The 72,089-nt window shown below is 38.4% G+C and overlaps 1 protein-coding gene and 1 pseudogene across 5 annotated transcripts; both read right to left on the reverse strand.

The window, feature by feature from the left end:
- Positions 1–561: 561 nt before the first annotated feature.
- Positions 562–33,155, reverse strand: Ripk2 (receptor interacting serine/threonine kinase 2). Of its 5 annotated transcripts, none has more exons than XM_042673191.1 (11): positions 32,717–33,155; positions 25,165–25,318; positions 22,664–22,819; positions 19,278–19,435; positions 17,134–17,183; positions 16,215–16,376; positions 13,178–13,263; positions 6,163–6,234; positions 4,737–4,830; positions 2,041–2,202; positions 562–1,087 (listed from the first exon to the last, which is right to left on the reverse strand). In XM_042673191.1, exons 1-11 carry the CDS (start codon positions 32,887–32,889, stop codon positions 750–752), a joined length of 1,605 nt encoding a protein of 534 aa, XP_042529125.1. In that variant the 5' UTR covers positions 32,890–33,155; the 3' UTR covers positions 562–749. The 5 variants fall into 5 exon arrangements, with proteins under 5 accessions (XP_042529125.1, XP_042529123.1, XP_042529126.1 ...); XM_042673189.1 differs by having other exon boundaries at positions 6,163–6,240; XM_042673192.1 differs by having other exon boundaries at positions 6,163–6,240; positions 25,165–25,244; positions 32,717–32,794.
- A 1,655-nt stretch (positions 33,156–34,810) lies between these two features.
- On the reverse strand, positions 34,811–36,493 carry LOC122102340 (annotated as a pseudogene).
- Positions 36,494–72,089: the final 35,596 nt, after the last annotated feature.

Genomic DNA, 72,089 nt, shown 5'->3' on the forward strand with positions numbered 1-72,089 from the left:
GGAAACAATCTAAACCTAAACCAAACCACAATAACAGCAAAACCTAAACTCACTCCAAAACCTCTCAAATCAAGTCAGCATGTACTTCAGATATGATCAGGAACAATGGCGCAGAAAAGTCCTCAAAGCCCTGGTGTCTTTGGTTAGCTTGGTTGTTGGTGAGAGACAAGAGATGGCTGAAGTTAAAAATGGAATGACAACCATTGTTAATTTTAATTTTTCTTTATATATCCTTCGTGTTCCTTGAAACAACCTTGTAAAGAGTTTATAAATAAAAGTTAGAAATTCAATCTAGATAATGGAGTTTAAAAAGTAGTAATCCTTTAGAGAAAATTGTAGACTAGGAATGCCTAACTGGCCCTGACTTGCCAATAAGAGTAAACACTTCATAAAATTCAATTGATTTAGACAATTAATAAATAACCTATAGAGAAACAGAGTGAAAATGCGTTCCATCAGAAACATGATGTCTCGAGACAATGTTACTTACAAGAAAAATGTAATTATTACACTGAAAACAGGCTCAGTTAATGAAAGATACAAGAAAATTTGAAGAATATATCAAAATGCAAACTTTTTACTTACATTATTTAACAAAATATTGCAATATTAGGGGAGAAGATTCTTTGTTCTCAACTCCCCCAAAACTTCAGAAAATCTTCTAATACTCACATTCTTTTGTAAAAACATTTTGAAGGTAACAGACATAAATAACCATCTATAAAGTTTCTTCTTCAAAAAAGACTCAGTTATATGCTTTTATTTTGAAGGAAGTTTGAAGATGGTGACCTAGAAACCACAAGTACTTCTGGGTAAGGCTGAAGACCCATTTGTTTGTTGTCTTTCAACTTTTGAACTATAACTTTGGCAACTTCTTCTCCTTGGATGTCAGTAGTATCCAGTAATTGTCTGACTTTTGATGTCCTTGTAGGTTTGGTACTAATCAGTTCATAGTCCTCCTTCATGATCAAGTCCCTGGCTAGTAAGGCATCCAGTGATTGGTTAAGACAGGCTTCTGTCATTTGGCTCACAATATCTTCCCGTTTGCTCAAGATCCACTGCTGGGCTATACCAGGCTGTAGGCGCTCTGTGGTAGAGCAGTGATGAACAATTAGAAAGGTGAGGGAGATACACAATAATGGAAAAGAAGATAACCTGAAAGCTGGGCTCCAGTGGCTCATGCTTATAACCCTAGCTACTCAGGAAACAGATCTGAGGATCAAAGTTCAAAACTGATCCAAGCAAACAAATCCCAGAGACTCCAGTTATCCAGTAAAAAGTTGCAAGTGTAGAAATGTGGTTTAAGTGGTAAAGCACCAGCCTTGACTGCAAAATCTGAATGAAAAAGTAATAGTCTAAGCCGAGTGCCAGTGATTCATGCCTGTAATCCTAGCTACTCAGGAGGCTGAGATCTGAGGATCATGGTTCAAAGCCAGCTAGGGCAGGAAAGTCCATGAGACTCTTATCTCCAATAAACCACTCAGAAAACTGGAAGTGGCGCTGTGGCTCAAGTGGTAGAATGTGTAGATAGAGCCCAGGCCCAGAGTTCAAGCCCCATGACTGACAAAAAAAAAAGTAATAGTCTAACAATTAGTTCTTTTAAGACGACAATATGAACAGTACTTTTGAGAATGCCCTTAGTTTTCAAGAAACATTCAGAGGTTTGGGTCATTGTCTCTTTTACTTTCCAGTATTCCCTTTCTGTATACTGTATGTATACATGGGGCAAACACTGCTTTTTTTGTTTTTGCTTTTGGGTTTGTTTTTTGTTTGTTTGCTTCAAATGTAGAAGCTATCAGTGTATTTGTTAAAAAATAGGCTTATCTCTTTTCTTTTGCTGACTGGTTCTTGGGATACTATCTGTGACTATTTAATTATTCATCAGCACTGGGCCTGACAGTGCTTTCCAACTTAAGGAGATAGGTTTACCATATCAAGAAACTACAAGTAAAGAAATCCCATTTCATGGTGACTCTACTGGCCTTGAAAATGTGAGGCCAATGTACCATTTACAGCATGTTGTATATACAAAGTATTTACCTGAACTTCCCACAGACAGGAGAGGGTTTATTATTGCTGAAGGGCATGGCATGGTCTTGTGATCACAGAATGTTGCCCTCTGAGAGGCAGTAACGGAGCTGTCCCAGCTGCGATGCACTGTGCAGTGATGTGGCTTCACGGTAGAACAGTCCTCAGCTTCTCCTTCCAAACAAAATGTCCTGGTTAGGAGTGGAATATTCCCTACATATTCCTGTCAGCAAAAACGTCAATATTTGGGTCATAGAGCAGGAAGGCTCCAAGGTCTTCAGTTTTACACTGCTGTCAAAACTGCTTCAGAAACTTAATTCTGCAAATGAATGCTTTTTAGGACAAATAAGGGTACATACTGAATTTTTTTTTACTATGTTCTAGTCTGAACTTGGCTGTCCTATAAATATAAATCATAGAATTTCACTTCCCATAACCCTACATTTATTTGTCATCTTCCTTCTGCACTTGAAAGGTGTTCTGTATGTCACAGTCTTTTAAGTGTGTTTGATCTTGTATGACATGTGTCTTCACTTTTCCCTCTATTCAATCTCAGGGCCTGAATTATTCATCTCTACCTTTGAATATAATCACATTTTTGTCATCGTTGAGTATTGTATTACATTCTCAATGGCCCACTGGACATCTCTCTTATAGGTAGGGCTAGTGCCCCAAATAAAAACAAAATAAAGCAAAACAAGAAAAGAGGGGCAGGATCTTAATCGCTTGCTTAGCTGTGAAATCTGTTTCAATTCTTTTTTTTCCCCATTTTTAACTGTTATTATACAGAGGGATTACAGTTACATAACTCAGGTAATGAGTACATTTCTTTTTTGACAATGTCACCTCTTCCCTCCCTTCCTCCCTCCCATCCTCACCCACAAGTTATACAGTTCATTTTCAATACAATGTCTACTGAGTACCATCGCTGTATTTGTTCACCATTTGTCCCTCTATCTCTCAATTCTTAGTTTTGTTAATGGCACCAGTGTGCTCCCAGTGACCAGTCTCAAGAACTTACTCAGCTGGATCTTTTCTTGCTCAATTCCTTTAAGTGAAAAATTATAAAGTCCTCTCGATTTACCCAGTCCTCTGTAATCTCTCTCACAACCCTCATGCTTTTCACTAGACCAGTTACCTGGACTTGTACACAGTCTCCCCTCCTCAGGTCTCCTTTTCCATTCATAATATCTTACATATTTCAGGCAGGAATATATAAGCAAAATCTTAAATTACATCATTGTTCAAAATTTAAGTAATTCCTTACTCAAGTTAAAAAACAACTAGTTAGCCGGGCATCAGTGGCTCACACCTATAATCTTAGCTACTCAGGAGGCTGAGATCTGAGGATCACGGTTCAAAGCCAGCTTGGGTAGGACAGTCTGTGAAACTCTTATCTTCAGTTAATCACAGAAAAAGCTGGAAGTGGTGCTGTGGGTCAAGTGGTAGAGTGCTAACCTTGAGCAAAAGGAGCTCAGGGACAGTATCCAGGTCCAGAGTTCAAGCTCCAGGACTGGCAAAAAACAACAAAACAAAAATCCCCAAACAGGGGTGGGAAGGTGGCTCAGTGGTAGAGGGCTTGCCTTGCATGCATAAGCAGAAAAAAAAAGCCGGAAGTGGAGCTGTGGTTCAAGTGGTAGAGCGCTAGCCTTGAGCTGAAGAGCTGAGGGACAGCACCCAGGCCCAGAGTTCAGGCCTCATGACCAGAACCAAAAAAAAAAAAAAAAAAAATCCCCAAACAAACCCCCAAAACTCCCACAAAAAACCAACTAGCTGACTGTTAGAATCCCCTTCTCCTCTTTTTGTTTTCTTCAGTATTTAAGGCCTTGTACAAGCACTCTATGACTTGAGCCTGCTTTTTTTTTGCTTTAGTTAGACAGCGCCTCCAGATTATTGTCCCAGTCAGTTCAGTGTTTGTGATACTCCCACCTATTTCCCTCCCATGTGTGCGTGAGGGGTGGGGATGACAGGCATGAACCACAATGCCTGGCTTGTTTGGTTTCCCATACTTTTTGCCTCAGCTTGTTTTAAAGTACCTTATCTCTACCTTCTGGGCAGTTGAGAATATAGGTATGAGCCACCAAGTTGAGCCCTGTCAGAATTCTTTATAGTATGACTCTCCTGATTTTATTTCCTTTATCTTCTCCATCAGCTAAACCAAACTACTCACTGCTTTCTAGCTTCTGGACCTCTGTGTTGCTCCTTTAGCCTGCAGTGTCTATCGCTCATAACTAGAGGTCCAGATTCCAGCCAGGAAAAAGGTCTTCATGATGACAGTCTCATGTAGGAGAATGAGATGAACAATACTTATGTAAAGACCTGGCCTCAGCCATGTCTCAGGGTTGCCACCAAGCAGCTGTGTTACCCAGATTAATGCAGACTTCCCCCTCAGTAAGACTGTCAATAGTACATTGCAAACACTAAAACCCTTTTTCTGAACCACTAGATCTCTCTCTCTCCTAAAATATGACCACTTTTCATTTCTCCCTTCCATTGTGTCCAGTGTAATGCCTTCAGCTCCTAAGTGTGCTGAGCATTAGTGAACATGTCACTGCTATTTTTACCTAGGCACATCTTGTCACTTTAAAAAAGGTTATGAATGCAAATGAAAGATATGTTCCATGCAAACCATTACCGGTTGCCAATAATGTGATCGTAAAAGAAAACATAAAGCTTATAAGTCAATACTGACTGGAAAATTAAAGTACCAGATAAAAAGCTTTTGTCTTGTGTAGCAGCCAGGGATCTCGAGGTTCCAGGAAAGCCACTACCTTGGTAGACTGTAGAGGACCCACACGATTCCTAGTGAACAAGGACACAGCAAAGCAGTCAGGGAAGCTTTATTCCTAAAGGTTAATAAAAACTCTTAACTTTGATATAGCTTCAGTTTTTAAATAGTTCCTTGCTTTGGGGTTAATACAAATGAAGACAGAACTACTACAAAATTAGAGAATTAAAGAAAAATCAAATAAAATCACCAACTAATACATACTTCATTTCCTTATTAGCTCAAATGGGGGAGATAGGGCATTACTTATATATTAGAAATAATGTTTTTGTTTTTTTCAATATGGCCTACAGGATTCCATAGGCTTTGTCCAGGGGCAAAAACAGTGGATGGGAAATTTGCAATCTGGACTCTGTTTATTTATTGCTTTAGAGTAAGTGCCTATTCTTGGGTTCTTTCAACCTAAGGAAAAGGGAAAGGCTGGAGAAAGTAGCAGGGAACTTGAATCTACTCCCAGTTTTGCCACAACTGATCTTCAATAAGCATCTTAGCTATCTGGTTCTTAGGTTCCTAGCTTTGTACTGGGCATGCATGGGCTCTGGGAGCAAATTAGACAATGTAGATCAAATCAGATAATGCAGTAAGTAGAAAGCCAAGTAGTAAACTTTAGGCTTCTTTTGAAGGAATTATTACTTTTCTGTATCTATAAACAAGTCTACTCTGAAAAATATGGCTTATGAAATATGTCTGAATGGATGCTACTGCAGAAATTGTTCTTGGTGAGCAATAAAAAATGGTTTTTTTCTTTTATTGGCTTCTAAAGAAATAAGGACAAGGTGGCATACATACAGTTGTGGTTATAATCAGTAACTTGCTACATACATTATTCATTTATAAAACAATAACAAAGGCAGAAATCAATGCCAAAGAAGCAAGAAGGTGATCTGATGGAATAAATATTAAAATGGGAATCAGAATGTCTGCATTTCACATTAGACATTGTCACAGGTACTAAAAACATTCTGAAAGCTCCCTGGGCTTTAGTTTATCATTTAAGAAAGGAGTTAGAGCCAGGCGCTGATGGCTCATGCCTGTAATCCCAGCTACTCAGGAGGCTGAGCTCTGAGGATTATGGTTCAAAGCCAGCCCAGGCAGGAAGGTCCGTGAGACTCTTATCTCCAATAAACCACTAGAAAGTGGAAGTGGCACTGTGGCTCAAGCAGTAGAGTGCTCGCTTTGAGCTGAAGAGTGCAGGGACAGTGCCCAGGCCCAGAGTTCAAGCCCCAGGACCGACAAAAAAACAAAAAAAGAAAGGAGTTAGACTAAATGATATTTCATATTCTTCTCACATTTCAGGTTTAAATATACGCACAAACACACAAATATATATGCATTTTTTTTTTTACCTCCTGTGGACCATTATTTATAGGTATGTTCAGAGACAGCTCCATTTTCTTATCACATGAACTTGAAGCACTCTGTAACTGGAATGAGCATAAATGTTCAATTTAGCTGAAATGATTCAAAAATTATCAAAGTAAACTATAATTACTTGTATTTTATGTACTAAATTAATGGAAACAAAATCTAAACCAATTAAAAATACCCAACTTAAAGGCAGAATAGGGAAATGTCTTAGAGAAACAGATTTTGAATCCAACTGCACATTAATGGGTTGCCATAAGTGAATTATAGATCTCAGTGTTAGCACTGCATCATTGACATAGGCTTATATGCAGAATTGTTCTAAAGATTGATATAATGAAAGTTTCTGGGCTGGGAAGGTGGCTCAGTGATAGAGTGCTTGCCTTACATGTATGAGACCCTGGGTTTGATTCCTTAGCACCACATAAGCAGAAAAAGCCAGAAGTGGTGCTGTGGCTCAAGTGGTAGAGCACTAGCCTTGAGCTGAAGAGCTGAGGGACAGCGCCCAGGCCCAGAGTTCAGGCCCCATGACCACCACCACCAACAACAAAATTCTGTATTTTCTAAATACGACTCTAGTAGCTCAGCAAGTAAGAGTAAGAATGGACAAACTGAGATGCATGAAATTAAATTGCCCTTGTACAACAAAAGAAACAATTACCAGAATGAAGAATCAATGCACAGAATGGGAGAAAATCTTCATCAGTTATTCAATGGATAAAGGATTAATATCCAGAATATACAAAGTACTCAAAAATTAAACGAATAATCCAATTATCAAATGGCCAAATTAACTGGATAGTTCTCAGAAAAAGAAATACAAATGGCTAATTAATAAATGAATGGCTGGGCGCTGTGGCTCATGCCTGTAAATCTTAGCTCCTCAGGAGACTGAGAACTAAAGATCATGGTTCAAAGCCAGACTCTGCAGGAAAGTTGGTGAGATTCTTATCTCCAATTAACTCCCCAGAAACTGGAAGTGGCAGTGTGGCTTGAAGTGACAGAGCACTAGCCTTGAGTGAAAAAGCCTAGGGAAAGTGCCTAGGCCCTGAGCCCAATGCCCATGATTGCAAATGTGTGTGTGTATGTGTGTGTGTGTGTGTGTATGTTCAATATCATTAGCCATAAAAGAAATGCAAATCAAAATCACACTAAAATTCTACCTCACTTGAGTCACAATGGTAATCACTATAAAAACACGCAACAATTAGATAAAGAATTCTACTTAATAAACTGTTGCTGTGACATAAATCAGTGAAACCACTATAGAAATCAGTATGCGATTTCCTCAAAAAAACATAAAAATTGACCTTTCTTATGATTTTATCATATGACTCTTGGCATATCCCAAGGACTGTAAGTCAATATACAAGAAAGATATTTGCATTCCAGCTTTGTTCACAAGAGCCAAACTGTGGAATCAGCCTTATTGATGAATGGATAAGTAAAATACAGTGTGTACTGACACTCAGCCATACAGAAAAGTGAAATTATGTCATTTACAAGAAAATGGATGGATCTGGAGATTATCATAAAGATAGGGAAAGAAAAATCAAACTAAAACAAAACAAATATCATCCTTTCATTTGTGGAGTATAAACCCAGAATGATGATGATAGTGATTATGATGATGATGATGGTGATAGTAATGATAACAGAATATGAATGTCAAAACGGAACAGTCTAGGAAGGGACTAGTAGGAGGGAGAAATGGAAAAGGAGTGGAAATTGGAAGGTGAAGAGGATTACAGGATCATATACACGTACACACACTAAAAAGGAACTCTAAGTTGGCTTCATTCTCCACACCAGTGTAATGTGGCTTTTCAGAACTTTAAAAATGGCTAACTTCTGAATCCAGTTATAGTTATCTGCTATGACGGAAAAAAGATTCACCTGATCATATGATGCATCTAGCCAAATATGGAGAAAACAATAGCTCAACAAACATTTGTAAATGCATTGTTTTCTGTGTCTTTTTAAAAGTTGCTCTTGGGTATGCCTCTACATGAGGCTTCTTTGTGCTCTGCTGCAACATTTCTTCTAAACAGTGTCTTTTCATGAACCATTGCTGTTCATAACTACCATGTGTAATTCAAATTATCTATTATTATGAAATTATTCATGAAATTATGAATTAGAAAGAAATAAAACAGAATACTAAAGAAAATAATTGTGCAGTTTTTACTCTTCAAGATACCGGAAGTATTTACCTACAAAAATACAAGTTATAGGGCTAGTGGAAAGAACTATAAAAACCATAGATGGTCTGGCACCGGTGGCACACACCTGTAATCCTAGCTACTCAGGAGGCTGAGATCTGAGGATCACAGTTCAAAGCCAGCCCAGGCAGGAAAGTCCGTGAGACTCTTATCTCCAATAAACCACTAGAAAACCTGAAGTGGCGCTGTGGCTCAAGTGGTAGAGTGCTCTCCTTGAGCTGAAGGGCTGAGGGACAGTGCTCAAGCCCAGAATTCAAGCCCCACGACCAACATAAAAAACCAAAGCCAAACAACCAAACAAAAAAACCCCATAGATGATGCAACAAAGCAAGTCACTCTAAATAGCAATTTTTTTTCTAGAAATTTCTATATGAAAATGTTTACTATTTTTTAAAATGTTATTTCTTGTGAAAATACTGTACAGAGGGGTTACAGTTACATGAGCAAGGTAATGAGTACATTTCTTATCAAGCATTGTTGCTTCCTCCTTTGTTTCCCCTATCATCCCTTCCTTCCCACCTCTACAACTACACTCCCTCCTATCCCCCTGCCTAAATTGTAAAGTTCATTTTTCAACATAGTATCCTTTACATCTCATTGTTAGGAAATGGAAATACTTGGAAAAATTATATTAAGTGAAGTAAGCCAGGCCCAAAGAAACATAGGTCCCATGTTTACTATTTTTTTGAGGCAAGTTTTCACTATGCTACCTATACTCTCTAGGCTGGTCTCAAAGTCATGATTCTCTTGCCTCTGCATCAGAGTTGCTGGGACTACAGGCATATATCACCACATCCAACTTATAAATTTGTATTCTTCTGTGGGCCACACCATTAGCTAGCTAGGTGAAATGTTATGTAAGAGATTAACCTCTGTATTCTAAATCATCTCACCAAAAGAATCAGATGCTATTGTTCCCTAGAAAGAATATGACAGCAGAATTTAAAAAGAATTGATACAATGATTTAAAATGTTTAAATAGAAAAATCACAACACAACAATTTAAGTAAAACCAAAATATAGTATAAGAACATGATAGAATACATTAAATGGTATGAAAATAATGCTCTACTTAAAAATACCAACTAAAAGTTGTTTTGAGGCAAAAGAGGAGGGAGAATGGTTCTTTCTCTTTATCGAGACAATAGGCTCATTCATCTCACTTTGAAAGAGAAGAGAATTAAAGAGAAAGTTGTGAGGAGAAAAAGGGAACTAGAAAGATAAGGTAAAAGGAAATACTTTCAGAAGTTTGTATCTACTAAGTGGAATGTGGTATCTTTGGAAATAACTACCCCTATTCAGAAACCAAGCTCAGGGACTCAGTGAAATGCTATCAAAATAACCACAAATTTTCAGTTTGACTAAGTGGTTGATTCCTTTATGACATTCCCATTAAACTGAAGGTTCTGCCAGGACACCAAAATGAAAAACAAACAAACAAAAAACCCACAAAGGGCCAAAGAAGTATCTATCATCCAGTAACAAAGACATTGTAGAATGTGACTGTTCATAACCAAAATGTTTGATTAACTGGTGTTTTTATAACATACTATGTGCAGTTTAATGAAAGCAATTGAGTGCTACATAATGCTTAGTCTGACCTCAAGAATAGTGCTTGCTTTAGAAAGCGTAAATCACAGCACAACAAAGTAAGTACTGGAAATGGGTATTTGCAAGAGGTGGGGTGGGGCCAAGGGGAGAGGAGTAGAAGAATGAAGAAAAGGATAGGGAAGAATGCAGTTAAGAATTCATTGTATATATCATAAAATTAAGAAAAATAAGGGAAGGAGTAGGTTGAAGTGGGAGTGAAAATGTTGAAAGGGTATGTACAGATCAAGATGCATTGTATTCTCTGGTCATAAGGGAAATACAAATCAAAACAACATCAAGATTCCACTGCACCCAAGTTAGAATGGCCAATATCAAGAAAACTAACAATAACAAATGCGGATGTGGATGTGGCCAAAAGAGAACTCCATTACACTGTTGGTGGGAATATAAACTTGTTCGACCACTCTGGAAGTATGGAAATTTCTTAAAAGACTAAATATAAAGCTATCCCAGCAATACCACTCTTGGGCATTTATCCAGTAGAACACAAACAAGGCTCCACTAAAGCTACCAGCACAACCATGTTCATTGCAGTACTATTCACCGTAGCCAAGACATAGAATTAGCCCAGATCTTTCTTAATGGACAAATGGATCAAGAAAATGTAGTGTACACACAATGAGATTCTACTCATCTATCAGAAAGAATGATATTGTACTATTTATAAGGAAATGGAAAGACAGAGAAAGTAAGCCAGACCCAACAGAAATAAAGGTCACATGTTTTCCCTCATTTGTGGTAGTTAGAATGTGCCTATACAATTGATGGATAAAAAAATACACTGGGACACGGGACTGGGAAGATGGCTCAGTGGTAGAGTGCTTGCCTTGCATGCATGAAGCCCTGGGTTCGATTCCTCAGCACCACATATGCAGAAAAAGCTGGAAGTGGCACTGTAGCTCAAGTGGTAGAGCACTAGCCTTGAGTAGAAGAGCTGAGAGACAGTGCCCAGTCCCAGAGTTCAGGCCCCATGACCAGAAAAAAAACAAACAAACTCTGGGACATAAAAAATTATACAGTTCTCTAGACATTCACACACAATGAGGATATTTTTAGGAGAGGAATACAAAGGTGCAATAGGTATGTGAATCTGATCATATAAAATAGTATTTTTTTTTTTTAAATGAACTCCAAGAAATGGAAACAAGAGTTTTTTTTTTCCTTTGTGGCTGTTTTATTTTCTTTTTGTCAGATTTGTTCTTTTACCTCTCTTTGGGAGGGTCCAGGGGAGCACAGAAATGGTGAGACAAAGGGTAAACAAATGTGGTACTCACTAGATACTATGTTGAAAATGAACTTTAAAACTTGTGGGTGGGGATGGGAAGGAAAAAATGGGAGAGAGTGAGGGAAGGGGGAGACATTATTAAAAAGAAATGTACTCTGACTTTTGTAACTGTAACCCCTGCTATATATTACCTTTATAATAACGATAAAATGCATGAAAAAAAGATGCATTGTACACACAAATTGCTTTGTTAAATGGAAAAAGATGCAATACATATCTTACAAAATTAGGAAAAGTGAGTTAAAGGGTGGTTGGAAGGCTGGATAAGAATGTTGAAAGGGGTGACATTGATAAAGAAGCACTGTATTCATAAACTGCTTTGGTGCATGGCAACTCCTTTGTGCAAGTAATTAAAGACAATAAAATATTTTTAATATTTTTTTATTGTAAAGATACCGTAAAAAGGGGTTACACTTACATGAGTAAGGTAATGAGTACACTTCTTATCAAGCATTGTTACCCCCTCCTTTGTTTTTCCCCTACCATCCCTTCCCTCCCTACCTCCCCAACTTCTCCCTACCTGGCCCTGCTCTGAAGCTGTAAAGTTCTTTTTCAACATAGTTTCAACACAGTGTCTTGTATATCTCATTGTTACAATGGGCCAACCTGTATCCTTATTTCACCATAATTTTTTGTTTTTAAAGAATGGTGCTGGTCCTGGGGCTAGAACTCAAGGCATGAGTGTTATCCTTGAGTTTTTTTTTTTGCTCAAGGCTAGTACTCTAATATTTGAGCCATAGCTCAATTTCTGGCTCAACTTTTGGTGGTTAAGGGAAGATAAGAGTCTCACAGACTTACTATCCACGCTGGCTTTGAACTGTGATCCTCAGATCTCAGCCTCCTGAGTACCTAGGATTACAGGTGTGAATGAATAGCACCTGGCCTTTAAAAGCAATAACAGGTCCCTTCAATTGTTTCCATCCAGAAGAGCCAGACTGAATAAACAGTTGTCTTAGGAAATTCATGTTAGCTTCTATTGCTACTGTTGTCCATGCGACATAAGTATTTTTTTTAAAAACAAACAAAAACAAGAAAAACTGGAACAAAATACCTAATAAATAAATAAATATAATTTTTGACTTCCATGATAAATTCTCATCTTAACTTGGCAATATAGCTCAGAAAAACCCAAGTCCATTCAACAGAAAGAGAACAAGCACTCAAACATCCCTTATGTAGGTGTTAGAACTTAACCAAGAGTGCATGAAGGAAGGGGTAACACTGTCCAAAAAGAAATGTGCTCATTAGGTGACTTATATAACTGTAATCTCCTCTGTTCATCACCCTTCTAATAACAATAATACATTTAGAAAGAGGTCAGTGAAGGCTTAAAATGCATACACATCCACTTTTGGTGATGTTAACGCATGACATGCACCATATATCGGTGGCTTTCATTAGATAGGCTGAAGTTATACCTGAATCTCGAGGGCTCTGGAAAGGTTAAATCTGAAAGTAGCCATCTGTATGGCAAGGGAAAACCCTCTGGTAAGAAAGCAAACCAATGCAACAGTGATACTCACAAGACTATGTTAGAATGAACTGTATAACTTGGGGGGAGAGAGTGATCCAGGGGGAAAGGAAAGTGGGAGAAAAATGAGAAAGAGGTTAACAAGTCGGACAAGAAATGTACTGACTCCCTTACTTATGTAACTGTACATCACCTTGACAATAAATTAAATTTAAAACAATCAACACAAAAAACAATTTAAAAAGAGAAAGCAAAGCAAAGCTTCTGGTAAACCTTTCCACCTCAAAGCTATAGCCCATGTCTGTGAAAATTATGCAGTAAGTACACATGCAAACTAAACTCAATTAAAAGCTTCGTGAGTAAATAGTTGAAAGTTCTAGTTTCTAACATTTCCATTGGAAATTTACCTTTGTTCTCTTTAGCTGAATAACAGCTTCAAGAAAAGTTATCTCTTCAAATGTTCTCAGCACTGGTTCAAGTTCTATTAAACATTCTAAATAATCAAGAAAAAAAATCAAGCAGTGTTAAGTTCAGATTGCTTTTAATCATTATATTGAAATGTTAACACATAACTTAGAAAGTCTCAACTCAATCTTTCACTAAATTGATGATGAGATTCAGTTGTCTGAGAATTTTCACTAAAGAAAAAGTCCAAAAATATGCTCTTAAAAAATTATGGTCAAGTGATTTTTAGCAAAAGGGCTACACTAATTCAGTGAGGAATGGTAATCTTTTTAACCAACTGGCAGTAAGTTGGGGAATGACACAGAAACATGTAATTCAGTCTTATCTCACATCAAACATAAAAATTAACTTCAACAGGATAATATACTTTAAATACTAAAAAAGAAAAAAGCTTCATATCCTTCACTAAGGGTGATATAAAAAACAGGATTTATATAACAACTCTAACTAGAGTTCAAAAAATTCAAAAAATTTGCATTTTAGAAAGACACTTCTAAGAAAAAAATGATCTGGGGATGAAACTCAGTGGTAGAACACTTTTCTACCACGTGAGAGGCTTTGGGTTCAACTTATAATCCTACTAAAAAAGAGAGAAATGAAAAGTTAAGAGATGACCAAATACATTTGCATGTCATGTATCCGCTTAAGTAATCTGTGCATAAAAAACTCAGACAAGGGGCTGGGAAGGTGGCTCAGTGGTAGAGCGCTTGCCTTGCATGTCTGAGGCCCTGGGTTAGATTCCTCAGCACCACATAAGCAAAAAGAAATAAGCCGGAAGTGGCGCTGTTGCTCTAGTGGTAGAGCACTAGACTTGAGCTGAAGAGCTGAGGGACAGCGCCCAAGCCCAGAGCTCAGGCCCCATGACTGGACTCCCCCCTCGCCCCCCGAAAAAAAAAAAAAAACTCAGACAACTCAATAATAGCACAGCGCAATTAAGAACATAATTAACCACACAATTAAGAAATGAGTAAAAGTCTTCAGTAAACTATACGTATTTGTCTACTTTCTAATTAGTTTTTAAATACTTGAAAATTATATTTAGAAATATCTCTTTGGTTTCATGCCTCCACTAAGATTATATTTTTATGTGTTATCAATGATAATAAAAAATTCTATATGTGTGTGGTGGTACCAGGATTTAAACTTAGGCCCTTGTACTTGCTAGACAGATACTATTTAATACATCAAACATATGCTAGCCCTTTTAAAAAAGGCTTTAGTTGTTTTTTTTTTAAATGGGTCTTGTCTTTTTTTCCTCACGGCTAGCTTCATACTCTGTGCCTGCTGTGTAGATAGAGTTATAGGCATAAACCACCATGCCTGGCTTTTTCTGTGGCAACAGAATATTGCTGTCATTTTGCCTGGGCTTCTTTCCATCTGGGATCCTCTTGAGTAGCCTTTTTTTCTTTTCTTTTTTAAAGCTAAGGTGTTATATTGCCCTGGCTTTTGAGAAGGTTGTATGGTAAGCTAATTTTCCATTTTTATGAAACTGACAAACTATTTTCCAAATTGGCTGCACATTCCTATCAGCAATGAGTGAGGTCTTCATGTCATAGTTAACACACTGGTATTTTCTGTATTTTCTGCTTTTTTGAGCACAGCTATTTTAGTGGACATGAGGTAGTACCACCTCATTGTTACAATTTGCATTTTCTAATACTTTTTAACCATTTGATTAAAATCTACCATTTTAAAACTTTGCCCTTTGCACTGTTATTGAGTTGGCTAGAGTTCTTATTTCTAGACCCAGGGCCTTAAGCAGACATAAGATATGAAAATATATTCTCCATGTCTGTGTGTGTCTTCTTATGCTTAGTAGTACACTTTAAAATGCTAAAGTTCTCAACTTTTATAAGTGCAATGACCAAATCTAAGACCTCTGCATAAAACAAGGCCATAATGATTTTCTCCTATTCATATTTAGATGTCTGATCCATTCTGTTTTAGAGATATGATCTTAATTCTGTGCTCACCTTTTTTTTTTTTGGTCTGTCGTGGGACCTGAACTCTGGGCCCGGGCGCTGCCCCTCAGCTCTTCAGCTCTACCACTTGAGCCACAGAACCACTTCTGGCTTTTTCTGCTTATGTGGGGCTGAGGAATCGAACCAAGGGCCTCATGCATGCAAGGCAACCACTCTACCACTGAGCCACCTTCCCAGCCCATGATCTTAATCCCGTACAAAATTTTCTATCCATAGAATTATCAGTAGAATCAGAGTTTCCTAGCTGGCCTTTGTTTCTCATCTTACCTTCTTCTAGTTAGATTTCTCACAGAAACGAGAGCAAGTTTTACCTAAACTTAAATTAGATCATGTCACTTCCCTAAAAAAAAACTTCAATGGCTTTCTGTTGAATTTGAAAGAAAACTAATTTGTAATGATTTTAAACAGCCCCTTCCTCAAAACCTGTTTAATCTTATCTCCTATTATCACCTTCATTGCTCACACTACAAGCCAGCTATGCAGACTTCTCTTTACCCTTTGTAAATTCTTCCTATCTTCTAGGCTCAGAACCTTTACTCTGGTTGAGCCAGGTTTTAATGATGGACTCTTTATTAAGCTTCAGATCTGAGTTCAAATATTTGCTCCTACGAATGATCTTTAGTCGCTCCCTTTCCTAGTGTTACCATGTTTATTTTCTCACAATCTGCATTTTGTTTTCTTCTGCGCTTTCTCAACTAGATGATGAGTTCACATTGTCTTTGTTGTACTTCTCTGTTCCCAGTGCTCATTCTGGAAAGTTTAAAGCACAGGCTAGGGTTTAATAAGTGAGCGCAACTCTTCCTCCTGTGCTATGATCTCCCCTTGCTGTCAGGGATTCTCAGGTCTTCTCAACAGGCAATGAATAGCAAGGGCAAAAAGAATTTCTACAATTTTGAGCAAGCCAACTAACTGGCAAAATTTTTCAAGGAGAATTTTCTTCACAGCATCTTAGCTATTTCTGTTGTGCAAAAGGTGCAGGTTATAATTCTAGACTCACTTAAGAAAGAGGGTCTTTCATCTGGGTTCTGTGCCCATCCACTTTTGATTAGAGAGACCATGAGTGCCCGGTGTGGGATGTCATGTGGTAAGCTTGCTTCCTCTGTGTCTGGGCGATGTCCCTGTGACACACTGTACATGATCTGCAAAGGATTGGTGACGTCTGTCAAAGAAAATACATTTCATTAAGAGCAGATATATTATGATCCAGCATATTAAGTACTCAAACCACATGAAAATAAAAGAAACTTACATTTTTAGGACTAATTTATTGCATTTGTTTTTGTTAAAAGGCACTATCTTCCAGCCAGGGTGAGACTCCCTGGAGAGGAGCCCACATCCTTCACTTGGTAACTCTGGCTGGGTCCTGTGACCTGATCAGGTCAATGGGATGTCAGAGAAGCAGAGCCAGGCAGAGCTCAGAGAGCTAAGTGAGACCTAGCAGAAGGGGAGGGGCTCTAGCAACTAACATCTAATGTTCATGAGAAACAAATGTTTACGTTGCAAGCTACCAAGATTTTTGAGGATGTTTCTTATATTGTAAGAGAACTATACAAATGTGAAATAAAGCACGTAAACAAGATTGAAAAAGATTTAGTCTTCAATTTCTAGTCTTTATAGAAGGAATACACATTAAAACTGTAATGTGAAGAGTTTTATTGCTAGATTGAAATGAATAAATCCCATGTAGCAGTTGGCAAAAATGAAGACTTCTGCATGAGATTTAGTGGCTTGTCCTTAATCCAATATACTATTTAGGTTATGGTAGATTCATAATTGATAAATAATTATGTTTCTCATTGTTGTGTTTTATACAGAATGAAATAGAGGAAGATCTAAAATCAGATGAGCTTTAGACAGTTGTAAGGATGTCTTAGCAATATGACATTACCTAGAATAAGGCAGCCAGAACTACTTACCTTCAAAAGGCTGTTTTCTCGATAACACCTCCCATGTGATCATTGCATAGCTGTTAAAGAGAAAGCATTATTATAAACGAAGTTTGTGTGATAAACTAAGATAGCACTACTTTTAAAGTTGAAATTGGAGATGCCAGTTTTGAAAGTTCTGTTAAGGTATCACTATATATAACCAAGAAGAGGAGTGCTCTTATACCATTAGAAGAAAAACAATAGTTGTTTTGAAGGAGATTGCTATAATAGCTTAAAGTTAAACATGAGGCTAATTTGAACACCAAGCTATGCCTTCTATTTTTCTCTGTTCTTCTCCTCTTTCTTTTCTTACTTTCTTTCTCTCTCTCTTTCCTTCCTTCCTTCTTTCTTTTCTTTTTTGCCAATACTACTTGGCTCATTTGTTAGTTTAGTACTCTACCACTCAAATCACATCTCCAACCCTGCTTTTTGCTGGTTATTCTGTAGATGGGAGTTTCAAGGACTTTTCTGCTCAAGCTGGCCTCATTGTGATCATCTGGATTTTAGCTTCCGGAGGAGTTAAGATTAGAGGTGTGAGCCACTGACATCTGTTTAAAATCTTTAATTTCATAATGCTATTTTTCATATGAAGTAAATAACAATAAAAAGACTGCCTCATGTGGCTCTATTCTATTTTCTTGGAGGGGGGGGGTGTCTTAGTACTGTCTTTTTTATAATAAAAATATTCTACTTACAATTATACTTCAGTTGTAAATCATCTGTCTATGCTGCATTGAATTTTTATTTGGGACACATGATTAAATAGGATATAGAAAATTTGCCACTACCAAATATGCATTCAAAAGGGACACAGAACTAAATAGGTACCAAGAAACATCTTTGTAGGACAGTGAGGATTACAGAGGAAATTCACCCAAATCTAGGAAAAATGGTTCCTCATTTTCTCTGACAGAGTATATTGAAATAGAAAATGAAGACATAATTCACAAAATGAATGATAGGTTCAGTTTTGTCTGTTTTTACAAAATTAGATATTAGTATTTTTGTTTCCTTTTGTTATTCAAAATAAATGAAAGTTATCAGAGAGCAGTATATATAAAGGAACATTTATTCATATTCATATTTTTTCAGTGTAAATGCAGAAGAAACTTATCCTAGGTGTCTATCGAAATGGATTGGCTGTCATTGGGTTTAATTAGAAGTGATAAGAATTAAAATCTTTAAAAAAGTGATATATAGTTTAATTACTGATATAACTTTTCTGTAGATAAATCATTCACATTGTGAAGAGTATGTTCATTTTTTACCAAGTCAATTATTTATAAAAGATACCAAAAAGTTATTTGAAAGTACTACGAAATATGTTCATAATAATGTAGAAAGTCTTATTTCATATTTATTAGCATATTAAAGAAGTGCATGCCCCACCCCCTAATTCTACACATTATAAATGATCACCTTTCTTTTATATTGTCAAGTAGCCAATATTAACAACAATGCACTGTGCTTATTCCTATAAGATTATAACTGCCGCTGAGACATGAAAACATAGTGGCACCAAATACATTGATTCCCAATTCAAAGAATTCACACTTATACAAATAGGAAGGATTTTTTTTTTGGGGGTCCGGTAGTGGGGCCTGAACTCTGGGCCTGGGCGCTGTCCCTCAGCTCTTCAGCTCAAGGCTAGCGCTCTACCAGTTGAGCCACAGCGCCACTTCCGGCTTTTTTCTTTTTGCTTATGTGGTGCTGAGGAATCGAATCCAGGGCCTCATGCGTGCAAGACAAGCGCTTTACCACTGAGCCACCTTCCCAGCCCGGAAGGATTTTTAAAATAGAAACATTTTCAGTATGTTCAAGAGTTTATTTCTCTAAGATAACAGGTAGCATAGTCTGAAAGGTTGCACAGAAAGAGAATATGGAAGCAAAAACATTGGTAACTACTGTGTTGCTTTGCCTCCTAAATCATATATGATTTAAAAAAAATTCTATATCACAACTTAATAGAAGATAAGATTCTAATAATTCTCAAGGGATGTAAAAGTATAGCCAACACAGCTTCTAATTTATTTTTCACTATAGTTATGACAAAAAATAATATGCAACTTTACAATTCTGATTGGCTATATGCTTTCTACAAGGTTACTTTGATCAAAAGCAACATACAATACCTATATATATCATGCTTCACACTGGCCCTGGACTTCTGTCCGGGCTCGTAGTTTTCAGGTGGCATATAAATAATTGTTCCTCCTTCTGGTGCAGATTTGCTACTTCGTGATTGTGAGAGAGACATCATGCGCCATTTTGATAATCCAAAATCTGCAATCTGTAAGAGGAAGGAGTAAATTTAAATATTTTTAATTAAAAAACTGGAAGTTTAGCTGAGTGCCGGTGGCTCACGCCTGTAATCCTAGCTATTCAGGAGGCTGAGATCTGAGGATCGAGGTTCAAAGCCAGCCTGGGCAAGAAAGTCCGTGAGACTCTTATCTCCAGTTAACCACCAGAAAACCGGAAGTGGCATGGTGGCTCAAGTGGTACAGCGCTAACCTTGAGCTGAAGAGCTGAGGGACAGCTCCCAGGCCCAGAGTTCAAGCCCCACGACTGACAAGTTTAATGCAAAACATTTCTCCTAAAATGTCCAAGAAATGATTTTTTATTAGCATTTAGACAAATTTCATAAAAATTATAAACCCTTAGAAAACATGTTTCATAAACTTACTATTAATAAAAGAACAAGTCTTAAGAATAAAACAACAGAATATGTTCCATGTTGGTAACAAATGAGAAGCCAAGCTTGGTTGATTTTGAAAAATAATACAGCTGTGGTTGAGGACATGGGTTCTAGAGACTAGAATATTTCATTATATTCCAATTATATCAGGTAATAACATGTCTGGCCTTGAGGAAGTTGTTTAATTTCCCTGTAGACAGATTGCTTATCTGTAAACTTGGTATACTTGTGATGAACTGAGACAAAGTTTTAAATGAGTCATCCTAAGCAATATACTCAGAGCAATATATGGCACATAATATATGATGTTATGAATGTTTATATGTATTGTTATCTCACCACACTCCACATATATGTGTATGAATACTGTTTGTCAGAAAAAAATTGAAAAAGTAAATGTCACTCTAACTTTTAAAAAGGAAAAACATTCTAGTTTTACATAAATATATATATATATATGATACTATCCTTAAACTTTGCTTTAAAAGATTTAGAAGATTACAAAAAGGATATTATATAAGTAATTAGAACATGAAAGAATTCATGAGAAAGCAAATTATTATCAGACCAGTGCTCAGTTCATTTCTCATATGACACTGCTGCTCCACATACATTTACTAAACAAAAGACTAATTTTGGTCCTTTTTGGTCGGTTCTGGGGCCTGAACTCTGGGCCTGGGCACTGTCCTTCAGCCCTTCAGCTCAAGGCTAGCACTCTACCACTTGAGCCACAGCGCCACTTCCAGCTTTTACTACTTATTTGATGCTGAAGAATGGAGCCCAGGGCCTCATGCAAGGCAAGCACTCTACCACGGAGCTACCTTCCCAGACAAAATTTTGGTCCTTTTTTTTTTGACAGCTCTGCTAGCATCATAGTTTATATATTCTAAAATATTTGTATGTACTCTTACAATAACACATTTGACCATTAAGTTAGCAGAAGTACTTAGTATATGCAAAAGATTGGGGAATTTATTCACTTGTTTATACAACACACGACTGTGTAATGATTCTGTATGGTATGTTCTAGGCACATGGTAGTTAACCATACATACTTAAATTTTGTCTTTAGGGAACTCTTACCTAACTGAAGATGGTCAATAATCACAACATTTGAAAAAAACAATTAGCTCAACTGGTAAAAAAAGAAAAAAAACACAACTAAAGAGTGGTCTAGCTCACAGTTTGAGGAAGGGGAAGAAGTGGGTTGAGATACTAGAAGCGGCGCTGCTGGGGTCTGGGACAGCAGTCCAGCAAAGGCTTGGCTGCATTATGGTAATTACAGTAGCAGTCCAAGCCAACAGGTTGATCATCTTCTAAAAGTGTTGATTTGTTAACAAAAAAAGTTGCTATTAAAGCGGAGGGAGATTTTCTTTTTGAAAATTTTTATCATCCTTAAGTGGTTGTACAAAGGAGTTGCCGTTCACCAAAGCAGTTTATGAGCACAGGGCATCTTGATCATGTTGGAGGGAGGTTCCGAGGGCCACGTTGTGCAATTCTTATCCCAGTTCTCTATTAGTTAATATTTATCTAATTCTAACTTTGAAGATACAAAAAGTAGCTAATTTGAGGATGATATAAAGCATCATATACACTACTGATATAATGTAAAATGGTACGGCCACTGGTGTGGTAAATTTTATTACCAAATGGATTGAATTAAGAAATGCCTACGTGGCCAACAAATTAACAACTCTGGGGGTGTCTGTGATGGTGTTTTCAGAGACAATTAGATCATAAGCACTATGACCAAACGAATGAATTCCTTGATGACAGATTCAAAAAAGCACAGTATTATTGGGTAAAAGTGGTCAAAGGTAGGAGGTCGTATTTACTTGGGGACAGTGGTCACTGAGAGTGTTTCCTTGGGGACTGGATCTGACTCTGGCTCCTTCCTGTTTCTTCAGCTCTCTTTCCTGTCTGCTTATAAAATAAAAGATACTAAATTGGCTAGGTAGAAGAAATAACTAAAACTATTATATAAAATAATTAAACTTAAGGACATAAATAATTTTTTCCTCTAGTATTGGGACAGAAGTCTGAACTTAAAGACTTCAGCTTGCTTGGCTGGCTATACTCTATCTCTTGAGTCATACTAAAAGCCGGCTTTTTGCTGGTTATTTTAGAGATGCACTTTTCTACTCAGACTGGCTTTAAATCATGATCTTCTACATTTCAGCTTCCTGAGTAGCTATGTTATAGATCTGAGGCATGGGTGTCAGGTCACATAACTTTTTTCTTTTTTGGTGCTGGTTTTAGGGCTTGAACTAAAGGCCTGGGTGTTGTTGCTGAGCTACTTTTACTCAATGCTAGTGCTCTACCACTTGAACCACAGCTCCACCTCTGGCTTTCTTGGGTGTTTAATTGGAATAAGAGCTTTTTGTTGCTGTATTTGTAGTCCTTTCTTTTGGTCTCATTTGTTTGTCTTTGGGAGAGTAAGGGGAGAGTACAGAAGAGGTGAGGCAAAGGATGAACAAATACAGCAGCAGTACTCACTAGATACTATGTGTAAAATGAACTACACAACTGTGGGTGGGATGGTGGGGAGAAATTGGGAGAAGGCGAGGGAAGGAGTGACATGCTCCAAAAAGAAATGTACTCATTACCTGACTTAGGTAACTGTAACCCTTCTGTATATCACCTCTACAATAACATATATATTATATAAAAATATTTCATATAAAAAGAAGTTATGAAAGAGTCTCACGGATGTTTTTGTCTAGGCTGACTTTGAACCAGGATCCTCAGATCTCAGCCTCCTGAGTAGTTAGGATTATAGGTGTGAGCCACTGGCATCTGGACACATGACCATTAAAAAATTACCTTAACATGAAATTCATTATCTAACAGGATATTCTGAGTCTTCAAGTCATGATGAAGTAGAGGCGGATTCATATTGTGTAGGTAATTTACACCAAGTGCAATTTCATGCAGGATGCGAAATCTCAGTGGCCAAGGAACACCAGGATATTCAGTTTTCTTTGAATATATTGAAAGAAACAAAATGAAAAGTAGTGTTTAAATTTCACACTTAGAAAATTCTATTTCATGCAAAGATGGATTACAAACTAAGGTAAAATATGTGCAATTTATGACACGGTATTTAACATTGCTTAACATTTCTGGATCTCACTTTATTCCAATTTTTAGAAACAATAATGGTAGCTATTATGCTGATATTTCTTTTTAGTTTATATTGGCCATGCAACTATGTGGGATTAACTCTTTTTTCTTCAACTGACAAAGACTCAATTATTTTGTATTTATGTAGAGCCAGACACATACACTCACAGTCACCTCCACAGCAAGGTTCTATGGCTAATTTAAGTAACTGTGGTCAGAAGTGCACACACAAACACACACACAGACACACAGACACACACACACACACACACACAGAGAAAATTACATACAATTTGTTTTTGATCCATACCAAATTATTTATTCAAAATTTTAAACTTTTCTATTAATATAAAGCCATATTTTATTGTAACTGTATAACAACTTATACCAATAAAAATTATGACTATATTATTGCTATTTAATGGTAAGGATTAATCTTATGCTTTTAATAATATAGTTTATGTATATTTTCTTTGAAAATTTAACCTTTAAGAGTTTTCTTTTTGTGAATGAGACAAAGGTTTATTTTCTTTTAAATCTAGTGTCACATTTGCATAAAAAAATCCACATTTCTTAGTAATTATATGGTAACTCTATAAGCTTTCTAAACATATTCTGAATATAAAAGTTAATTTCGCTTCCCAGTACAAGGTATATACTCAGAAAAACAAGACAATTTGACTAGTCAACATTATCAGGCAGTATACTCTTGAAGATGTTTTCCTGAGTACTGTTAAAAAGTCTGCTTCTATTGTAAGTTTAAAACTGCCTTGATAATTATTTCTGAAAATAGACATACTTAAAGTTTAGTGATCAATGTGGCGGAAGAGTGGTTCAAAATACTTTAAGATTGTTTTCAGTACATTGCATTTTTTTCTTCTGTGGATATAACAGGATGCTACCCTCTCCTAGAAAATATAAAATAGGAAACCAAAGGAAAGACCCAACACTAATGTATAACATTACTTTCTCTGGTACATACATAATCCCATTCTCTGAAGTATCTGGATGCTTTAATTTGACAAAAGGCAAGTTTTTTCCTCCTGAAAAGCATGCAATTAAAAGGAATCACCAGGTTTCTCTACAGCATAGTTGTACAAGGAGGCATATGGCTAAGGAGACAAGGGCAGAAGGGCACTCACTCCATATTTCATGATACCTTCCAAGAGTTAGCATAACTCCTGGAGATGGCTACAGAATTTCCACTGGACTCCAAATTTGGGTGCCAGAATATCTATGAGGAGGTGGGGGAAGATACTATGTATCTTCCTTTCTCTAGAAAGGAGAATTGTTCTTTATTGACAGATGATATTTTGATTGCTATAGAGGTTACACAAACCTTACAGACTGACACCAGTTACTTCACTCCATCTTTGTTTCAGATGGTCACAAGTCATGAAAACAATGCGATGTGTTCTGAAACAAAGAGGAAGTGACTCCATGAGTATCTCACAGTGGTACCTACTTTCCTTTGGTTGCACTGTGATGCACTGAAATCTAGGAGTGCCAGAAATTGGATGATACAATGCAATAACTAAACCAACCCTCATTAAATAGACTATTAATTGATTATTGAAGAGAAAATGCAGACTGGAGATTGTAAGAATGTAAGTTCAAGCAAGTAATAATAATGTATCAAATACACATATTTCAAGAATGCGGAACCACAACCTTGAGTCAAAAGGTAAATGGCTTATACTACTATCTATGATTGGACAAGTTAATGTGTCTGGTACTTGGAGATAATTTATTTGGACTTTAATTCAAAACTTTTGAACTGGTATTAGTAACATTTACTTTGAATCCTTGTCAATAACATAAATATGGCATAACAGTGGATTGAGGAAAAGCTTATCTTCTTCCCATTCCTACCTTATACAAAATGCAAATGGATACTAGAATTTAGTATGAGTGTTAGGAGAGGAACCTGTGCAGGACAATTGAGGCCCTTTTGACTACAAAGCATGACTCTACCTATCTATCTATCTATCTATCTATCTATCTATCTATCTATCTATCTATCTATCTTGATAGATAGATATAACCTCAAAAAGTGGAACTTTACTACTGCAACTGTCTTTTTTATTTTTACTCAGATTCTTTTCTATACCCCAAATAATCTGATCTAATATAAAACTGAAGTACTGTATAGTGTGAAGACAAATGGTAATCATAGTCATTGAAAACTGTACAGTACTTACCCTGTGTAAGAGTTCATTTAATGATCCATTTGGCATGTATTCAGTAACTATTCCCAAAAATTCTGGCTCATTGCAAATTCCTAAAATTGGAAGAATATAACTAAATCTAGCTTTGTGTAGAATTTCAGCTTCTCTTAAGATATCATTTCGTTCACTAAGAAAAAAAAAGAAGTAGAGTTATTTCAGAATGGAAAATAAAGTTATCATGCCTATAGGATTAATTATCTATATGATCTCATGAAAAAATTTCAACTTTTTTGATCTTAGGTTCATAATATTTAAAGGAGAAATAATTCTTATCCTAAATATTCTACAAATCTGTTTCGAGACCAAAATAACTTCTACAAACCATTGACAGGTAAAAGTGTCGTACACAGGTTATTATTACTGTACTTTTCTTAGGAGAGAGGAGGAACAAAGTGTAAAAAAGAAATTCATAAAGCCTATCAGTGTTAGAATGATTGGTACTAGAAGGAAATTATTAAGTTTATTTTGAGTTTGAACAAATAAATTTAATTAAAATATTATATTAAATTTTATAGTTGCAAATCATAATTTTTCCAATATGTCCTGAATCTTAAAACACTGAAATATTGAGATTTAAGTGAGTAGATGCTAATGGCTGCATAAAGGTCACTAAAACTTAGAAACAAGAACACTGAAAATAGGTAAATGCTCACAACAGATTCCTGGTATATCACTATATCTCACTTTCTTATTTATAAAAACAAAAAACAAAACAAAACAAAACCCAAAAATAAAAAAGAAATTTACTTTCAGTATGAATGAAGAATGGTGCTCAGCAGCATGGAGACTATAAATAGAAAAGGATATATTTTCCTTCAAATTGCCCAGAAATTTTTAAGAAAAATAAACAAAAGTATAAGGCAGATTATACGGATTATTAATAGAGGAGAAGTATATACATATAAATAAAAACCAAGAAAGACATGAAAAAATGTGCACAATATGGAGAGTTTAGAGAAATAAAAGCACACGATAAACAAAGAATTCCACAGTGTTCAGAGAAGTAGGAATTCAATACATATTAAGAGTGGATAGTCTTTCTGATAGAGGCATAGAATTCCATTGTATATACCACATTTTCTTGATCCATTCATCTACTGAGGGGCATCTGGGTTGCTTCCATATCTTAGGTATGGTAACTAATGCTGTGATAAACATAGTTGTGCTAGTAACTTTAGTATGGCCTTGTTTGTGATCTTTTAATTCCCAGAAGTGGGATTGTTGGGTCACAGTGGAGCTCTATGTGGAGTTTTTTTGAAGAATCTTCATACTGCTTTCCCAAGTGGTTGAACAAGTTTACACTCCCACCAACAATGCAGTAGGGTTCCCTTCTGGCCACATCCCCTCCAGCATCTGTTGTTATTAGATTTCTTGATTATAGCCATTGTTACTGAGGTGAGGTGGAATCTCAATGTTGTTTTGCTTTGCATTTTTTTATGGCTAGAAAAGTTGAGCATTTCTTCATGTGTCTATTGGCCATTCTTATTTCCTCTTCAGAGAAATCTCTCTTTAAGTCTTTAGCCCACTTATTAATTGGGTGGTTGTTTCTTTGAGGATTTGTTATTGGGGGATTTAATTTTTTGAGCTTTAAGTATATTTTAGATATGAGACCTTGTCTGTTGTATGGCTAGTGAAGCTCTTCTCCCAATCCATGGGCTTTCTATTCATCTTGCTAGCAATGTCCTTTGCCATGCAGAAGCTCTCCAATTTCATGCAATCCCATTAGTCCAACCTTTAGTTTGATTTGTTGGGTTTCTGGGTCTCTATTAAGGAAATTTCAGCCTGTTCCAAGGAGCCATAGAGTTTCTCCTATTCCTTCCTGTAATGTTTTCAGGGTGTCTGCTTTGACTTCAAGGTATTTGGAGTTGATTCTGGTGCAGGGTGATATTAAGGATCTAGCAATTTTGCCAGCACCATTTACTGAAGAGTTGTGTTTCTTCCATTCTATCTTTTTAGTTCCCTTATCGAAGATTAGGTGGCTATAGGTCTGTGGGTGCATTTCTGGGTCTTCAGTTTTATTCCATTGGTCCTCAGGTCTGTTCTTGTGCCAGTACCAAGCTGTTTTGATTACTATGGCTTTGTAGTAGCGTTTGTAATTTGGTATTGTTATTCTTCCAGCACTGCTCATTCTGCTACGGATTATGTTTGCTATTCAGGGTCTTTTATTGTTCCGTATAAATTTTTGGGTTGCTTCTTCTATTTCATTGATGAATAAGTTGATTCTATGCCTCCATCAGAATGACATTGCCCCATTTGTTAGGAAATGGAAAGACTTGGAAAAATTATATTAAGTGAAGTAAGCCAGGCCCAAAGACACATAGGTCCCATGGTTTTTTAAATTTGGAATAACTACTAGGACAAGCAGAAAAGGTCAAAAGCTATGTACATATGACCATATAAGATGATACTAAGCAAAATGAACCCCAAGATAAGGACACAAGAGGTTTTATCTTTGTTGTTGTTGTTGTTAATGTACTTATAATGTACTATGTGATTTTTTTTTTGTTTCTCTTGTATGTTCTTCCCTCATAGTATAACCCCTGTCTTCATTGTATTTGATTCTGGTGCCTTGCATATTGTATTTACATTTTTCTAAATTGGGGAGGGGAAGGGAAATAACAAAAAGCTAAAATAAGGACACAGGATGACCCATTGTAACAATGAAATGTACAAGACAATATGTTGAAAATGAACTTTAGAACTTTGTGGGGAGGAGGGAGGAGCTGTGGAGTTGGGGAGAGAGGGATGGTAGGGAAAAACAAAGGAGGGGGTACCAATGCTTGATAGGAAATATACTCATTACCTTACTCATGTAACTGTAACCACTCTGAACAGTATCTTCACAATTAAAAATATATATAAAAGAATGGATAGGCTGACACCTGTGGCTCACGCCTGTAATCCTAGCTACTCAGGAGGCTGAGATCTGAGAATTGCGGTTCAAAGCCAGCCGGGGAAGGAAAGTCTGTGAGACTCTTATCTACAATTAACCACTAGAAAACCGGAAGTGGGGGGCTGGGGAAGGTGGCTCAGTGGTAGAGCGCTTGCCTTGCATGCATGAGGCCCTCGGTTCGATTCCCCAGCACCACATATGCAAAGAGAAAAAAGCCGGAAGTGGCGCTGTGGCTCAAGTGGTAGAGCGCTAGCCTTGAGCTGAAGAGCTGAGGGACAGCACCCAGGCCCAGAGTTCAGACCCCATGACTGGATCCAAAAAGAAAAGAAAAGAAAAGAAAATCGGAAGTGGCACTGTGGCTCAAGTGGTAGAGCGCTCTCCTTGAGCTGAAGAGCGCAGGGATAACGCTCAAGCCCAGAGTTGAAGCCCCACGACTGACCCCCCTCCCCCAGAAAAAAAGAATGGATAGTTTATTTCAAGCATAGTGTCTAGTGAGTTTCACTGATAAATTGGTTATTGAACTACACAAGTTGGGGAGAGGGAAGGAAAGTGAGGAAAACTGGGAGAAATGTGGGTGAGAGTGACACTGTTCAAAAGGAAATTACTTACTGTAAGTGACTGACTTACTGTAACTATAACCCCTGCGTACATCACCATTACAAGAAAATTTAAAAATAAATCAAAGGATAGTATTTTGTCACTGGACCAAGGGTATATAATTTGGTTGAGGCATGCATATTTTGATTTTCTACATGCATATTTTCAGAATTGAGAATGCTTAGCATATAGTAACATGGTAGGTGTTCAACAGTTGTGTCAAGTGAATTCAAGGAAGTGCTAATGAAAGTGAATTATTGAACCACTGGATGTGGGTCAGTTTATGTTAACAGATGGGAAGGCCAAAGGGGAAAAAAAAAGATAAGGTAGATCACCTCCCAGTGTCAAAGCCATCATTATTTTTTTGGGGGGGGGAGGAGGGGGCCCGGTCGTGAGGCCTGAACTCTGGGCCTGGGCGCTGTCCCTCAGCTCTTCAACTCAAGGCTAGCGCTCTACCACTTGAGTCACAGCGCCACTTCCGGCTTTTTTCTTTTTTCTTATGTGGTGCTGAGGAATCGAACCCAGGGCCTCAGGCATGCAAGGCAAGCGCTCTGCCACTGAACCACCTTCCCAGCCCCCCCATCATTATTTTTTTTTACTGGGCAATAGGTGTTAGCAGAAATAACAAAAATAAAGATGCTTCCAAAAGAAGCCAATTAGGTAGAGTTATATTTTATTTCATAGTCATTTGTGATGGAAGATTGTGTGTCTATGTGCACCAGTCCTGGAGCACCAGGGCCTGGGCACTGTCCCTGAGTTTCTTTTGTTCAAGGCTAGTGCTCTACCACTTGAGCCACAGTGACACTTCCAGCTTTCTGAGTAGTTTATTGGAGGTCAGGGTCTCAAGGACTTTCCTGCCCCAGCTAGCTTCAGATTGCCATCCTCAGATCTCATCCTCTTGACTAGTTAGGATTATAGGCAGGAGCCATACCATAAGTGCTTGAGTTTGTGACTGAAGATTTTAAACAGGATAAATGTATTAGCAAATGCAAATTTTAGGCTGGTGAACTTGGAAGCAATAACCAGAAAGGATCAGAAAGTCAGATTTTAGAGCTGGTTAAGAAGTGAAACAAGGAGAGATTAAAACTATAAAGGTAGTAGTGGAAATGGAAAAGAGAACACTAGCTTAATAGCTGTGTTGACAGACTAATCATGAGGGTTTTTTTTAAATGGAAGAGAATTGAAGATGTCATCAATGTTTATCCTGGACAAGTAGGTGTTGGTAGCAATAACAAAATAGAAATGTTTCCAGGAGAATCCGATTAGGTGAGTGATGATAATTAGTTGTTCTTAAACCACCCAAACTCTGGATGAAGGGCTGTTACAGACACAACAGACATTCCTGATGAGACTATAAGACCTGCTAAAACCCAATCAACCAACCAACCTACCAAGTAACCATCCAAACAATCAACAAACCTACCAACCAACCAACCAGCCAACAAACCAAATATCCAAACAACAACAAAGACAATCTGTTGTCATTTATTTTTAAGTAGTATAGCTTATGTTGTATAATTTAAAATTTAACAGTTGCAAGACGACAAAATGAAAAGCTTCTTCCTGTCTCTTAACCCCTACAAAACTGTTACAAAACTAATTGTATCAGTCTGTAAGATGTGTTTAATTAAAAGTATGTTCCTTAAGTTCAGATAAGTTCTGCATTTGCCCCAAGAGACATGGGCCGACAAGGCAGTTACTGTTCAACATCCTTGTAGGAAGTCACAGGAAGAACATGAAGACTCCTGGATAATGAGAATGAATTAAACAGAAAGCATGGTGTGGAAGTCCCAGTGACATGACACTGTTCCCTCCTATTCCAATTATTGGAGGCATTCTTCCTTTTGCTATGATGTTATTATGTGTTAGTCACATGCACTCTCATTCTCATCTCAACCCTCTAAATTTGGTCCCTTTCCCATTCTCTCCATTTTATATATAAGAATATTGAGCTGAGGTCAGAAAATGGAACAATTTTCCAATAACCACACAGATCCAAACTGCAACTATGGTACACCAAAACCTATTCTTTCTAGTCAATTACTTGATCAGAAAAGCAAGTAGACAGTTTGTGAACATAGAGTTCATGAAGAGTAAGACAATAAAGTCAAATGAGTTTAAAGATAAAAGTATCACTAAAATTACCCTACTTAAAATTTCAGTTGGGGAAAAAAGCAGTTATGCTAGCTAAAGGGAACATGGATAGGCAATAAGAGACATCTACCCATAAGGGGTGGGAAGACTATTGAGAAAGGCCATCATTGGATAGAAATCAGGTAATAGAGAATGACTCAGCAGTCACTAAAATAACATGTAACACATTTATTTTCCCCAGGTGATCATACATAACAATGCAGGTATTATCTACACTGGAGCTTATGAAGTATATGTTCAGTATTTATTACCTAAATTTTATAATGTAAGTCAACTGCAGGTAGCCATAGGTGCAGACTACATAAACATTACTATTAAGTTAAAAAATAACAAGTGGAAAAAAGAATGACATGTGCTAAGGCCAGAATGTTTCACAGGCTTTATGGCTTCTTTGAAGACAGAATTGACTTCCTACCCACTATAGCAAAGCATTTTATATTATGAAAGTTGTTATTGTGTATAGAAGGGATTTCTCTCTATCCCATAGCCCTCAAATGGCACAAAGTTAAAATACTGAAAAAATGAGAGAATCATTCTGTTGAAATAGTCTCAGTGCTACATTCCTATATAATATTTGTAGAGTTGGTTATAAAATATATTCATTCTTTCTAACTGAACACTACCCTTTTAAGTTGACTACATAAACATGCTTGTCCACCATTTGCTCCACAAAATACAAATCACTTGAAGGGAATTGTGGAATACAAAAATGGAAACTATCTCCAAAAGTGTCCAAAATCTACCATGTGATCTAGTCCAAAATGAAAGAAGAGTCACACTCAGAAAGAAAGTCAAATCATTTTTGGCAGGGCCAAAGCCAAGAAATTTGTCTGGTATTGCCTGGAAGCTGCCTCTGTTCAATGAGGCCTTTATCATGATGTATTTTTATAGGAAGTGGAGAAGAGAATGTTGAAATCATGGATGTTAATTCACTAAGAACCAAATACAAGGCCTGGCCAAATTCCCTGTTGGAAGGAAAATACACACGTCTTAGTGACTAATACATACAGTCACACTTCCACGGTATCTGGCAACTCTTTTTCTGGAAACAGAAACTAATGCTAGCTTTTTCTGAATATGGGAACCTCTTCGAAGATGTGAGAAAGAGTCACAATTTTTGGCCATTTAACAGCTTTGTAAATTCAATGTTACTGTTAGAAAAAAAAAAAAAGAATGCACATTTCCTGTGTAGGGATAGTCTTCACTCTGAGAGAACTGAACTGTCAAGTATAGAGAGTTTGAGATTTAAACTTTCACAATACGTAACCAACCACAAACAAAACAGAAAGCCAGCAAAAACCTCAGACCAAAACATCCCAGACTCGAAAGGGGCAACTATCGAATAAAATTATAAAAACATGACGCACAGAGACAATTTTTTAAATGATCATTTTGGTATGCGATCAATATTGCATATTTCACACTTACTGAGGACTTCAGTTCGGCAACCACATTTCAGCTCTGTGGCTAAGAGCTAGCTACCTACAGCCCTAGAATCCGATTGCAAAGCCCAAGCCGAAGCCCACGATTATAAATACACGTCAACTTCAATCAACACCATTCGAGTGGGCTGTGATTGCGGATAGAAGTTTAGAGTAGGGAGAGAGGATAGGTAGCCAAGGAAAGAAGGGAGGAGAGGAAAGCCGGCAGGGAGAAGAGCGCAGGAAAGAGGTGGGTGATTTCCAGGGGTGCAGATGCCTCCCTCTTCCCCAAATGCGCCCCCTCCAAAGCTCGACCGATTTCCTAGAGAGATGGCTTGGGATGGGGGGGGGGGGTGGCAAATGGCATTTGGGCTCCAAGGCCAGCTCTCCCGATCGCGCGTGTTCTGGGAGGGGACGCGGGGTACAGTGAAGATCGGGGCTCTTCCAGGGCCCGCCCTACCTGTCGAGCAGCGGCGTGTGGATGTGCAGGTGCTTCACAGCCACTTGGACGCGCCAGTCGGAGTGGCGGGCGGACGACACGGTGCCCGAGGCCCCGCGGCTCAGGTAGCGCAGGTCGGCGAGCTTGTGGTAGGGGATGGTGGGCAGGGCGCTGCAGATGGCCTCCCCGTGCATGGTCACCGGCGCGCCGGCCGCCCACGGGCCCCGGGTGTGCGGAGATCGGCCCAGCAGGAGAGTGGGGAGTGGGACGACGCGCGGCCCCTTGGTGGCTGGACACTAGGTCACCAGGCCGCCCATGCTCCACGCGCCTCGCGCGCCCAGCGCCGGCACTGCTGGTGGCTGGAGACCCGGCTGGGCAGTGCGGGAGGTGGCGGCCTGGAGGAACTGGCAGCGCCCCGGCCTTTCCTAGGCTCATCCGTCCGGAGCCCGGGCGGCGACTCCTCCTCCGCGAACTCCCCCGGCGACGTCAGTGGCTGACACCGCGTCGGGACCCGCCCCACTCGCCGCGCGAGCTCCCGCCCCGGCCTGCCGGGTGAGCGCGGCCACTGTGCGCGCGAGGGCCCGGAGTGCGCGGCCCCGGTACGCGCCAGCTCCCTGGGCGGGCGGGCGCGCGGCCCGGTGCGCGCGGCCGCCGTCCCCCTCCCATCCTCCTCCCCCCTCCCACTCGGGTCCCAGCACCGGCCATTGGCGCGCGGGCATTCGATGCCCTCCCACCCCCTCGCAGCAGCACCCAGGTTCGGAAACCCGGCCTTTTGGAGAAAGTCCCCCTTGGAGGCCTGCTGGTGGCTGGGGTCAGAAGGGTCACTTGGCTCTGAAGGCTGTGCTATGGAGGATTTCAATCCCTGGCCGGGGTGGGGTGGGGTGGGGGTGAGGAGGGAGACCTGGTGCGGAAGCCAGGCCGACTCTCGCGTTGGAGTGACTCACTTATCTCTAAAATCACATGTAACATTACAGACACTTTTTTTTTCTTTTCTCTTAAGTTGCCCAACTGAACAGGGCACATGTACCCACGGCAGAGAGCTGGTGAAGCGCACACACAGTGTTTATTGGAAGAGGGAAGTGGAAGCGGTGGTGGCGTACCCGTGGGGTGCAGCCCTGACTCTCCACTGGTGATTTCCGAGGTCTCTGTTTCTTAAGGAAGCAGGTGTAAGTCCACCTGCTTACCTACACACTCCAATCTTTCCCTCATGTCTCTTCAGAAGTGAGGGTTGAGTGACAAACTTTGTTTTAGTGGTACAAATTTAGGTAAGTTTTTCCTTGTCATTTGACTACTAGAGAATAGCATACTCCCCTCCTGTCGATTCTTTCATACTCTTACAAGCATATGTAGAGATCCAAGCACCTCAAGAGAATTCCCTCCCGAGGGATGACTCCAGGTAAGATAATAGATTTCTCTCTAAAGAGTTAAAGTAGGTTCACTGAACTAAACAAACAAATGAAAAGGTTATGCAAATCAGGTTCAAATAAGCATCATATCTATAGATGCACTACTTGGAAATTCTGTGAAATTACATTAAACTGTGTTTGTGTACTGCAAATAAAACTTATTTTTACCCATAGTGTTATTTTAGGAAACAAGTGTTCTAAATCTCACTAATAGAAAATGGACACAAAGTAGAAAAAAGTGGTTCACACACCTGTAATCCTAGCTACTCAGGGAGCTAAGGTTTGGAAGATAGCGTCTCAAAGCCAGCCCAGGCAGAAAAGTCTGAGAGACTCCATCTCCAAAAGAAACCAGCAAAAAGCTGGATTGGAGGCATGGTTTGAGCAGTAGAGCTCCAGCTATGAGCAAGCAAGATGATGGAGAGCAAAAAGCTCCTTTTTCCCCCCCAAACTAGGATAATACCTGTTAACATTTGATGATATGGAGGCTATTGTCATGGGGAATTAGAAAAATATCCATCATGCAGTTATTGAGTACAATCATCTCTTTTTTCCCACATTTTTTTTTTATTTTGAAAGGTATTAACAAAAAGCTTAACATATTTACTAAGTTACAATTATGCAAAGTGCTGAATCACAATTTTGACAGCCCAACTCATGTACTGAAAGGAACCTTTGAGTGTCTTTCAAGCACTTACATTTCCTTGTTCAGTCACTCACTGACTGCCCCAAGAACAATCCTGGTCCTAACACAGACACTCCGGGACAGGGGAAGATGCTGATGACGGTACTTCTGGCTCCTGTCGGTGAAGATAACCAGGAGACTTTTGTTCATATTGCCAGGGAATATCACCACCATTCTCTCCTTAATTGAAATGTGAGCTTCTCCCTCTTTTTGATGTTGTCTGAAACCCATGTAATGCCAGTATGGTAGCCACTCATGTACTATGAGATTTACATACTTTCCCAGAGCATCAGTGTCATTAAGAGAATCTAGACACAGGGGAGGTGTGTGTGTGTGTGTATGGGGGGGATTATTGGTGATCCAGAAGGAAATGGAGCGATCCACATAACAGGAAGTAGGGTGGGGAGGTGGTGGTGATGAGCCATTGAATTTTATTTATTATTTATTTTTTTAAAAACCCCTGCTGTAGTCTCCTCTTTTTTTATTTTTTTTTATTGTGAAAATACTATTTCTTGTAGTAGATAGAATTTTTCCCTTTGATTTGATTTCCATGTTGCAGATCAACATCTTTTTTTTTTTTTTAATTGTGAAAATACTGTACAGAGGGGTTACAATTACATGGGCAAGATAACAAGTACACTTCTTATCAAGCATTGTTGCCTCCTCCTTTGTTTCTCCTTCCCATTCCTTCCCATCCCCTCCCCCTGCCAAAGTTGTAAAGTTTGTTTTTCCACATAACATCTTGTACATCTCATTGTTGCAATGGGTCCACTGTATCCCTATTTAAACCATTTGTTATTTCCTTCCCTTCCCTTCCCACAAATTATACCAACATCAAATACAGTGAAAACAGGGGTTATACTGTGGGGGGAGGGACATACAAAGCAACAAAGAAATCATCTTATAAATATGTTAGAAACAATTGCAAGAAAGAAAAAAAAAACATTTGAATCCTTATCTTGGGGTTCATTTTGCCTAACATCAACTTATCTGACCGTTTCTGCTTTTCTCAGACATATACTAGTTATTGCAAATAAGGGAAACCATAGGACCTATGTTTCTTTGGGGCCATTGATTTTTAGACCTGGCTTTCCTAGTCCCAATCCTGATCCTGGCAGTGGGGGTGGCAGAGGAAGAAAAGAGTTCCATGGAGCAGCTTTTGACTGTTATTCAGCTTATTTCCAGGAAACCTGGAGCTTTCACTTTCATATGTTGAAATGTGACTTTCATTTTCATTCCCCTGAGCATTCGGTTCTCTATTATTTGCTCTTCAGAGGTTGGGGAAAGAAAATCAGATAGGCTTTGCTCCTCTCTATTTCCATATCCAGTGTATACAACCACGCAGGTTCCTTTCTTTAAATCAACTGAAGCAATGGTATCTGGGTAAATGCATCCATCTTCTGACCAAATGGCACAACATTTGTCACCAACCTTCCACCGTTTCAAAGGAGTTGTGTTATTCTTCCTTTGGCTTTGATTCTTCTTAATGGGATGCTTTTTGGCTTATCTGGAGTTTCACAAATGTCACCATTCTTTAAAGCGTGCTTAAAGGAAGCCACAGCGTTACCATACGCTTTTTATCAATGCTGTATCATCCCAGATATCAGATGTCAGAATCCTCACTCGGCCCTTTCCACGCAGGAACAGCACTGAATCTTCCTGCCCCTGCTGCCCAGCGCCAGGGAGGGCCACCAGCAGGAGGCTCCGCATGGCGCATGGCTCTTGGCGCTCCACCCCCTTCTCATTTTGATATTCTATATTCAGTCCGAAAATTGAATATATTGTTAGGTTCCCCTGCCCCCCCCAGGGCATTTGAGCTCATCCGTTTGCTTGCTAGGTTAGCACTCTACTCCTTGAGCCAACCTCTAGCCTGGCTTTTCTGATTATGTTGGAGATGGATTTTCTCAGCGGTATCTTCCAAGGCTGGCTTCAACCCAACATCGTCCAGATAACAGCCTCTCAAGTAGCTCAGATGCCTGGTGCAAGTCGCTGGCGTTCACCTTTAAGTACTTTACTAAGAAAAGTAAGCTAAATTGAACAAAATACTTCATATATCCGTTGGGAAAGAGTAAATATAATTTATTAATAAAGATTACAATTAACCTGTCACTCATGAAAACAAATGTACTCTATGCTGATAATGTCATTTTAAACTACTTTTCAATCTAAAGCCACATCATTATTGGTTAGCATCCTGAAAAATAGTAATTTTTTAAAATTTCTAAAAAGGTTAACGTCTTTCTCTGAAAGCATTGAAAATTTGAAAAAACGACAAAAAGCAGCCTGCAGACATTTAGCTGGTACAGTCTCCTCTACTACTAGAACCCCTAATGAAGCATTGTGCAACTTCTGAATGTCTTCTTACAAAAAGGAATTCACTGAATTTTCAGCAATCCCTTTTTGCTTGTTAAAGAGTAAACTTCTCTCATCTTCTAAGTGTTAGGATGTTCTTCTGATATTAATATTACCTGCTTGTGCTATAAAGTCCAGTCTTTTTCCAAGACAATTTGAGCTTCATCATTCATTCATACCATTAAAAAAAGAAGATTGGGGGTGGGTGGGATTTAAAGATAGATACTTTGGAGAGGGTTATCATGTCATCTTTGTCTTTGACATCATCATTAATTATAGCATGATCTGTTTCATCCCAATAAATCAGAAAACTCTGTATGAATTCTGATAAGTGAAAATGTGGTAGCTGTACCCGTCTTTGATCTGAATCTGTTAATGCAATGAAAACAATACTTATTTTTCAAAGAACTGTTTTCATTGAGCTATTAAGTTGAACCTATGACCTAAAGCAGGGCTTTTGGTTCTTTTGCTTGTTTCTTTTTTAATTCTTGTTATATGAGCTATCTTTAAACTACAGTTTCCTATACTTCTGCAATTGTTTTCAGACCAAGTGTTAAGGATAGAATTGAGTATTCCTTTCCAAATGTGGAAATTCTAACTCCTATGAATGTGACCGTATTTTGAAGGAGGATCTTTGTAGTTGATCAAGTTAAGGCCAGGATGATAAGCCTTGATCCTAGATATCTGTGTTGGTATGAAAGGGGAAATTTAGTTGGGTGTGGTAGCACATACCTGTAACCCCAGCATTAGGAAGGTTGAAGTAGGAGGATTGTGAGTTTAAAGCCAGCCTTAAGTACATGGGGAGGCTTGTCTCACTTGATAAGGAAGAGGAAGAAGAGGGGGAGGAAGAGAAGAAGAAAAAAATGACATCATGATGTGATACGTACACACAGGGATAAAATAGTGTGAAGACGCAGGATTAATGGTATCTAAAAGCCAAGAAATGAGTAAGACTACCAGGTGCTAGGAGAGCACAAGGAAACAGAATTTTCATGGCTGTCAGAAGGAACCAACTCTGCTCGCATTTTGATTGGCTTCTAGAACTGTGAGAATAAATTCTATTTAAGCCATCCAGTTTGTAGCTTCTTTTTTGTTGTTGTTGTGGTAGATCTAGGAAACGAATTCTCCCAAGTATAATCTAAAAAAGCCTTTTGATTTGAGATTAATAAAATCAATAGGAAATTGCAAAGATAATACACAGAGGTATTATATAACCAGCACCTAGCTCCATTCAACAGTTATGTCTTATATATTCATTCTTATATATTCAACGAGTGTGCATTACTCTTTGTCGTTTGACTGCCTAGAAAGATCCCTGTATCACTGCTTCATTCAGGATTCCAGAACTATTCCATCACCTCAAAGATCTCCCTCCTCTGTTCCCTTTCCAGTCACACTCACCTGCTTGCCCTTTATCTTCACTAAAACCAGGAAACCACTGATGTGTTTTCTATCACTATCACTTTGTCACAACACTTTTTAGTGTTAGCTTTTTCATTGCTGTGACAGAAATACCTGAAAAAAAAATCATCCAGATGAGGATCATGTGATGAGCAGGACTGCTGCCCTCATTGACAGCCAGAGAAGAGAGATAAGAGGGGGTGATAGAGGGAAAGAAGAAAAAAGAGAGATGGGGGGTAAAAGAAAAAGAAAGAGGAGGAAGGAAGGGGTGGAGAGAGAGAGAAACAGAGAGACAGAGAGAGAGAGAGACTCTTCAAAGGCATGCCCCCAGTGACTTACACCCTTCAACTAGTTCTACTCCTATGACCCCTCTGATGAAGTTTGCTGCTGTGACCTAATCATCTCTCATAACACCACCAGCTGGGGACTAAGCCTTCCACTCAGGAGACTTTTGGGGAGATTTCATGTCCACACTGTAACAATTATGTTAGTGGAACCATAAACTATGTGGCAGCTTTGTTTTCACGGCATATGTCCTTGAGATTGTTTTTGCAAGTATTACTGGTTTTTTTTTTTAATTGCTGAATAGCACATTCTATGGTGTGAGTGTACCATGGTTGTTCAATTACTTACCTGTTGAGGAGTATTTTAGTTGGGTTTGGGTGATAGTTTTAATTAGTGACTGAGAGCAGTATTATTCCTATGTGCTATTTATAATAAAAATTATCTAAATGAAATTGCACTTCTTCATTCTTTTGATTATGTATTTAGCCTATTATAGTGAAGAAATGGAGAAAATAATTTGCTTTAAAATCTTCCTTGACCAATGCTTTAAAGAAGAAAGGAAGTAAAAAGCACTATTTGCCTGTATATGAGCAAGAAACATTTTCTTCTTTTCAGCTAAATATAGGTGTTTTTTTTTTTTTTGGTCGGGTATGGGGCTTGAACTCTGGGCCTCAGTTCTGTCCCTGAGCTCTTTAGCTTAAGGATAGTGCTCTACCACTTGAGCCACAGCACCACTTCCAGTTTTCTGATAGTTTGTTGGAGATAAGAGTCTTGCGATCTTTTCTGCCCAGGCTGGTTTTGAACCACGATCCTCAGATCTCAGCCTCCTGAGTACCTAGGATTACAGGCGTGAGCCACCGGTGCCTGGCTAAATATGGTTTTTAATGTATACCAAATATGGCAAATCATTCAAAGATTATTTAAAGACAATGAAAATTGAGCCTTCCTGATAATTCTGATCATCCATTCAATCAACCCTGAGTCAACAAATAAATTTAACAGGCATTTTATGTGCCTTTGTGCTTAATACTGGAAATAGAGATTACATGTCCTTGCCCTCAAAGTGCTTTGAGTGTTATGAGATATACAGTAGACCATACAGTGTGATCATTGCTCTGATGGGGAAGTCCAGGCTACTACTCACAGTACAGGAGAGAAACTTTGGGAGTAATTTAATGAAAGTGAAGTTTGTAGAGGTTAGGTACATTGCCAGAAGTCAGAGTTCATTAGTTATAAATGCAGGATTCCCAAACAACTCTGGATCAGAGTCTATTTTCTTTCTGGGAATGTGTTCAGTAATAATCCATTTTCAGTTTCACTTTATATAATGTCAAAGGAGAGAAATTTAGTGGTAAGAGGGAATTTCCCAGCTATAGAAAAAGTTGCTGGACAAAGATTGATTATAGAATTTTCCTGGGAAATTCCATATTCCTTTGGGATTTTGTTTGGCAGATTTCCTAGAGTAGGGAAAAAAACAAAATAGCTAAAAGTTCAGTGTGCATCTAAAGATTTCAGTCCCTGCATTTAGCAGAATTCAGTTTTTCAATGTTTATCATGTTTACCATCTATCACTCCCAGGTTGTAAGCAAAATGTACTAAGGTATATGAACTGTTTTGACACCATGTACATTTATTTTGGCTTTAGGAAGTTACTGTGGGAAAGAGGATATAAATGTTTTAGCATCTGGTTTGGGGCAGGTAGAGATGTAGCAATGGGAAGAGGTGAATAGGGCTTGCTGAAGGGGCCTGTGAAGTTTACTTTATTACAGGGAAGGCTGGAAGTGGAAACTCTGATTCAATCAGCCATCCACCATCAGCTGCAGAACAGACTGCTAGAGAGAACTTGAAGTGTCAAAAGGAAGGCCTCTCCCAGGGCCTTATTGTGCAACTCCAGGGAGTGTCATTCAGATGAAGCATATTATGAATGAGGCCCCAGGAGTTGTGCAATCTGGAGGCCTACTGGCCTACTAATTACAGGGTTGTTTTGTGAGGTTCAATTTACTCAGTGACTATAAAATGGCTTTATGAATTGTAAATAATAACAATAGTAGTTACTATTTTTCCTCTCAAGCTCTGGCCTTTGAACACCATTTCCTTATCTAGTTTGAGAAATTGAAAAGTAACCTTGGAGAGGAGCTGCCAGGAGCAAGTTAGGTACTTACAATGAAGGTCTAGAGTATAAACCTTTCAAAAGACACTAACCTCAGACAACACTGAAATAGTGTGGAACAAAGCAAATAATAATGATAATGTCTGAATAGAAAAAATTTAAGAGCATGTCCCCAAACCATGAAAATACACAAACAGTTCAGTCTAGCTAATAATACGTGAGTATAGCTTGTTTTCCAGTCATAACATTGTCCCTGCTTCATGTCTTTCAATGTTTAGATTTGAACGACTAAGATTAGAGAATTACTTCTGATTCGGGAAATCATCCAGTCGATGAGTGATTCCCATTTGCTTGAATGCTACCCAAGCACGAATCACTGTCGTTTTTGAGATGCTCAGTGGTTTCTTGAGATAACATTTGTTTCTCCTCTTTGCAGTAGAGCAAACAACCCAAATTAGCAGTCAAAGACTATAGGACATTAATAAGTTTGTAGGGTGATAGTTATTGTCTAGCCAGGAATCCTTATCATATTTAGAGCGGAGAACCAGCTCTTTGGACTTCTCTAGAAATTTGCCTATGGTGCTATTTTAGAGTCCAAATATCATGAGAAAAGATTCTGTCTAATCATAATTCCTTTATGTTGCTTCTGAGTTAGGTGAACATGAATCCAAGACACTCTATTTCTTAGAAACAAGAAAAGTAGCAACAATAACTAATACTTTTATGATGCTAACTATGTGTCAGACATGGGATAAAACACAGTATGTCAAGAGCTGTTATTACTCTCAGTATACAGATAAAAGAAACTGAAGCAGAGAGCAATTAATTGTTTGTGTAAATTTATACAATTAAGTGAGAAAGTCCAGATTTGAACTAAATAAATCCTATTAGTGTGTACTGAGTCTGTTTAACTGTTCCCAGAAAATATTATTAGGCTATTGGGAGATGAATGTGAATGGTTTACTAGCACTTGACACTCTATTATGTGGTGAGTTGCTTTATCTTTAAGAAGTGTATCTCCTAAGGAAGTGCAATCCTGCAATTGTACTCTGTTAATTTACCTCTTTAGTAACAATTTACGATTAGGAGTGGTTTAAACTTTAGGAAACTAATTCTGTGACTAATTTGATTTTTAAAATTTATACATATATAAATTATTATATCTAAGATCTGAAAAGTCATGTAGGCTATGCCCTTTGTGGTATATGAGATGGGCTCTGGTATGGGACACATGCGGTATGTAATGCCACATTTCAGGATAAATAAGCTCTCTGCATGACTGCCTCAAATGCTGATAATTGAAGTTCTAATGTGTATCACTTAACAACTTTTTAATTAAAATGTCAACTTGACATAACAACTGTCATTAACTGACTTAGTTTAGCAGAAACTATAAGGGCTTTTGAATTGGATGAAAGTGAGTTAGTCTTTTTCTTCCTCAATATGTATAAACTTATTGGTGGGTCTCAGTGTCCTCACGTATGAAGGGTGATAACGTATTTCTTGAGTATAATGAGAACTGAGAGAGATTATGTGCTTAAGTTCATACCCAAAAAAGATTAGTTTCACTTCCCCAAATAAATTGGTATTTTTTGTACTCACTGATTTTAATATGTGAATACTATTAACTTTATGGTTGCCTTTGTGAAGACAGAGCTATATTTATTACCAAGTTTGTTTTTTTTTTTGCCGGTTGTGGGGCCTGAACTCTGGGCCTGGCCAGCTGTCCCTCAACTCTTCAGTTCAAGGCTAGCACTCTACCACTTGAGCCACAGTGCCACTTCCAGCTTTTTCTGCTTATGTTTTGCTGAGGAATCAAACCCAGGGCCTCATGCATGCAAGGCAAGCACTCTACCACTGAGCCATCTTCCCAGCCCAGTTTACCAAGTTTTTTTGTTTTATTTTTTTTTTTGGTCTGTCGTGAGGCTTGAACTCTGGGCCTGGGCACTGTCCTTCAGCTCTTCAGCTCAAGGCTAGCACTCTATCACTTGCGCTACAGAGCCACTTCCGGTTTTCTGGTAGTTTATTGGAGATAAGAGTTTCACGGAATTTCCTGCCCAGGCTGGCTTTGAACCGTGATCCTCAGATCTCAGCCTCCTGAGTAGCTAGGATTACAGGCATGAGCCACCGGCGCCTGGCTACCGAGTGGTTTTGAAGTTACCAACTTTATGTTTAAAAATTATGAAAATTCATGGAGGTCACCTTTGAAAAAAGTATTAGATTAAAAAAAAAATCTTTGCAGCCAATCTTTACATAGTTTTTCTTTTTTTATAAACTCTAGACTGCATCCAAATGTGGAGTATTTCTATACTTATTTAGGAAATTAAATTTGTATTAAATATCAGAAAATATAGCTTGTGAAATGGAAGATTTTGGATGAAATATACTTTTTTTTAAGTATAATTACATATTTAACTTAAGCTTGTTCTTGTGTATTTAATGAAAACTCAAGCTGATTATAAAACTAAGTCTTTTAAATTTTACTCTGGGATAGATGCCTGAAAGAAATGATAAAATTGAAATATTAATTTTTTTACATATTAAAAGTGTTTCACGTGCTACCAAAGACAGTGTTTTTAAGCGATCTTTTGTTTGTTTGGAGATAAGGTCTTTCTATGCACCCAGGCTGGCCTTGAACTTGTGACCCCACTGCCAGTTTTCTGAGAGCTGGAATTTCTACTATGTCTACCTTTTATAGATGATTTCCTATTGTCTCTAGTGTTAGATGATAGATGAATAAATTCCATTCTTCACCCAAAGTTTATAACCAATGAAGTTAGAAAAAAATATTATTGGAGAATCTGAGCTTTACTAATGAATTTGGAAAACATGATTTAGATGTATTGGACAAATAGATTTGTTAATCCTATCTATACTTCATCATAGGAAGTAAAAACTCCAGCCTCTCCATGGAAGTCTGAACCTGTCAAATGTGTTTCGTGGAGGAGCAAGGGAGAATGTGTTCTCTGAAGGCAGAGCAGATTCAAAAGAGAAAGGGGGTGAACTGGCATCTTTGGAAACTCACAGGTTAAGTAAGATCCTCTTCTTCAGCTAAGACTACATACTGCAGTGGGGAATTGATGATGCAAAGAGAGGTAGGGAATGTTATTCCAACAAAAGAAATCTTGGGCTGGGAAGGTGGCTCAGTGTTAGAGCGCTCGCCTTGCAAGCATGAGGCCCTGGGTTCGATTCCTCAGCACCACATAAGAAAAAAGAAAAAAGCCGGAAGTGGTGCTGTGGCTCAAGTGGTAGAGTACTAGACTTGAGCTGAAGAGCTGAGGGACAGCTGGCCAGGCCCAGAGTTCAGGCCTCCCAATTGGACCCCCCCCAAAAATAAAAAAACAAAAGAAACCTCCTCCTAGAAAAAATATGCAGAATGGAAGAATGATGTTGAGTATTCTCCCCAACAAGTTCCAATTTAAAGAAGGTAAGCCTGAGTGTAAGAGTAGAAAGATCAGCTTCAAGTAATACAAGTCACAGGTGACAGAGATTAAAGTAAACCAAATTAACTCAGGTTCATTGTGTCAGAGAACCTTTGTGAATTAAGTTCAGTAAAATTTAGTTACAGTGAAACTAGGACCTAGATATGTAAAAATCAGAGACAGATATCAACTTCTGATTTTCTACTTGCTCTGTGGTAAGATGATGACTTCATTAGAATAAAGATATTGCTGTATTTCTCATTAGTAAGTAGTCTTATGATGCACACCTCAGAATTGACATCTCAGTGAGTGGGAAGTGTGTAAAGGAGCCAGAGCAGAGTGACCACGTGTATAGGCACGTGCTTCAACAGAAGGGAGGCGAGAAGATTCAGTCATGTTCTTGCTAAAGTGAAAATACACTAGGGAGGTAGCGAATAAGGAATCAGATTTGTTGTGCTTTGTACACTATAAATGATCAAGGCAAACTTGAGGAAAGAAGTGCTTTGAAGGTGCAGTTAAAGGTACACACCAACATTGGTATCAAGGACAATAGGAAAAGTTCTTCTAGAATCTATATAGTATCTTCCAGAGAGGTTTTCAAAGTCTAAGAATGAGAACCACATTCCCAGGCCTTTGTGTAGCAAGGGACACAAATAGTCAAACTGTACTCTACTACACTGTGGATAGCGATTAAATGGGTTAAGAGATGAGTACCATAATAAGAGTCTATAGGTGAGTGGACAAAGACTCTAAAATCCTGCATATGTGCACAATCACCCATGCAGATGTGTCAGTGGGACTGAGCCCGGTCTCTCTGTTGGTATCCACACTGCCTCTCCTTGCCGAAACTTGCTTTCATCAGTCATGAGTTATAGGAGGAGTGAGTCAAATAACACGTGTAAATACTTCCCACTCTGAAGTTTCCTTTAGTGTTTTTGTAGGGGCAAAGACTATTGAGTTCATGTAGGAAAACACAGGGTAACCTATTTTTTAGAAGTCCCAAGAGAAGAGAGAATAGTGTTTTTTTGTTTTTTGTTTTTTTAGAAGCACAACAATTATTCCGTCTTGGGTGTTTTCTTGCTGATAAAGCTTCTAAAATTATTCCTCTGTGGGAAGCTCGATATCTACTTATGTGACAAGCAGCTCAGGTAACTGGATGTGCTACTTTCATTCACACAGGGCAGCATGCTATCTTGTACATGGAACTTGGGAAAGTATTCAGAGAATAATCAGACTGGCTCTCAGGATCTAGTTATGCCAGTTAAGATTTGTTTTAGCTTTGCTAAACCTGCTCTATCTTGTACTCATTTATATACTCTGATGTGGAATATTTAACTTTTTATTAAGAGAATTTAATGACACCATGGCTTAAGGAATCATTTCTGCTCTCCCTCCCTCCTTCCCTTCCTCCTTTCTTTCCTTCCTTCCCTCTTTCTCTCCTCTCTCTTCCTTCCCTTCCTCCTTCTCTCCCTTCCCTCCCTCCCTTTCTTCCCTTCCTCCTTCCTTACCTTTCCTCCCTCCCTTTCCTCCCTCCCTCTCTCCCTTCCTTCCTTCCTTCCTTCCTTCCTTCCTTCCTTCCTTCCTTCCTTCTTTCCTTCCTTCCTTCCTTCCTTCCTTCCTTCCTTCCTTCCTTCCTTCCTTCCTTCCTTCCTTCCTTCCTTCCTTCCTTCCTTTGTTTTATTGTGTTGGTCCTGGGGCTAGAACTTCAGCCTGTGCACTGTCTCAGCTTTTAAAGTCAAGGCTAGACCTCTCATGAGCCATGACTCCACTACTGGCTTTTTGCTAGTTAATTGCTGATAAAGAGTCTCACAGATGTTGCTGCTTGGCCTAGCTGTGAACAATGATCCATTCTCTTCCAACAGAAGATTTCAATCTTATGAGTAGCTAGTATTATGGGCCTGAGCTACTGGTGCCTGGCTAGGAATCATTTTGTAGCGTGTTTCTTTCCCTAAATCTCTGAACATTCAAATAATGTGATAGCCTGACATTTGTCTTAGTGACTCTTCATAGTATTCACACACAGGTTGGCTGCCTTGTCAATATGGGATGCTTGCTTTGACTGTTAGGCTTTTCAAAATTACAAATATCATGAGACAATAATGGTGCAGATCATTAAAAATGCACAGTTTCAATGTCTTCCCACAAAAAATAATGACTGGATTATTTTTTTGGTAAATTCTTAAAGACAAATCAAAACAAGACAATAATTGGGTACCTGTTAACTTAAATGATAAAAATTGCTTTGAATAGCAAAAGTCATTTGAAAAGGCAAATATTGATGCCAACCCACTAGTGAAGATGTTGGAGCATGGAGGGTGTGGATTAAACTAGCTGGCAGACAATGTTGAGCTAGGATGCTGGGTGGGGCTGGGTGAATCTCCCTGTGATTCTGTCACTGGCCATGGTCTCTAGGGTATGACTGCATTCTATGAGATTTGAGGCAATTCTCACCCAAATTGGGCAACCATCTGAAAGTGCTGTAAAAGACTTGGCATCATTCCAGTCTGGAGTTGGTGTTTAGGATGAGGTCAGTAGACAGAGACTGAAGGTATAATTTTTGCACAAATGAGAAAAAGTTAAATTAGTTTAGCAAGTAAGGAGTAGAAGGGGAATAGATTGAGCTCTTGTTTATTTTGAGAGCTCAAGTGTACTGAGAACAAATGTCTAGTTTTACTCTGTTACTTTGTGTCAGGAAAGATAGCCTTATAAGTACAAATCTATATATTTCTGGCTAGCACATGTGCATTATATAAAGTTTAGAAAACTCAAAAGGCTGTATGGAGAAAACTTAGTCTCAACAGCCTTCATGTCTTCCATTGACCACATTTCCCTCCTGGAAGATTATAACAATTCCTTTCTTCCTTCATTCCTCCTTCTCAATTTCTCTTTCTTTCTCCCTCCCTCCTTTCCTCCCTTCCTTCCTCTCTCCTTCCCTTCCTTATTTCCTTGCTTCTGGGTATTAAACTCAGTTCTTACTGAGGAAAAGACATTATTTAAATTATGCTCCAGTCCTTTTGCTCTTAGTTTATTTTCCAGAGAAGGTTACAAGCTTTTTCCCAGGCTGGCTTTGGGCTGTTTTACTCTTACCTCTGCCTTTGAAGTAGCAAGGATTACATGAACGTACCCATCTGCCACTCCTGGCCACAGATGCCAGTTTCTAACCTCCTACTTTTTTCTTGATCTTTGTTCTAGTGCTAATTAACTACTTCCCCCACCCCCAGCCCAAATACCATCTAGAAGCTTTCCAGATTAGGTGTTTTGTTTTGTTTTTTGTCAGTCATGGGGCCTGAACTATGGGCCTGGGCACTGTCCCTCAGCTCTTCAGCTCAAGGCAAGTGCTCTACCTTGAGCCACAGTGCCACTTCTGGCAGATTAGGTATCTTTTTGCCTGGTTAAAAAATGAACCTTAGCAATATGTCTTGCAAAGCCTATATGCTTTATTTATTCTTTTAAAATTAATCTTCTTTTCTAGTTCTACCTGATAAACTCTTTTTTCCCCATTATTGAGTAGTCTACTATTTGAGCCATGTCCTCAGTCATTTTTACTATGTATGTATGTATGTATGTATGTATGTATGTATGCATGTACCTATTTATCTATCTTAACCTTTTTTTGACATTACTAGGGATTAAACTCAAGGTCTTACTTACACTCCGATGGGCAGGTACGCTATTACTGGAGCCACTATCAGGCTTTTTTTTAGTAAACTACTTTTGAGATTGGACATTGGGTGGCCTGGGCTGTGATGTTGCTAATTGTGCTTCCCTGCGTTTCTGAGATAACAGGTACATACCACTGCGCCTAGCTTTTGTGCTTCCCCTACAGTTGGAAATAGGATCATGTCATTATGCCCAGATTTGAATGAGATAAAACCGTGCCAATTTTTAATGACTGGGCTGGACTTGAACTGCGATCCCCTGATCTGTTGCCCAAGTAGCTAGGGTTTTAGGCTTGAACCCCCGTGTTGGGGTTACTTGAATTATTTTTCATAGGATCACATGTTTTTTTCCCCCAGGGAAGCCTTGAACTGTAATCCTCCTACTTATCAGTAGCCCTCCTATCTATGCCTCTGTGTTGAGAGTTGAGATGGGATTTCATTAACATTTTCTTGCCCAGGTCGGCCTTGATCACCATAGCTTGATTTTGTGTTTCTTAACCTTACATTACTAGTCCACTTTTTTTTTTTTAATGCTATGCTTGTTCTATGGTCTATCTGAAAATTCTGCTTCTTTGAGACTGAAATAAGACCTTAAATCATCCCACTCCATTTCCTTGTCTGAACTCTTAGTTTATTATTTTCATCTAGGACACCCATCAAAAATCTGCAGAGGTAGTCACTTGAATTCAGTATTCCAAATTGACATTATGTATTAAATAAATTATTATGTTGCATATTTTGGCTGGAACTGTATACATCTAAAAAGATGCAAAGAGATTAGCAAAAACTATCGATGTTATAATTGTTAATTTAGTCTTTGATTCATTAGAAATTAAATAAGTGAATTTGTTCAAAGCAAAGTCTTTTGAGAGGAAAGAGTAAAGAAAAAATTTGTGATGGTGATAGTTTTTCAAATATTGCATAATACTTAGTAATACTTGTAACACTTAGTAGTTATATGCAATGTCCTTGATAGTATGACCTTCCACACCCTGCAGGCCTGAGTGTGCTACTTTCTATTTGTGTAAGTTTGGACAATTTTCATCTTCTTTCTGAACCTTGGTTTCTTAGGAAATGACTAAAGGAAAGTAAACTATTGGGTAGGAAACTTGCCACACAGTAAATGTTAAATAAATTTTATATGTTATTCTTGTCATTACATCTTACTATTTTATGTAGTTTGTCTCCTGTGTAAGAGAGAATGTTTACCTCACTCTCCCTTCCCCTACCCCACCAAATGCTCACCTCCTAATCCCCAGAGCTTCTGACATTATCTCAGATGGCAAAAGAGACTTTGGAACTGTGGAGCTATGCTTAGGTAAGAATCTGGAAAAAAAGAACTTACCCACAAGGCAAACCCCACACAGGTAATCACACAGGTCCTTAAAGATGGAGTGAGAAGTCAGAAGACTCAGAAGAGGAGATACTATCACAGTGTTATAGGATTTATCTCACAAGTGCTGACTTCCAAGTTGGAAGAAGGGGCCAGGAGCCAAGGAGTACAGGTATCCACCAGAAGGAAGCTAGAAAAGGTAAGAGAATCTCTTCTTTCCTAGAACTTCTAAAAAGAAACTCCTTGCTGATATCTTTATTTCACCTGAGTCAATTTCCCTTCAGATTCTCTAGAACTGTAAGGTAAGTTGTTCAATTTCAAACCATTGATTTTGTGGCATTTTGACAAAGTGTCAGTAAGAAATGAGTATTCTTAGCTGTACATTTTTGAGCACCAATTTTGTATGTATATCATTATATATCACATAGGGTTGGATGTAAACACAGATTAGCAAGTTGTAATTAGTGAGGTTCCAGAAGAAAGGTACAACAACTTGTAATTTTGGTTGAGAAGAGGAAGCCAGAGTTAACCATAAGTCATCTCTCTTCAGAAAGAGTTACAAGTTAAAAATAATAGGGAATTTCCCTATCTCACTGCCAAGGACAAGGCTGGCAACAGATGTCTCCATTGCGTCTCCAGGGATTTCCCCTTTGTGTCCCTGCATCCCATAGTTACAGCTCATTTCCAACATCAACAGGACCTGTCATGGACTGAGCACAAGGTACACAGCAGGCGTTATGCTAAGTGCTTGACAAATATCATCTGTAATGGACACAAAATCCTGTAGTGGTGAAGAGAAAATGTAGTTGTTTTTTTTTTTGTTTATAAACTTCTCCTTGTGGCTCAGTAGCTATCATAATCAATAGCTGGGAGTGAGCAACAGTGTTTAGACAAAAAATAGAGTATAACACATCAATACATATATGAAGTAAGAGTGGATCTAGTTTCATCAAATTTTTGGTTAAATTATATGTGTATGTATATATGTACCTGTATAATCTTCTGTATGTAATGTTCACATAAAATATTCATGTGATGGGCTGTGTAGCAAATGTATTTCTTTCTATAGGAAAAACTCAAAAAACACTTCTCATAGTGAATCATATTTAAAGACTTAAAAACTACTAAATGAATTAGTTAAAGAAAAACAAACTCTAGCAACAGGGCTATCTGGGGTTAATCCTAGTTCTTGACTGTGTTCCATATTCTTTCTATATCAGCTACCTCATTTTAAGATGATTATAGAGGTGTAAGTAAGCATGTCTAACTATAGCACATTGAACATTGCCTTAGTAACTAATGCCCAGTCAGCTATTTCCTTAGTGTGACATGGCTTAGTAAGCGATAGAACCTGCTAGATACCGGTTCTGTCTGTCACAGCCAAGTCCCTTAGCTACCAGATGTCACAGTCAGAGATGGTAATCTAAGGTGACTCTATATGAACGTGGATGTTCTCTTAAACAACAGAAGCAGAAGTGTCCCTTTAAATATGTTACCAGCCGGTTACCTTCCCTCAGTTGGTTGGCCTGGTGGACATTCTCTCTTAGGTATTGTACACATTCTCATCTGAATATCAAGAAGGAGCTATGTGAGAGGCCTTGGGGTTTGCAATATGTGGACCAAATTGTTGGCTAATTCAAGCCTTGCCAGTAGGGGATACCATATAGCCTATGACATCTGGAGGGATCCAGGATGAGTTGAAAATACTGTGGGAAGCCTGCTGTGTAAAAGCTTGTCAAGTGACTGGGTTCAGGTTTTGTTACTTTTGCTTTTGTCTGCTCTGTTTCCTTCCTCTGCTTAGTGGAGCAGTTGTCAGTTTTCAGTGGGGCATTTTGTTAGTGTCCTAAAACATGCTTTGACTTTACCAACTGAAGAAATACAAAGACAGGACACGTTTTATCAGCTCTGAGAATTGAAGAAGCTAGAAAGCTAATGTGTCTCTTAAATTATAGGTAAATTCAATTGAAAGTTATTCTGTGCTCTCAGACCATTGATTTTAATACTGAGCTAATATTGCATTTAAAAGGAATTCCAGGGCTGGGAATGTAGCTTATTGCTAGAATCTTTGCCCAGCTTGCATGAAGCCCTGGGTTTGATTCCTCAGTACCACATAAGCAGAAAAATCTGGAAGTGACACTGTGGCTCAAGTGGTAGGGTGCTAGCCTTGGGCAGAAGAAGCTCAGGAACAGTGCCTAGGCCCTGAGGTCAAGCCCCAGGATTGGGAAATTTTTAAAAAATGAATTCCACACCACTTCAAAATTGTTTGATTAGAGTAACCTTATTACTAATTATAGTATTATTGGAGGATGTACTTTTTTTTTTGAATCACCGTGTCACTTATGGCTTTTTCTGAATAGTTTATTGGAGATGAGAGTCTTTTCTGCCAGGGTTGGCTTTGAACCACAATTCTCGGATCACAGCCTCCTGAGTAGCTAGGATTACAGGCATGAGCCAACAGCACCCAGCTGGAGGATGCCCTTTTAAGCTTTGAGAGTAGGGAAGAGTGTGGATCCAACCTTCCTACTAGAATTTAGCAAGCAGACATATGTTTTGAACCATGAAGGAAAAAAGGAAGGATATTCGGCATTCGGCATGTCAGGTCAGTCATTTCTGTGTATCAGTGACAATCTTTCATTTGTTAGATTGGTTTAAATATTGTTTGTGGCATGGGGCCATGATGCCGTAGGGCTTTAAGTAGAAGGGAAATAGAGCTGGTGATGCTATCATACTGATATGCTTCTCTGTCTCTCTGTCTCTCTCTCTGTCTCTCTCTGTCTCTCTCTGTCTCTGTCTCTGTCTCTGTCTCTCTCTGTCTCTGTCTCTCTCTCTCTCTCGTCTATGAAGACTTCTTGAGGTCATTAAGTGGGTGGTCTTTTACAAGGCCCACTGTGGAGCCAGTTATTAACCCCCCATCATGAGGTTCCAGCAGCTAATCCCAGGAATCTATATCCCATCTAAGAGTTACTTATGAAAGTCCCAGAGGAGCCAAACTGTGCATCTCATTGACCTCCAGGGTGCAGGTACATAGAATTGTGTGAGGACGGGAGAAGTGGCCTCACAAGTATCCGTGTAGAAGTTTCTAGTGTTCTGAAGTATCAGGGGTAGGGTGGGGGGGGGGGCATTGTCTCTGTTGAGACAAGAAAAAAAACAACATCATATTTTGTCTCTTATGAGAGCTGATTTTTTTCCCCTGTCAGACACAGTACCCTTTCATACCAGTGTTTCGGGAACAGGCACATTTATTGGATCTCAGACATGGAGGAAGGAGTTAGATGTCAGCGCCTATGTTGGATGGTCTTGGGGACATGTCCTTTGAAGAACCTGGAGATGTGTCTACAGCACATGGATGTTACAACATCCATTCAGGATGTTGTAACAAAATCCCATCTATTATGTAGCTTATAAACAATGGATCTTTATTTCTCACAGTTCTGGAGGAATTTTGCTGTGGTGGGGAATGCTTGTAAGCAGTAGAATGGTGTTCATTGTAAACGTTGAATCGGAGGTGAGGGCTACCAGTTTCTTAAACAGTTAAAATACGTCAAGAAGTATGAAGTGGATATTATTTTTTAGTTTGTTGGAACAAAAAAGTGAACATAGAGAAATATCAGAAGCTGAATGATTCTCAGCATCTCATTTGTCTACTTGAAGCCCCTTTGAATGTGAACTAAGAGAAACAGCACTTCCTTTTCCCTTTCCAAAGACACTTTCACCAAAGTCTTCTGCCTATCTTGCCTGTAATTTGTTACTTCTTTTCTATGCCTGTTCCTATCTGATTGTGTAGCTTCATGTTTTTTATTCTTTTACATTATGCAGTGGATTTTTTATTATTTTATGTAACTTGCATATAGAAATGGATTTTACAAGTTGACAGGGGAGATTTGGGATTTCATGTTTTGATCTCCAAGTCATTGTACAAATGAGTTACCATTCAAGACGCCAGTGTATCATGATCCATATCAGTGTATCTTGATCCATATCACCCCTTCCATCATTCTTCCTCATCCCTCCCAGCCCATCCCTCTTCTCAAGTTTCCTAGTTTCATGTATTTGAAAGCTGTTCCCCGAATGTTAACTTCTTATTCATTGCTCCCACCCTATTGCAATGATTGTGTTTAGCTCCCGCCATTCTGGTACATCATTTTCAATTCAGTTACTTTTCTTACTGCTTCAATAAAAGGTTAATAGCTAAGATATGGAACCAACCCAGATGCCCCTCAGTAGATGAATGGATCAAGAAAATGTGGTATATATACACAATGGAATTCTATGCCTCCATCAGAAAGAATGACATTGCCCCATTTGTTAGGAAATGGAAAGACATGGAAAAAATTATATTAAGTGGAGTAAGTCAGGCCCAAAGAAACATAGGTTCCATGGTTTCCCTTATTTGAAATAACTAGTATATGTCTGAGTCAAGCAGAAAAGGTCAGATAAGTTGATGTTAGGGAAATGAACCCCAAGATTAATATTCAAATGTTTTTCCTTCATGTGATTGTTTCTAACATATTTATAAGATGACTTCTTTGTTGTTTTGTATGTCCCTCCCCCACGGTATAACCCCTGCTTTCATTGTATTTGATGTTGGTATAATTTGTGGAGGGGAAGGGAAAAAACAAATGATTTAAATAGAGATACAGGTGGACCCATTGCAACAATGAGATGTACAAGTCATTATGTCGAAAAATGAACTTTACAACTTTGGTGGAGTGTGGGGGGGGGTAGGGTGGGTGGGAGATGGCAAGGGATGGGAAGGGGAAACGAAGGAGGAGGCAACAATGCTTGATAAGAAATGTACTCATTATCCTGCCCATGTAACTGTAACCCCTCTGTAAGGTATTTTCACACACACAAAAAAGATTCCTAAAATAGTGTGTGCTTGTCTTATTTATTCTTGCTATCTGGTAGGAAATGAGTATTGGGGGAATATATATATATATATATATATATATATATATATATATATATATTTACAAAATTAAGATCTCTGATTACATTTCTTTTGTTACATGTCTAGGACTCTATGCAATAGGTACCCATAGAATACCAGGGAGAAATTTTACTTAGACCACATTTTTCACTGGGGCACTTCAGAAATTCTATTTGTGCTTCTGAAACTGTGGTGTATGGACCCGCAGCATGGTATGTTCTTGAGGAGCTTGTGAGGATACAGGATCTCAAGACTTCCCTGTTCTTATGGAATCGGAAGAGTCTTAAGAAATTCATAAGGTGTGAAAAGCACTGAGTTAGAGTACACACAGAAGCCTGTCACTTTTCTCTAAAGGGCGATCCATGTCCTGAATTTTATAACTAAGCCCCAATACAAAATATTAGAGTACAGAACTACTGATTTACCCTTGATGGCTTCAGAGAGGTCATATCCTATAGGATCAGAGGTGGAACTTTATACACAGAATGGAATTTATTACATGTTTGAGACTACCATTTTTGGGGGGGAATGAAGGTCATGAATATTTTATATTGATTTCAATAAATAGTTGTTATGTAATCACTTTCAGCCCTGTGCATAAACAAACAGCGCATTTTTTTTGTATCGTCTTTATTTGAGTGTCTGACTGGAGGGACAAGCTAGACACGTGTAGCTAGTTCAAGCTGAGCAATCAAGTACTGGAAACAATATTCAGACTTGCACCTAGCTTTATCTCAACACAAGGCCTCCTGGGATTGCACTCAAGCTGCAGACTTCAGGAAGCTGGTAGCAGTCCAACATTCTCTGGGCTCCTGTGTGAATCACTTTGACTCATATATGTACCTTCTTAGGCTTTCAATATTGAGGGATATTAAGAGATGAAAAGATTAGAGTAATTGAGCCCATTAAATTACAGGCTGACATCTTTTATGATGATTTATTTTTCTAGTACAACGTGTTTCATCAGTAGTTTTTTTATTTTATTTTACTTTTTTTTCTAGTGCTGGTCATGGGGCTCGAACTCAGGACCTGGTCATTGTCCCTGAGCCTTTTTTTTGCTCAAGGTTAGTGTTCTATTGCTTTGAGCCACAGCTCTACTTCCTCTGTCTCTTTTATAGTTTATTGGAGATAAGTCTCATGGACTTTACTGCCTGGGCTGGCTTCGAACCATGATCCTCAGATCTCAGCCTCCTGAGTAGCTAAAAGTACAGGCATGTGCCACTGGTGCCAAGCTATTTTATTTAACTTAGTTTTGAACCTCCTTCATGAAAAATTTAATGTAGTTCTGTTAAGATATACTGCTTTGTAATTAGAAAGCACAATGACAATGCTTGAGACAGTCTCCCAGCTTAATCTCTATTAGTGAGTGAAGTATAATATTCAGGCCAAAGATAAGTTGTTCACAAGTATAATTTTGTGGAAAACAGAATGTTGAAAATGCAGAAACATTCCTTCAATCTTTTTTTTTTTTTTTGTCAATCCTAAGGCTTGAACCCAGGGCTTGGGCAGTGTCCCTGAGTGTCTTTTGCTCAAGGCTAGTGTTGTACCACTAGAGCCACAGCTCCATTTCCAGCTTTGTAATTTATTAGAGAGAAGAGTCTGATGCACTTTCCTGCCTGGGCTCGTTTTGAAACATGATCCTCAGATCTCAGCCTCCTGAATAGCTAGTATTACAGGCATGAGCCATTGGTGCCTGGCCATTGGCCCAATCTTTAAGAAATTTGTACAGGAAAGACACTATGTTGAAAACGAACTTTACAACTTTGGGTGGGGAGGGAGGAGTTGAGGAGGTGGGGAGGAAAGGGATGGCAGGGGAAAAACAAAGGAGAGGGTGAACAATGCTCCATAGGAAATGGACTCATTACCTTGCTCATGTAACTGTAACTCCTCTGTACAGTATCTTTACAATAAAAGCTAAAAAAGAAGGAATTTGTACAGGAGTGGAACACTGATGCCTCTTACAAGGATACTTACCAACTTTCTCATCTCCTCTTCCTCTCTCCTCCTCTTCCTCATCGCTGGTAGAAGAGTGAGGATCTGTGAGGGAAGGGATCCCTGGATCTTGCCACTAGTGTATTTGTGCTTTGCCCCTTGAGTCTCACCCATCTCTGCTTCCTCAGGATCCGCTAAGGCAGGCAACCTTTTTTCAGTTCCTCTCATCATCGAGAAGCCACACTGTAGCCACTCCAAGCACTTACCAGCAGCTCAGGGACAACAGTCAATTGCAACACTATGTGGCTTGCCTTTTATAGGTGCAGAACGATTCCAACCTCACTGGTAGATGGGGAAGAAGGCCATGTGAGAAAGTCTATTTTAGTCTTCCTAGACTGCCCTTTTGGTCTGTCTTTGGCTCCTTCCCTCCTCTCATTTAGCAGGAAGTGGTTCTGACATGATTGACCAATCACTTCACAATCTTGAACTTAAGGGGAGAAGTTTAAGAAAGAAGATATCTTATGAACTCTTGAAACAAAGTGTTCAAGAAAATTAAGAGAGTTCCAATCGCCACCATTCTTGAATAGGCTACAGATATTTAAGAAACAAGAAACCAACCAACCAAACAACAAAGCCTTGAAACATTTCAAGACTAACCTTTAAGCTATGTTTTCTTATGGGGAAAAAATGTTCAAGTCCCTTTAATAGAATGATGTAGTATTTATGTATTTCTTCATACATCTTCTTACCTATGTTAACTTATCTGTAGATATAATAATTAACATGATACAAATGCTATGTAAATAATGTTGGGACTATTGATTAAGGAAAAATGATAAGAAAACCCATACATGTTCATCAGAGACATTATTTCTTTTTCAAATAGATTTAATCTATGGAGCCCACAGACCCAGAGGGCCAACTGTGGTTGTGTACAAGTATTCTACATACAGTGGAGTGGGTTTGTTTTTTGTTTTATGTTTTGTTTTTATGCTAGTCCTGAGGCTTGAACTCAGGGCCTGTGCACTGTCCCTGAGCTTCTTTTGCTCAAGGCTAGCACTTGAGCCACAGCGCACCTTCCGGCTTTTTCTGCCTATGTGGTACTAAGGAATCAAACCCAGGGCTTCATGCGTGCTAGGCAAGCACTCTACCACTGAGACACCTTCCCAGCCCTGTGTACAAATATTCTTATTTTTGGAATGGAGCATTATGAATGCCACCTTCTGGTCATTATTGAGAAGACACTAAAGATAAACTTGGAGAAATAGATCAGTCAGGCCAACTTGAACTCTGATTCTGCAACCGCACTGTAGAATTGTGAGTGGTGCTTACAGAGTGCACATTCCCCAGTCCACATTTACACAATTGGAATGTATGGACTTGGAACTGACTCAGAGTTTGTAATGAAAGCCAGATGATTTCTTTACTAACTAAAGTTGGAAAACTGCTGGCTGAGAGACGTGGAACCAGAATGCTCACATCTTTATTAATTATGTTACAGAAGAAAACCTAAGTAAATACTTTTATTTGGTTCTGAGGAAGCATTTGTCCAAGGAGCGGGGGGAGGTGGTTAAAATAGTTAATTGGAATGAAAAATGTTTGCCCTTCAAAATACATTTTTTTTTTTTGGGTCCGGTTGTGGGGCCTGAACTCTGGGCATGGGCATTGTCCCTCAGCTCTTCAGCTCAAGGCTACCACTCTACCACTTGAGCCACAGCGCCACTTCCGGCTTTTTTTCTTTTTGCTTATATGGTGCTGGGGAATCGAACCCAGGGCCTCATGCGTGCAAGGCAAGCGCTCTACCACTGAGCCACCTTCCCAGCCCCTCAAAATACATTTTTAAGAAAAAGAAAAGGTAGGGGTGTGGCATGGTTTAAGTGATAGAGTCTTGCCTAGCAGGTGTAAGGTCATGTGTCAAACCTTAGTACTGCCCAAACTAAAGCAAATAGTCAACAACAAAAAAAATTAGGCTTGTATCCATAATATAAAAATTATTATGACTATTACAAAAAGTCACACAGTTGCTAAAAAAATAGGCTTCAAGTAAATTATCCAAATAGCGAACAAGGATATGAAAAGATGCTCAACATTATTTGCTATTAAGGGAACCAGAAACAAAATCAAAATTACAATAAAATGGGACACAGAGTGATATTTATGTTTAGCAGCTAAAATACAGAAAAATTAAAAATGTTCCTTAACTAAAAATGAATTAAAAATGTAACACATCTATACATGAAGCTCTACTGAGAAATAAAAAGGAAAGAACTGCTAGATGCAATGATATGAATACATCTGAAAAGGATACTGTTAAGTGAGAGAAACCATTGTCAAAGTATGACTCAATTTACCTAAAGTTCTAGAAAAGATCAAACTATAATGACAGAGAGATATTGGTACCTTCAAAAAGACAAAAGTGAACTTTTGGTGTTGGGAATGTTCTATATTTTGATTGTCAAGGTAGCTATGTGACTCTACTCGTTTGTTAGAACTAAAATCTAATACTTCAAGTTGGTGAATTTTACTGTGTAAATTATACCTCATATAATTAAAGTATTCAGGGGAGAGATCTGGGATAGAATTATAAATTGGGGTTGCACCTGGTTTCTGAAACTCTGAAATAAGACAGTGTCATTGAGAAAATAACGAGTTTATATATGGAAGCCCAAACACTGAGTTTAAAGTGACCCCAAAATGCTTTACATTATCTGTGGAAAAAGATGATCTGGATATTTACTGAAAACAAAACTGTTATGTGTTCTTTGGGGAACTGCAGAGAAATAACCCACACCCACTCCAAGTGACCTTGCTCACATTTCTCTTCAAAGTGTGCATAGGACATTTTTACCAATGCAGTATTTTCATAGATTATTTTAATAGAATGTAGTAATCTATGGCACACTTATTTTTTAATCAACAAGCTCTAAACTAATGAAGTATTATTGTGAATGCATTAAAGAAATACATTTTCAGCTTTAATACTTGTGTTTCCTAATGCACATGTAAATGTTCTTTGGAAACTAAACAATGATGTAGGCCATTGAGGAACTTAAGACATTATTCCTACTAGGAAAAGACTTGATTGTTACTGAGTAGGAACTGATAGAAATAGTTGCTGTGGAATTATACCTGAAATACGATTTCTAAATGTAATGCCATTGTCTTTGAAAACTTTTATAATGAACAGGGTCACTAAGAAGGTGGCAGAAGTAGATACTGCTGCTGGTAATGAAATAAGATATGAAACACTTGAGTATATTCATACATTTGTACTTATTGTTAGGAAGATGTTAATATACATGCTAAAGAAAACCCATTCTGTTATATTATTTGAACACTTGCATTCAAATACAATTTTAATATGACTGGAAAGGTAATTTTTTTTTTTTCATTTCTTGGAGTTCATTTTGATAAGCATCTTTTTTTTTTTTAAATTTTATTTTATTTGAGAACATACTGTACAGAGGGGTTACAATTACATGGGCAGGATAATGCATACATTTCTTACCAAGCATTGCAGCCTCCTCCTTTGTTTACCCTTCACCTCCCTTCCCAGCCTCCCTCCTCCCCCCCACCCAATCATTCCCCCCTCCCCCCCCACCGACATTGTAAAGCTGGTTTTGACATGACATTTTGTACTTCTCATTGTTGCAACAGGTCCACCTGAATCCTTAAACGACTTGTTTGTCCCCGTCTCCTCCACATGTTACACTGACATCAAATATAGTGAAAGCGGGGGTTACACTGTGGGGGAGGGACATACAAAGCAACAAAGACATAATCTTATAAATGCGTTAGAAGCACATGCATGAAAGAAACAAAAACATTAAAATACATATTTGAGGGTTCGTTTTCCTAACATCACATTCTCTGACTTTTTCCGCTTGACTCATACCTATACTAGATATTGCAAATAAGGGAAACCATGGGACCTATGTTTCTTTGGGCCTGGCTTACTTCACTTAATATAATTTTTTCCAAGTGGAAAGGTAATTTTTTAAGTCAATTTTTTTTAAATTTTATTTTATTTTTGTGAACATACTGTACAGAGGGGTTACAATTACATGGGCAAGATAATGAGTACATTTCTTATCAAGCATTGTTGCCTCCTCCTTTGTTTCCTCTTCCCATCCCTCCCCATACTCCCCCACCCCCTACCTAATCCTCCCCCTACCACTAAAGTTGTAAAGTTCGTTTTTCGACATAAGGACTTGTACATCTCATTGTTGCAATGGATCTATCTGTAACCCTATTAAAACGATTTGTTTTTGCCCTTCCCCTCCACAAGTTATACCAACATCAAATACAGTGAAAGCAGGGGTTATACTGTGGGGGAAGGACATACAAAACAACAAAGAAATCATCTTATAAATATGTTAGAAACAAACGCCTGAAAGAAAAAAAGATTTGAATACTTATCTTGGGGTTCATTTCCCTAACATCAACTTATCTGACCTTTTCTGCTTGACTCAGACATATACTAGTTATTGCAAATAAGGGAAACCATGGGACCTATGTTTCTTTGGGCCTGGCTTACTTTACTTAATATAATTTTTTCCAAGTCTTGGAAAGGTAATTTTTATATGACTGAATACTGTGAAAGAAGATACCTTACAGTTAAAAGTTCACTTGTATCATTTTATAGTTAATCAGCCATGGATAACACATAAATAAAGAACATACCTGTTCTGGTAAACACTGGTTTAAATACATCACATACCATTAATAAGGAGACTATTCTAGTGACAGAATTCCTTGGGAAAGTGGTAGCTTGTTTCAGTAACACTCAAGCAGTAAAGCGTTGTGAAAAGATGGGACTCAGGATTTGTTACTGGAGAAAGAATAGATGGATGAATGGCTTAGTGGCTTTTTTTTTCTTTTTTGTATCTGCAACCAACAAGTTTTAATTTTCAGTTGCTTTATTTAAAATTTCTTCAGCAGGATACTTTACATCTTGGTGACACATAAATAGTGTTCCTCTCTAGAGTCCACTGTTGACATATACATTATATATATGTATATATATATATGTGTGTGTGTGTATATATATATATATATATATTTCTTTTTCTTTTTCTTTTTTATTGTGAAGATACTGTACCGAGGGGTTACAATTACATGGGCAAAATAACGAGGACAATTCTTTTTTTTGGGGGGGTCAGGTCATGGGGCCTGAACTCTGGGCTTGGGCGCTGTCCTTCAGCTCTTCAGCTCAAGGCTAGCGCTCTACCACTTGAGCCACAGTGCCACTTCCGGCTTTTTTTCTTTTTGCTTATGTGGTGCTGAGGAATCGAACCCAGGGCATCATGCATGCAAAGCAAGTGCTCTACCACTGAGCCACCTTCCCAGCCCGACGAGGACAATTCTTATCAAGCATTGTTGCCTCCTGCCCGCTCAGTGGCTTTAAATGAGAAAAAGGGGAGTCTGTGTGACTACTACCCTAGAGGGGAGCAGAAACCCTGAGAAGGGCTCCTGTTAAGTAGCTTAGAATTTAGCTGGAAGGGGAATAAAAAAGACGTGCAGGTGCAGAGGAGCGAGCCTTCAGCAAAGGTGGCATATGACTGCAGGACGCGCGTGAGATGAATGGAAGTGTTTGCAAGGATCACTTGTGGTGAAAGTCCAGTTAAAGCATACAAGCAATAGTTCCTTTCCTCACCTTTGTGGCTTGGGCCAGGTTTTAAACAGAAAAGATTTTCAGAAGATCTGAGAACACAGAGACTGCGGACCTTGGTGACACACAGGAATCCAAAACAGCCATTGCATCTCTGTAGTCTTTCTCGGTACTCACCCTCTCCCACCGCCCAGTGGCAAAGTATCGACGTCCTGTAAAATCTTGATTCAATTAAGGTTGGAAAGATGCCATTCGGGATGATTATGTTACAAGTGCGTGTGGCTGAAACCCAACGCTCTTGCCTGGGACCACACTTTTGTGATTTAGTGCCACATTGATACTAATGCTTTAGAAATAGATAGGACACCGATATGGTCTTCCATAACTTCACACGCACACCCGACGCATGCTGCAGTTGGGACAACATTGAAGCTTACGTTGTGCAGGGTTGGACTTGACCCTCTCACAGAGTAAGAAAAACTGTGCAGTAAAATTTCCCGTATAGATGTTAACGTGAGCCTACTTAAGACCGGCATAAGACAACGCATAGTGGAGTAGATTCTTGCAGAATGGCAGCTATAACCTGGGGTACTTATAGTGGGTGCTCAGCAACCTGCTTGCATTCTTTATTGCTAATGGATGTCACTAAATACCGCGGTTTTATTTCTTCATTTTTGAAGAGAAAAATAATGTGTAATCTAAAATATTCACATATATGAATATTTGAAATGCTGAATTGTGAAAGGAAATAAAACATTTTGATTAAGTACTTCTTTACTTCAACAAATAGCAGCACTGGGTCAAACATTCTAAATGTTTCAGCAGAAAGTGCTGACTTTAATAACTGCATACTGGGTAAGCCAAATTAAATTAAGTTTATGTCCAGAAATTCCCTAGTTTCCAACACATATTTGTCGTAAGCAAATACAATGTTAATTTTAAAATATAGTTTATTTATTCACTCTACCTTTTTGAATTGTTATTGTATATCCTTGGTATTGTTATTCAATATATTGCATTGAATGGTACTAGAGATGACTTTTGGAAATGTTAAATGCAGAAAGTATTGCTTTTTAAAAAAGAATCATTGTCAAGGTGATGTACAGAGGGGGTAGAGTTACAAATGTAAGGTAGTGAGTACATTTCTAGTCAAACATGTAACATCTCCCTCATTTTTATCCCACTTTCCCCCTTCCCCCCAAGTTGTACAGATCATTTCCAACATACTGTCTTGTGAGTATCGCTGTTGCATTGGTTCCCCTTTGTCTTTAGCTCACCATTTTGTTAAAGTATTGTTTTTGTAATATCATTTTCAATTTTTCCCTGAAAATGCACTTCAACAAAGTAACCACTGGATGTCACTGTTGCAACACACAGCTGCAAAGATGGCTGCTTCCCAGAAGAGTTGAGGGAAGGGTAAAAAGACAGCTTCAGAAGGTAACAACATGTTGGTTCAAAAAGAAACTGAATAAGACAGACTTCTTAATGTAATCTAATTATAGTTCTATCATTCAAAGAATTTAGGTTGAACTGAGTATATTTTGAAGGTTCTTATTTGGCTAATTTGGGGGATATTATCTTCCTAAGAATTTAGGCTAAAAAGCTAAAATAAACAAATGATACCACTTTAAAATATATGTTTTATTGTAAAGATACTGTACAGAGGGGTTACAGTTACATGAGTAAGGTAATGAGTACATTTCCTATCGAGCGTTATTACCCCCTCCTTTGTTTTTCCCTATCATCCCTTTCCCCCCACCTCCCCAAATTGTAAAGTTCGTTTTCAACATAGTGTCTTGTACATCTCCTTGTTACAATGGGTCAACCTGTATCCTTGTGTCAGCATTTTGTTATTTCCTCTCCTCAAATTAGAAAACTATATATAAGATGTTGGGCACCAGAATCAAATACAGTGTAAACAGGAGTTATACCATGGGGGAAGAACATACAAAAGAAACAAAAAAAAAATCACATAATACATTAAAAACAACAGTGACAAAGATACAACCTCTTGTGTCCTTATGTTGGGGTTCATTTCGCTTAGCATCATCTTATATGGTCATTATGTACACAGCTTTTGACCTTTTCTGCTTATCCTAGACATATACTAGTTATTGCAAATAAAGGAAACCATGGGACCTATATTTCTTTGAGACTGGCTTACTTCACTTAATATAATTTTTTCTCAACACTTTGTTTTGAGGTTCTTATTGTATCTTCTTTTTAAGACCTAAAAATGTCTGCATATTTCTATATTATTCTGTCTATGTGCCACCTTGGCTTTGCCAAATGTCTTAAAAATCACAAAACTCACAAAATGCACAAAACTATAGACACCTCTTTAATTTTTCAACTCATCTTCACAATGACTTGATCTTATAAATCTGTTATTTAGTAGATAAACTAAATCCGTTCTCTAATAATATCTTAGGTCACTTTTTAGGTCATGTAAGTTCTTAAGATTCATTATTATACACTTTAAAATTTCTGAGGTTCTATCTTTTTTTTTTTTTTGTCGGTCGTGGGGCTTGAACTCTGGGCCTGGGCTTTGTCCCTCAGCTCTTCAACTCAAGGCGAGCGCTCTACCACTTGAGCTACAGCGCCACTTTCTGAGGTTCTATCTTGGTGGTTCTCAAACATTAGCAGGGTTCAGAATCATCTAGGAGAAGGGGTTCACTAATTGCTATTGACTGGGTCCTATATACCAAAGGTCCTATATACCAAGGGTTTCTGATTCATGTCTAAAGAAGGGCCTGAGAATATACGTTTCTGGTAAGTTCCCAGTAGATGCTGTTACTGTTCTCTGGGGAGCCACTGTTTGTGGATGGCTTCCTTCCTATTTTTTCTAATATCTAATGCTCTAGCATCCAAAATGTTGGAGAGGAAAGAAGGGTAAGGAAAAAGCTGTTTTTTCTTTAATTGTTCATTACTACAGTCTACCCGCAGATAGTTACTTTTCCCTAATACTTGCTACTACTCACTGTTGATGTCTTCTAATCTTTCAGGTATCCAAATGTTTACTCTCTTTGAATGTCACAGGTATGGGTTCTTTGAGGGAATCTGCATTCTCCCTACCAATCACTTTCCTAATATATTAGATACAGCTATGCTTTGATTGCTTTTCCTTTCATCTGTTCTGGTTTTGAATCTGAAATGCTCCTATGGAAAAAGACATGACTTCCAGCTGATGAGCTTTTCAGAAGTGGTTAGGTCATAACAGCACTAACCTTCTCAATGTATTAATCCACTAATGTTCACTGAACAAGCTATTTTGAAGTGAGGCTTAGTTGGAGAAAATAAGTCATCGGTGGTGTGCTTTTGAATGGTAAACTTTGCTCCTGTTCTCCTCTTCCTCTCTTCATGCTTTTCAGCTGCTTTGAGGTGAGCAGCCTCACCTGCCAAGTGCTGTGGCCACTTTGATATCTTGCTTGGTCTCAGGCACAGTGCAGTGGAGTCAGTTGACCTTGGTCTAGATCTCTGAAGTTGTGAGCCAAAGTAAGTCTTCCTTTTGTAAGTTGCTTTCTCTGGTATGTGTTCACAGTGATGAAATACTATCACACCTGCGTTCCCCTGTTGGCAGTTTACCCTTCCTCTCCTTGCCATGAGATTATTTAAGTCTCTCCAGAGACAATCAGAGTTGTCTTTACAGATCCTAAGTTGGATCATATTCTTCCAAGCCTCTTTAATCTTATTATTCTCTCTCAGCCTCTGTTTAAATCTTCCAGTGACTTCATAAAGTGCTCACTCTTTACAAGGCCACTGAGTACCTAAATGACCGAATTTTGCCTGCCTCTCCAGCTAAGCCTTAGTTCTTGAGCCTCTCCCTCAGGATGCTTCCATCCCACAGCTCTTCCTCAGTGCAGACCTTCCCGTCTGTCCTTCCATTTGATTGTTCTTTCCACAAACTTCATATTATTGGTTCATTCTCTTCCTTTAGTCTCAGTTTAACTATCTTCCCTTTGTAAAGGCTTTTGCCATCCAGTATTAAAATGGCTTCTTTTTTATTATACTCTCTCATGTCACTCTGTTTTTATTCTCCATAAGGTATTGTTTGTTTTTAACCCTGTGTGTGTGTTTATATTATACTCCTCTCTCTCTCTACAGGTCACAAGCTGTGTTAGATCAGAAACCTTGATTACACTCAGAGCCTAAGGCAGAAATTCCTATATTTACTCCACTCAATATATATTTTTTTCTGCTTATGTGGTACAGAGGAATCGAACCCAGGGCCTCATGCATGCAAGGCAAGCACTCTACCACTGAGCCACCTTCCCAGCCCCAATTTTGTCAGAATGAATGACTAAATGGAGGAATGAGGGGAGAATTACCTGGAATGGACTCGAGTTTACAAGCAATCTTTACTGTGGGCTGGAAGGTTATGCTCAGACAAGTCATAGTAGAGAAAATGATTGCTTTGAGGGAAGTCATAGATAAGACCTAGTTTTTATTTTGTAATCTTATATCTGTGTTAAAACTAGGGAACTATTACATAGCATTACAGATTTTAATGAAAGCTTATGAATTACATTTACTAAAAGTTCAAACTTTTGACTCACCCATGATGTTAATTTGGGTCTTTTAAAGAGGTAGAAAAAGGAATTTATTGGGGATGAGGGAACAACTATGAGGAAAATTCAGGAAAGCACCAGTGGGGGTGGGAGAGCTCTCAGTTCACAATGTAAGTATGATTTCTGTGAAGGGAAGAAGGAAGGACATTCGGATGAAACGAGTCATAGATTGCAGTGCAGTTCTAACAGTGATTTGTTGAAACTTCTGGTCAGCCCTCAATCTTAGATAGTCCATCAATGACACATCTTGAGAAATGGGCCCTTTTCAGTATCCTGGCTTCATGGAGTCATTGGTCATGACCTCTTATTCAGCACAAATTAACACGATTGTTATATTAGTGTTGAGATGTTACAGTGTTTGAAATATAGACAGTAGCATTTTGAGGCCTATAAAATACAACAAAATAACTTCTGTTGCTATTGCCTTGCCCAACATCTTTTGGGACTCTAAATTTGCTGTAATCATTTTAATAATTAATGAGAATGAATGAATTAATGAGAAACATCCTCTAAAACTGGGCCTAAGGAGAAAGGATGGATTTAAGGAAATATTTATTATAATTTCAGCTTGGCTTAAATTCAGTCTTCTTTCTGAATATGAATAGGGCCAAAGACTGAACCCAGAAGCAGCAGTTAAATCAGACTTAGGCCAGTGTTAGTAGGTTGTATATATGTGTTGAGATCACCATATTTTTTCTTTTTTTTTTTTATTGTGAAAATACTGTACAGAGGGGTTACAATTACATGGGTAAGATAATGAGTACATTTCTTATCAAGCACTGTAGCCTCCTCCTTTTTTTCCTCTTCCCATCCCTTCCCATCCTCCCCCCGCCCCCCCAATCCTAGCCGCCCCCCACCCCCTGCACCAAAGTTGTAAAGTTCGTTTTCCACATAACGACTTGTACATCTCATTGTTGCAATGGTCCACCTGTATCCCTATTTAACGATAACCATGTTCTTTCTAGTGATCAGTTGATTTTCTGCTTTAAAAAAAAATCATGTTTTGCAACAATAATAGTAAATACCTGAATAAAATGAAAATTTCATGCTTTGAATCTAGTTCTAAGAGAGTCTATTCTAAGAGAGTGTTATACCATAGAATAATGGCTCTTTGATGTCTCTACTGCCCTGCAGTCTTCTTTCCTGGTGACTGTTTTCAACCTACCTCTCCTCAGATCACTGGGACCACTGGGCGGAGGTGATTTCTTGGTCATTGTTTCTGCTTGTAGGCCATTCTCTGATTCTTTCTTCCTCTTCATTAACTCCTTTTCATTTTGAATTCTATGCACCAGATTATAATGCTCTTGTCTCTGTTGTCGAAATCTGTAGACTCTTGGGTTGCAACTCATATTCCACAAAGATTTTAACTTCTTGACTTCTATCTAGCCTTGTTCCTCTACTACCATGGTCTTAATTCTTGGTTATTTGACCATCTTCAGAGAAGAGTCTTCAAATTACTTCATTGTACTCCAATGACTACTTAATTTTGTCTTTACCACTTACCACTTGGGATATGTCCCGGACTTTGTCAATAATATTTTTATAAGTGTGACCATTGTCTCAATATGAATTTCCTAACTTTACTGTCAATTCTTATCTTTCTGGTTTATTTTCTTAGTAATAGCATAAAGGCCACCTGATGATCTGTCTACCATATACTCGTTATTCATTTATCTTTTCCTCAATCCCATTAATATATTAGAAACATTATCATTAAATTATGATGACATTCTAGAATCATATTTGGTCATAAGCATCTTTCATCAGTCACAATTATATCATTTTTAAATGTATTATTCTCTTTAGGATTAAATAAATACTTTTTTCTTTTCTTTCTTTTTTTTTGTACTAGTCCTGGAGCTTGAACTCAGGGCCTAGTGCTGTTCCTGAGTTTCTTTTTGCTCAAGGTTAGTGTACTGCTTGAACCACAGCTCCACCTCTGGCTTGTTGTTTGTTTTTGTGGTTTATTGGAAATAAGAGTTTCATGGACTTTCCTGATTGGGCTGGCTTTAAACCACAATCTTCAGATCTCAGCCTCCTGAGTAGGATTTCAGTGGCTTGAGCCACTGACATTTACCCTAAATCAATACCTTTTCAATAAAAAATGTTATTTGAAGTATTCATGCAAAGATATGTGAGCATATGTACTGTTAATAGTAATATCCACATATATACCACCAAATTAAGAAACATTTATTGGCTAGTTTCCTTGATTCTTTATCTTTTCTCTCAGAGGTCATCACTCCTGAATTGTCTGCTAAAAATTCTTTTGTTATGACTTATTGTTTTATCAGGCCATTTTTCTATCTGTAAATTTAAAATTTCATATTTCAACTCTTTTGGAAATGTATCCACTGTGACCTTCTGTTGTCTCCCTAGATATTACGATGTTAGTATTCTTTTACATTGATATATCACTGAAGTTATATTTGTATTCTCTTATAATACCTGTTGTTTGAATACATTTGAATTTAGATCTCCATCCTACTGGTTCCATGAGCATAGATGCTTCAAGATTTCTATCAATGCCTGTAGTTGTACTTGATCAAAAGTAACGATCTGTCACTACTTAAAAGTAGAATGCCTGGATTATAGGACTTGTGGCCTTCTCCCAGTAATGTCTAACTCTGCACACAAAATGTTGCGCAAGTTCCTCCCCCTGCAACCACTCCCCCTTTTCCTCCCCATAGGCAAAGATTCCCAAGAGTCAAATTTAAAGGCATTACCTCCTTAGAGGGGAGATTGGAATTAGTCACTTCTACGTTAAATACTTGAGAGTAGAAAGTAGAAGACTTCAGTAAATCTTCTTGACAAGTTGTTACCTTTAAAATAACATTTAAAATAAAATTTAAGAATTATAAATCTTGAGTTTAATTAAAGTGTAGAGAAGATTACAGTATAAATGCTTTGGAACTAAAATTTTCCTTTCATGTTCAATAGCAATTTCTTCTTCTTCTTCTTCTTCTTCTTCTTCTTCTTCTTCTTCTCCTCCTCCTCCTCCTCCTCCTCCTCCTCCTCCTCCTCCTCCTCCTCCTCCTCCTCCTCCTCCTCCTCCTCCTCCTCCTCCTCCTCCTCCTCCTCCTCCTCCTCCTCCTCCTCCTCCTCCTCCTCCTCCTCCTCCTCCTCCTCCTCCTCCTCCATTTCTAATTTACCAGCCTATTTTGGTGATAGTGCTGCTACAATTTTCTGTTTGGTGGTGACTGGGACTCAAGTCGACATGTTTATGACATAGCAAATGTATGAATTGAGGCCTGCTTTGCTGTTTGTATTAATCAATTGAATTTCTCATGATGAATTAAGAGATAGAATAATAATGTTATTCTTGTAAAAGAATAACCTGGAGTTAAAAAATGTATCCCATTTATCAAAGAGATAGTCTATTTCCTTATTAAAAAAATAAGAACACATTGTGCTTTGAAAATAATAGTCAAATTTAGATTTATGTTTGATTAAAAGAATTTATGAAGATTTTTCTCAGATTTGTGCTCTACATGATTTTGAGACTAAGGGGAATGTTAACCATGACTTGATTGGAAATCATGTAGAATTTAAATTAAGTTTTTAGTAGATCTGTTAAAATATTTTCATTTTATCTTGCTGTAACTATTGCAATCCTTCACATGAATTGGCTTAATTGAGAAAAAAATTTTTCTCTGCACACGAGTGAAGGAAAAGGTAGTTTAGAAGAGAGCAAATACAAAGTAATGTGCTTATCACTGAGAAGCTGGCTGCAACTGTAGGTAACATAGCCAGTTGCTTGGCTACATAGCACATTTCCTGGAAAGTCAGCTAGAAGCTCTTTATCTTAAAGGAATTCATTAGATTTGAAAAGGAATCTGAGAAAGGAACTTTTCTGACAGCATCTTGTGATCTCCTTCATGTTAAACATTTTTCTTAGGTCATTAATGTAAGGTAAATTAAATAGGTTTAATTAGGTAGCCAATGAAGAGAATATCATGCGGTACTTAGGCAGGAAGAGGAGTTATATTGTGTTCCTGAACTGCTACCCCTCTGTGCATGGTGGAGAGGCATGGGGGAAGGGGTGACCCACCCGGAGGACCCTCCCAGGTGATGGGAGGCATGAGATGGGGGGAGGTGACTGCTTCCAGGTGTTCCAGTTACCTAGGTAACCCAGGTACTGGGTGGAGACTTATGCAGGAGGTGGGACCAAGGCCTGCATGTCCCAGGGTAGACTTTACAATGAATCAGGTAAACTGTATTAGTCAGCTTCAGGTTACTACCCCCAAAACACAGAAGGCTTATAAAGGCTTATTTAGCCAAAGTTCAAGATGGCCAGAGAGCTCTGTTGTTGATTACTGGTAGAGGCAGTGGATGGTGGCCCATTCTGACAGGAGCATGTGAGAAGCAAATGGTCACACTGGAGCCAAGAGAGGACTTCCCAGTAGGTACCTATGCTATGTCTGTAGCATTTCCTAATACCACTGCTCTGGTAAACAGGCCTTCACATGCCTTTGGAGGACACTCAATATCCAAACCCCATTCAAGCAGCTTTGGGCTCCCATATTACAACAACTTAGAAGTGTTGGAAAAAACCAGAGCCTCCTATAATTCATGTAGCTTATTCCTGGACTTGGTCTCACACTAGGAAGAGGTTGGAAACAAGTAGCAGGTTTCAGAGGGAGGGAGGGAGGGAGAGAGAGAGAGAGAGAGAGGGAGAGAGAGAGATAGAGAGATAGAGATAGAGATAGAGAGAGAGAGAGAGAGAGAGAGAGAGAGAGGGAGATTGCATAGCCATGGTCAACTGCTGGAGCATATTGCCTCTTTGATTTTGTACTCTTGGAGTTACTGAGGTGTGAACTCAGAGTCTCACACTTATTAAACAAGTGCTCTACTGTTTAAGGCATGGTCCATGTTCTTTGTATGAGATTTATTTTTCTTCTGAAGATCTCATACATTTCTTCCTAGGGCCAGCCTAAAACTTAAATTCTCCTGTATATGTCTACTTGACATTGTTGACGTGGGAGTTTCCTTAACTTTCATGCTTGGGCTAGCCTTGAATCTGGATTCTCTTGAACTCTGCATCTGGAGTAGTTGGGATTATAGGTGTGACCAATTGTACCTGGTCTTGGATTTCTTCTTTAGACTGACCTGGTTCAGCTGCTATGCTCTGGAACCTTCTGAGAGGGAATCTAAAGTGATACTTCAAGAATCTAGAGATTTCCCTAGTTAACTCAGTTCCCAAACATCTCAGGGAAACTTGGATCAGGGTTGAATGGGTTTCTCTTTTGTACAACCACTACCCAGGGATGTGCTTGCACGTGTTTATATAAGTGGATTTTCTTTTCTTCAGGGGAGGCAGTTGGAATAATGGAATAGAAGAAAGGTGAGTAGCAGATTGACGATTGATAGCATAAATTTAACTTTTAGTTAAAGTCCTACTTCTCATTTTGGAGATATTCTTGCATAGGACAGAATATTCAGAGGTTAATGGGATCAGATAAGTCTCAAAAACTATAAAAATAGAAAATACTGAAATTGAGGTCATTATAGCTCCAACTACCAGGGCACTCATAGCACAGTGGGGTTTGGCAGGGTGAGGTTCTGGCTTGTAGGACCTTTAAAGACAAAGCATGGACCTGGGAGCAAGATCCAGCCCTCATGACCATAGGCAAATTAGAGAGGACTTCAAGCCAGAATATAATAGTTGAGCAGGAGGGTTTCCAAGCAGAAATGAAAGGATGA

This window comes from Dipodomys spectabilis, unplaced genomic scaffold, assembly GCF_019054845.1.
Source record: "Dipodomys spectabilis isolate Male_0828 unplaced genomic scaffold, ASM1905484v1 ptg000783l, whole genome shotgun sequence".
NCBI classification, from domain to species: Eukaryota; Metazoa; Chordata; class Mammalia; order Rodentia; family Heteromyidae; genus Dipodomys; species Dipodomys spectabilis.

Excerpts from the sequence above, each read along its gene's own strand:
- Ripk2 (XM_042673189.1), bottom strand. The coding sequence starts at position 32,889 with ATGCACGGGGAGGCCATCTGCAGCGCCCTGCCCACCATCCCCTACCAC. Across the intron at positions 22,820-25,164 it reads TAAATGAACTCTTACACAGG|AAAACTGAATATCCTGGTGT; the intron begins GTAAGTACTGTA and ends ATATATTCAAAG. Across the intron at positions 1,088-2,040 it reads CCTGTCTGTGGGAAGTTCAG|AGCGCCTACAGCCTGGTATA; the intron begins GTAAATACTTTG and ends GCTCTACCACAG.